At 46.7% G+C, this 65,559-nt stretch overlaps 3 protein-coding genes across 9 annotated transcripts; 2 read left to right on the top strand and 1 right to left on the bottom strand.

Moving 5' to 3' along the window:
* Positions 1-5,102: 5,102 nt before the first annotated feature.
* Positions 5,103-33,365, bottom strand: TXNL4B (thioredoxin like 4B). Its single transcript, XM_073586180.1, has 4 exons — positions 33,227-33,365; positions 16,819-16,979; positions 16,518-16,669; positions 5,103-5,588 (listed from the first exon to the last, which is right to left on the bottom strand). Exons 2-4 carry the CDS (start codon positions 16,948-16,950, stop codon positions 5,423-5,425), a joined length of 450 nt encoding a protein of 149 aa, XP_073442281.1. The 5' UTR covers positions 16,951-16,979; positions 33,227-33,365; the 3' UTR covers positions 5,103-5,422.
* TRMT10C (tRNA methyltransferase 10C, mitochondrial RNase P subunit) lies at positions 33,186-38,231 on the top strand. Of its 4 annotated transcripts, none has more exons than XM_073586178.1 (2): positions 33,186-33,316; positions 36,890-38,231. In XM_073586178.1, the coding sequence occupies exon 2, from the start codon at positions 36,913-36,915 to the stop codon at positions 38,185-38,187; it is 1,275 nt and encodes a 424-aa protein (XP_073442279.1). In that variant the 5' UTR covers positions 33,186-33,316; positions 36,890-36,912; the 3' UTR covers positions 38,188-38,231. The 4 variants fall into 4 exon arrangements, with proteins under 4 accessions (XP_073442279.1, XP_073442278.1, XP_073442277.1 ...); XM_073586177.1 differs by having other exon boundaries at positions 33,233-33,369; XM_073586176.1 differs by having other exon boundaries at positions 33,235-33,373.
* An 11,372-nt stretch (positions 38,232-49,603) lies between these two features.
* PCNP (PEST proteolytic signal containing nuclear protein) lies at positions 49,604-58,459 on the top strand. Of its 4 annotated transcripts, XM_073586173.1 has the most exons (6): positions 49,610-49,818; positions 49,984-50,007; positions 50,083-50,254; positions 52,843-52,917; positions 53,507-53,562; positions 58,071-58,459. In XM_073586173.1, exons 1-6 carry the CDS (start codon positions 49,766-49,768, stop codon positions 58,189-58,191), a joined length of 501 nt encoding a protein of 166 aa, XP_073442274.1. In that variant the 5' UTR covers positions 49,610-49,765; the 3' UTR covers positions 58,192-58,459. The 4 variants fall into 4 exon arrangements, with proteins under 4 accessions (XP_073442275.1, XP_073442274.1, XP_073442276.1 ...); XM_073586174.1 differs by lacking the exons at positions 49,984-50,007; positions 58,071-58,459 and adding an exon at positions 56,238-58,064 and having other exon boundaries at positions 49,604-49,793; positions 50,031-50,254; XM_073586175.1 differs by lacking the exon at positions 49,984-50,007 and having other exon boundaries at positions 49,611-49,818.
* Positions 58,460-65,559: the final 7,100 nt, after the last annotated feature.

The raw sequence follows: 65,559 nt of genomic DNA, 5'->3' as shown, positions 1-65,559 counted from the left end.
AGGTTTTAAAATCATATTAGTAAGCCACCATGACAGGCAAGGCTACCTATCTTTTTTCACTAATTTTGGTGCTGGAGACCCCCTCTTTTTTCCTTTGGATTTATAGCGCCAGTTGAACCGCACTGGACATCTTCTGGCATCAGACCGCTTATGGACTATATGGACACTGATGTACGGTAGGCTGAATATTTTTTCCTCTTTTTCTGCTACATACTGGCATTGATCAGATCGCCTGTACAGTGGGTATTATTATGCATTTATATAGCGCCATTTATTCCATGGCGCTTTACATGTGAAAAGGGGAAATATAGACAAGTATAATAAACGTGTAAGACAAAGGACACACAAGTACAGAAGGAGAGGAGACCGTGCCCGCAAGGGCTCACAGTCTACAAGGATGGGTGAGGATACAGTAGGAGAGGGTAGAGCAGGTCGTGCGGGTATGGAAAGTATTCAGACCCCTTTAAATTTTTCAGTCTTTGTTTCATTGCAGCCATTTGATAAATTCAAAAAAGTTCATTTATTTCTCAATGTACACTCTGCACCCCATCTTGACTGATTAAAAACCCACATTTGACATGCACAAATGTGAACAAGTCGATCAGACAATGCTCACACCACCCACTAACTGAGATACAACAAGAAAACATAGAATGACAGATTTGCAAAAATACTCTGCAATAAAAAATGGCAGTAATCAGCAAGTGCTGGATAACAAATACAGGGTACTTAGTCAATACGTTTTTTTGCGCAAAATAGTGTACACCAAGCTGCTCCACCACGTTTTTTTCCTTGCTTAGCATGGTTTGGGAGACCCCACCCCTCTCTTGTGTGACGTGCACATAAGAGCTGTCTCAGACCACAAGCCCATACTAGGGAGCGGCCTGTCTGAATCCTGTTCATATTAGACACTGTTCACATGTTCAGATTTTTAATACATTAGATAGGGACTGCTTCGATAGGGGTTACCTTGACGTGTTGGAGCAGCTTGCTGTACACTTTTTTTGCGCAAAAAAAACGTATCGACTAAATACCCTGTATTTGTTATCCAGCACTTGCTGATTACTGCCATTTTTTATTGCAGAGTATTTTTGCAAATCTGTCATTCTATGTTTTCTTGTTGTACCCCATCTTGACTGAAAAAAAAACTGAAATGTAGAAATTTTTGCAAATGCATTAAAAAAAGAAACTGATATCACATGGTCTTAAGTATTCAGTCCCTCTCCTCAGACACATATTTAAGTCACATGTTGTCCATTTCCTTGAGATCCTCCTTGAGATGGTTCTACTCCTTCATTGGAGTCCAGCTGTGTTTAATTAAACTGATAGGACTTGATTTGAATAGGCACACACCTGTCTATATAAGACCTCACAGTGTATGTCAGACCAAATGAGAATCATGAGACTCAGAGACAGAAGTGTGGCAAGGCACAGATCTGACCAAGGTTATAAAAGAATTTCTGCAGTACTCAAGGTTCTTAAGAGCACAGTGGCCTCCATAATCCTTAAATGGAATAAGTTTGGGACCACCAAAAGTCTTCCTAGACCTGGACACCCAGCCAAACTGAGCAGTCATGGGAGAAGAGCTTTGGTGAGAGAGGTAAAGAAGAAAGCCAAGATCACTGTGGGTGAGCTCCACAGATGCAGTAGGGAGGTGGTAGAAAGTTCCACAAAGTCATCGATCACTACAGCCCTCGACCTGTCGGGCCTTTTTGGCAGAGTGGCCCGAAGGAAGCCTCTCCTCAAGGCAAGCCATATGAGTTTGCTAAAACACACATGAAGGACTCCCCAGACTATGAGAAATAAGATTCTCTGGTCTGATGAGACGAAAATAGAACTTCTTGGTGTTAATTCTAAGCGGTATGTGTGGAGAAAACCAGGCACTGCTCATCACCTGCCCAATACAATCCCAACAGTGAAACATACTGTTGGCAGCATCATGCTATTGGGGTGTTTTTCAGCTGCAGGGACAGGATAACTGGTTGCAATTGAAGGAAACATGAATGCGGCCAAGTACAGAGATATCCTGGATGAAAACCTCTTCCAGAGTGCTCTGGACCTCAGACTTGGCCGAAGGTTCACCTTCCAACAAGACAATAATCCTAAGCACACAGCTAAAATAACAAAAGGAGTGACTTCGGAACAACTCTGTGACCATTCTAGACTGGCCCAGCCAGAGCCCTGATCTAAACCCAATTGAGCATCTCTGGAGAGACCTGAAAATGGCTGTCCACCAAAGTTCACCATCCAACCTGACGGAACTTGTGAGGATTTGCAAGGAAGAATGGCAGAAGATCCCCAAATCCAGTTGTGAAAAACTTGTTGCATCATTCCCAAGACTCATTGCTGTACTGGCTCAAAAGGGTGCTGCTACTCAATACGGAGCTAAGGGTCTGAATACTTATGACCATGTGATTTGTTTTTCTTTTTTAATAATTTTGCAAAAATTTCTACATTTCTGTTTTTTTTCAGTCAAGATGGGGTGCAGAGTGTACATTAATGAGAAAAAAATGAACGGTTTTGAATTTACCAAATGGCTGCAATGAAACAGAGTGAAAAATTTATAGGGGTCTGAATACTTTCCGTACCCACTGGATGTAGCAGAATTGCTCACTTGCTCTGAGTACCAACCATCGGGTTGCGCTAATAGCATTTCGACAGTAACAACCATAGAGGTCTGCTAGAGACCTCTGGTTGTCATGCCAACCCATCGATCTGCATTCACGTGATAAGGTCAACGATGGGTGGGATTTCCAGAAGTGTGCGTTAAATGTCGCTGTCAGAGATTAACATTGGCATTTAACTAGTTAACAGCCACAGGTGGATTACGATTCCACTCACAGCTGTTAGAGGCACATGTCAGCTGTTCAAAACAGTTGACATGTGCCAGAAAAGATGTGCACCGGAGACCACATCAAAGGGAGGGAGGCTGACACTAGCGTACTATTATGCCCGATGTCGGAAAGGAGTTACAGTAAGAAGCCCTCCAACTTTTCACTCATTACCTGTATAAAAGACACCTGTCCGCACTTAATCAATCACACTCTAACTTCTCAACCATGGCCAAGACCAAAGAGCTGTCTTAGAACACCAGGGACAAAACTGTAGACCTGCACAAGGCTGGGATGGGCTACAGGACAATAGGCAAGCAGCTTGGTGAGAAGACAGCAACTGTTGGCACAATTATTAGAAAATGGAAGAAACACAAGATGACTGTCAATCTTCCTCAGTCTGGGTCTCCATGCAAGATCTCGCCTCGTGCGACAAGAATGATTCAGGAGTCAGGAGATTCCCTCAGAATACACGGGAGGACCTGGTCAATGACCTGAAGAGAACTGAAACCACAGTCTAAGGGTGTGTGCACACGCTGCGGATCCACAGCGGTTTTGGCCCTGCGGATCCGCAGCAGTTTCTGTGGCATTGTACAGTACCCTTTTATCCTATGGAAAAAGAAAACCGCGGTGCAGACGGTGCGGATTTTTCCGCGGTTTCTAATCCGCAGAAAGAATTGACATGTGAATTCTTTCTGCAGATTCCGCTGCGGTTTGCCATCTCCTCCATTGTAGAGGTGACAAATCTGCGGTTTTACCTGCGGATTTTGCTAAATCCGAATGGAACAGTCCGCAGAGCAATCCGCAGCGTGTGCACGTACCCTAAAACATAACCATTAGTAACACACTTAGCTGTTATGGATTAAAAACCTGCAAGGCACGGAAGGTCCCCCTGCTCATGCCAGCACATGTCCAGGCCCATTTGAAGTTCGACAATGAATATCTGAACGACCCAGAGGAAGCATGGGAGAAGGTTATGTGGTCAGATGAGAGAAAAATAGAACTTTTTGGAATCAACTACACTCGCCGTGTTTGGAGGAAGAAGGATGAGTACAACCCAAAGAACACCGTCCAAACTGTGAAGCATCATACTTTGGGGGTGCTTTTCTGCAAAGGGGACAGGATGACTGCACCGTGTTGAAGGGAGAATGGATGGGGTCATGTATCAAGAAATTTTGGCCAACAACCTCCTTCCCTCAGTAAGAGCATTGAAGATGGGTCGTGGCTAGGTTTTCAAACTCGACAATGACTCAAAACACACAGCCAGGGCAACTAAGAAGTGGCTCTGTAAAAAGCATTTCAAGGTCATGAAGTGGTCTAGCCAGTCTCTAGACCTGAACCCAATAGAAAATCTTTGAAGGGAGCTGAAACTCAATGTTGCCCAGGCGAAGATCTGTATGGAGGAGTGGGCCAAAATCTCTGCTGCAATGTGTGCAAACTTGGTCAAGAACTCCAGGAAACGTCTGACCTCTGTAATTGCAAACAAAGGTTTCTGTACCAAATCTTAAGTTCTGTTTTTCTACTGTATCAAGTAATTTGCATTTTATTGCATAAAATATGTAAATATCAAAATATGATGTACTGGATTTTTTTAAGATTCTGTCTCTCACAGTAGTAGTGTACCTACATTACAGACCTCAGCATTCTTTGCCAATTTTTCCAGTTTTCCCACTTACAATGTATCAAATATTTATTTTCCCCACTGTAAATACTTGCCTGATATAACAGGTGTGGGAAGAGAAAATTGCATGATGGGTGGTACAGTTGACCCAGCAATTGTAATTGGTGGGTATTGTGCATGGCATCTATTCAAATTAATCAAACCTGTGAACTAAAGTTTAACAAAAAGATTTGCAAGAGCCTGGTCCAGCTGCCATGTCCGAAGTCTGTGGCCACTAAACAAAGTCCTGCAAATCTCCTAAGCCTCTTTAAATTAGTAGGCCCTGCAACATTATTACATTGCAGCAAGATGCTCAAATGACATCAAGGTGGCCTTCTACCCAGAAAAAAAGGCCGGGCATGTCACATGCAGTAATGCTGTAAGGCTCTGGTCCAGAAGACATGGAGAACTGGCATGACCGCTAGACAAGGAGACTGCAAAACATTTTGCTCAACTCTACAATGCAGTATAATAATCTGACCAGAAACCAAACAAAATGAAAAATTACCAATCCATTACCAGCCTTTCTGTTGTGAGTGATATGTCCAAACCTTAACATGAACATTGCCAGCTCCATCAGCACATTTATAGTATTACACATTGACACAATCTACAATCTGGTAATTTATTACAAGTAATTAATACAATAAATGTACCCTTGTGCAGTATTCACATAAGCAAGCAGTTCAAGTGGAAATTAAATACTATGCAGTGCAAGCAAAAAAAGCAGTTATAAAAAAAAAAAAAAAAAATCGTGTGTATTTGCTTGACTGCATCAAAGTTGTCCACTAAGTAAGATGGCCGCCCCTTCCTCCTAGGATTCCAGTCTGCTGGAGCCAGTGTTCCTAATCATTTGCTTTTGTACATATACAAGCATAAACGCAAGAGCTTTTTCTCTTTTGTAATGGTGACTACAATGTCCTTGGCCACCTTAAACCCCTTGATACAAAAGGTCATATTTTGGAATGTTCTTTGGATCTATTGGACTTTGGACAATGAGCTTTCCTCGCATTGCTCCCCTGTAAATTACTTCAATGAGGTCAATAAAATCTTGCTTCGTCTTGAAACTTCCTACAAACTTGGTATGATCTGGGGACCTAGAAAACAAATTGTGACATTAGGGCCTTTGTCTAAGAATGAAACAGTGTAAAACAGTACAAGTCCAGTGTTGAATACGATCAGTACCATAAAATATCCCATCATCGGTCAGTTTCACGTGGCCACAATAGAGACTATATGAGCCCATACATTGCTCTAATCAACCAATGAGTGTATACACCCTTATGGCTAAAGCCCCTGTTACACACTGCGATATCGCTAGCAATATCGCTGTAAAGTCACCGATTTTGTGACGTTATAGCGATATTGCTAGCGATATCGCTATGTCTGAAACTTACCTCAGACGGGCTCCCCTGCTGCTCATCGTTGGTCACGCGAGAAGGTCCTGGACCATTTCTCGTCGGGCGCTTCCTGTGGCATGGACGCGGGCGGGAGGACGCCAGGATCGCCGCGCCTGACAGGTAAGTAGCGACCCCCGACCCTGCGATGTCGCTGGTGAGATCTGCCTGTTTGGCAGCTCACTAGTGACCACTTAGCGATGCACCAGCAATCGGGGTCGCTGGTGCATCGCTAAGTGTAACGGTACCCTAACTGATTGTTTTAGTTAGCACTAGGGAAATCTGAGAAGCTAACCTACAAACTGCTGTCAGAGCAGATAGCACTAATTCAGTATTATAATCATACTGATGAATCAACTTTATAGGTCCTAGAGATTGAATCTGCTAGTTAAACAGACAAACTAGTGTCATTTTAAACGTATTTGCCAATTATTCAGCTTAGTAATAATAGTCATGTTTTAATGCATCTTTTCATTAGAGCCTATTTACCCTTTGGGTAATTTGCTAATATGTATTCATACATTGCTCTATGCACACTCTCCTGCTGGAACACAGAGCTTCTTCCAGCTGAGCTTCAGAATTTTGCAAAGATGGGCTTGCAAAAATCCATGCTTTGGTTACAGTCACAAATCCTTGTGACATGTCCAGTTTTTTTTTGTCGGACAGCATAAAAATAGACGCCGTTTTGAGAACAGATTTGTATCTCCGCTTTGTGCGACTCAGAGCTTGTCCTTATCTGTTTTGCTGATTAGATTCTGCCATTAAAGGAAACCTGATGGGCAGACATTATTTGGCCAAATTTTATGCAAACGTTTCATGTATTTTTCTTCATATTCAAAAACAATTTTGCTATTCACATTTCATATATTTCACACTGACAAGCTTTAACACAATTGAGTGCAACCATCTTCATACATTGTACATGTAAGTAGCTCTTTTTTGGTATGCACCTGGTTCAGACTAGTTCTTGATGTGCCAGTCCGTTTTCTGTTATTAAAGGAAACCTGTCATGTAAAAAATACCTGTCAATCTGCAGGTTAATAGCATTTTAAAGCTGTGCACCCACTGCACTGAAAGTCTGGCTACGGGGAGGAAATTAACTTTCTTCCTCCAGGCAGCCTGCGCCCTTCAGTCATAGAGGTGGGCCGGCTAGGTTTCAGTCTCCGCTTATTACAAAGTCATAAATACAGACCAACCAAGGCACAAAATTAAGGAGGACACCCACTCAATCCACAACCATATTTGGTCATGAGGGGCTCCACAGAGGACACTCCAAACTAACACTTGAAAACCATTGAATCACAAGGAGTATAAAGTCCAATATCATACAATAAATTTATTAACATATATGCCAAAAACAGACAGTACATACAATGTTACAGCAGGATCAGGTAATGATAGCTAGGTCACTGATTACATCTAATATATAAAGCTCAAGTGTATGTATGTATGTATGTATGTATGTATGTATGTATGTATATATATATGTGTGTATGTCCGGGATTGGCATCCGCACCGTCGCAGCTACAGCCACAAAATTTGGCAGTCACACGTCTGGACCCCGAGAGTGTCCTAGGCTATGTTGTGAGGCGAAATTTTAACCCCGCGGGTTCCAATTCACCAAACAATTTTGCCCCTATCTACATAATTGGGAAAAAGTGTGTGTCTATCAAGCCCCGCCCCTCATTATGATGCCATAATGGTTGCCATGGCGACGCTGATGTCATCATAGGTTTTAAGCCCCACCGCTCACTATGATGTCATAATGGTTGACTATGGGATGGAGGATGTGTGATGGGTATATGGGCACTGGACTATGGGATGGAGGATATGTATGACGGGTATATGGGCACGGGACTATGGGATGGAGGATGTGTAAAGGGTATATGGGCACTGGACTATGGGATGGAGGATGTGTAAAGGGTATATGGGCACTGGACTATGGGATGGAGGATATGTATGACGGATATATGGGCACGGGACTATGGGATGGAGGATGTGTGATGGGTATATGGGCACTGGACTATGGGATGGAGGATATGTATGACGGGTATATGGGCACGGGACTATGGGATGGCGGATATGTATGATGAGTATATGGGCATGGGACTATGGGATGGAGGATATGTATGATGGGTATATGGGCATGGGACTATGGGATGGAGCATAATTATAATTTGCTCTAACTAACCACAGTTAGTTACTATGCCCGGGCAGCGCCGAGCTCTTCAGCTAGTATCTATATAAAGTGCCATACATAATTAACATACCGCCATAGGGATAAAGTATATAACTATAGGCCGGTGAGTCTGACTTCTATACCAGGAAAGATCTTTGAACAAATTATTAAACAACATGTATGTCAATACCTGGATAAGAATGAAGTGACTAAACAGAGTCAGCATGGGTTTGTAACTAATAAGTCATGTCAGACAAACTTAATTTCCTTCTATGACGGTATCACTGATTGGGTGGATCAAGGAAATGCTGTAGATATAGTATATCTTGACTTCAGCAAAGCATTTGACAAAGTCTCTCATACAATCCTTATTGAAAAAATGACTAAGTATGGAATGGACAAGGCAACTGTTAGGTGGATTCATAACTGGCTTAGTGATCGGACCCAAAGAGTGGTCGTAAATGGCTGCACATCCAGTTGGAAGAATGTCTCAAGTGGGGTACCACAGGGCTCTGTCCTGGGCCCTGTATTGTTCAACATCTTTATCAACGATTTAGATGAAGGAATTGAGGGTAAACTGATTAAATTTGCTGATGACACAAAGCTAGGAGGGATAGCTAATACTAGAGAAGAGAGAGAAAGGATTCAAAAAGATTTAAATAAACTGGAGAAGTGGGCAGCAACTAACAGAATGGTTTTTAACAGGGAGAAATGCAAAGTACTACATCTGGGCAATAAAAACGAAAAAAGCATATATAGAATGGGAGGAATAGGGCTAAGTGACAGCACATGTGAAAAAGACTTGGGTATACTAATAGATCACAGACTGAATATGAGTCAACAGTGTGATGCAGCAGCAAAAAAGGCAAATGCAATTCTAGGATGTATTAACAGAAGCATACAGTCTAGATCACGTGAAGTCATTATTTCCCTCTACTCCTCTTTGGTCAGACCTCATCTGGAATATTGTGTCCAGTTTTGGGCACCACATTTTAAAAAAGACATCAACAAACTGGAGCAAGTTCAGAAAAGAGCGACCAGAATGGTGACCGGTCTGCAAACCCTGTCTTATGAGGAAAGGTTGCAGGAATTGGGAATGTTTAGTTTGCAAAAGAGAAGACTGAGAGGAGACTTAATAGCTGTCTACAAATATCTAAAGGGCTGTCACATTGTAGAAGGATCAACTTTATTCTCATTTGCACAAGGAAAGACTAGAAGCAATGGGATGAAACTGAATGGGAGGAGACACAGATTAGATATTAGAAAAAACTTTTTGACAGTTAGAGTGATCAATGAGTGGAACAAGCTGCCACGAGAAGTGGTGAGTTCTCCTTCAATGGAAGTCTTCAAACAGAGGCTGGACAGACATCTGACTGGGATGATTTAGCGAATCCTGCTTTGAGCAGGGGGTTGGACCAGATGGCCCAGGAGGTCCCTTCCATCTCTACGGTTCTATGATTCATTCTATGATAAATATATGCCCAAGAAATAACAATTCCCCGAAATTGGAACGGGTCAAGAAAAGGTTAAAAATCCTATATAGTATATGCCAAGTGCTTACCCATTAGCGATATATATGTCAGGACCAAAGCCGCCAGCCCCCGACGCGCGTTTCGTTGCTCTTTTTCAAGGTTGCGGTCCTGGCACTGACAGACAGCCGACTTTACACTGCTGACCTGGCTGTCAGTCAGTGCTGGGGGCATAGATACATCCACTGCTCACTGTGTACTGAGCTACGACTGAAAGCCAGAGAAAAAGTTAATTTCCTCCAGGCAGTTGGGCTCTCAGTGCAGCGGCCACACATCGTTAGAACACTATTAACCCCACATCTGCAGATTGTGTTTTTTTTACATGACAGGTTCCCTTTAAAGTCTATGAGGATAGACCATTATTTTTAAAGATTCCATAATAACAGGGTCTGTACCACAGGATTGGCGTATAGCAAATGTGGTGCCAATATTCAAAAGGGGAACAAAAACTGAACTTGGAAATTATAGGCCAGTAAGTTTAACCTCTACTGTGGGTAAAATCCTGGAGGGTTTTCTAAGAGATACTATACTGGAGTATCTGGAGAAGAATAACCTCATGACCCAATATCAACATGGGTTTACAAGGGACCGTTCCTGTCAGTCTAATCTGATAAGCTTTTATGAAGAGGTAAGTTCCGGACTGGAACAAGGGAATGCAGTGGACGTGGTGTACAGTCATGGCCAAAAGTTTTGAGAATGACACAAATATTAATTTTTTACCAAGTCTACTGCTTCATTTTTTCTAATGGCAATTTGCATATACTCCAGAATGTTATAAAGAGTGATCAGCTTAACAACAATTACTTGCAAAGTCAATATTTGCCTAGAAAATTAACTTTATCCCCCAAAACACATTTCAACATCATTGCAGCCCTGCCTTAAAAGGACCAGCTAACCATTTCAGTGATTGCTCCATTAACACAGGTGTGGGTGTTGATGAGGACAGGGCTGGAGATCAATCTGTCATGATTAAGTAAGAATGACACCACTGGACACTTTAAAAGGAGGCTGGTGCTTGGCATCATTGTTTCTCTTCTGTTAACCATGGTTATCTCTAAAGAAACACGTGCAGTCATCATTGCACTGCACAAAAATGGCCTAACAGGGAAGAGTATCGCAGCTAGAAAGATTGCACCTCAGTCAACAATATCGCATCATCAAGAACTTCAAGGAGAGAGGTTCCCTTGTTGCCAAAAAGGCTCCAGGGCGCCCAAGAAAGACCAGCAAGCGCCAGGACCGTCTCTTAAAAGTGTTTCAGCTGCGGGATCGGGCTACCAGCAGTGCAGAGCTTGCTCAGGAATGGCAGCAGGCAGTTGTGAGTGCATCTGCACGCACTGTGAGGCGGAGACTCTTGGAGCAAGGCCTGGTCTCAAGAAGGGCAGCAAAGAAGCCACTTCTCTCCAGAAAAAGCATCATGGACAGACTGATATTCTGCAAGAGGTACAGGGAGTGGACTGCTGAGGACTGGGGTAAAGTCATTTTCTCTGATGAATCCCCTTTTCGATTGTTTGGGACATCTGGAAAACGGCTTATTCAGAGAAGACCAGGTGAGCGCTACCACCAGTCTTGTCTCATGCCAACTGTCAAGCATCCTGAAACCATTCATGTGTGGGGTTGCTTCTCAGCCAAGGGAATGGGCTCTCTCTCAGTCTTGCCTAAAAACACAGCCATGAATAAAAATGGTACCAGAATATCCTCCAAGAGCAACTTCTCCCAACCGTCCAAGAGCAGTTTGGCGATCAACAATGCCTTTTTCAACATGATGGAGCACCTTGCCATAAAGCAAAGGTGATAACTAAATGGCTCAGGGAACAAAACATAGAGATTTTAGGACCATGGCCTGGAAACTCCCCAGATCTTAATCCCATTGAGAACTTGTGGTCAATCATCAAGAGACGGGTGGACAAACAAAAACCTTCAAATTCAGACAAAATAAAAGCATTGATTTTGCAAGAATGGACTGCTATCAGTCAGGATTTGATCCAGAAGTTGAGTGAGAGCATGCAAGGGAGAATTGCTGAGGTCCTGAAGAAAGGTCAACACTGCAAATATTGACTTGCTGCATTAACTCATTCTAACTGTCAATATAACCTTTTGTTACTCATAATATGATTGCAATTATATTTCTGTATGTGATAAAAACATCTGACAAACACATATAAAAACCAGAGGGCAGCAGATCATGTGAAAATATAATATTTGTGTCATTCTCAAAACTTTTGGCCATGACTGTACATGGACGTTTCAAAAGCTTTTGATACGGTGCCACACAAAAGGTTGATACATAAAATGAGAACAATGGGGATAGGGGAAAATATGTGTAGGTGGGTTAAGAGCTGGCTCAGGGATAGGAAACAAAGGGTGGTTATTAATGGAGCACACTCGGACTGGGTCACGGTTAGCAGTGCGGTACCACAGGGGTCAGTTTTGGGCCCGCTTCTTTTTAACATATTTATTAATAACCTTGTAGGGGGCATAGAGAGTAGAATTTCAATATTTGCAGATGACACTAAACTCTGCAGGGTAATCAATACAGAGGAGGACAATTTTATATTACAGGAGGATTTATGTAAACTAGAAGCTTGGGCTGATAAATGGCAAATGAGCTTTAATGGGGATAAATGTAAGGTCATGCACTTGGGTAGAACGAACAAGATGTATAATTATGTGCTTAATTGTAAAGCACTGGGCAAAACAGTCACTGAAAAAGACCTGGGTGTATGGGTGGACGACAAACTCACATTTAGTGGCCAGTGTCAGGCAGCTGCTGCAAAGGCAAATAAAATAATGGGATGCATTAAAAGAGGCATAGATGCTCATGAGGAGAACATAATTTTACCTCTATATAAGTCACTAGTGCGACCACACTTAGAATACGGTGTACAGTTCTGGTCTCCGGTGTATAAGAAAGACATAGCTGAACTGGAGCGGGCGCAGAGAAGAGCGACCAAGGTTATTAGGGAACTAGGGGGTCTGCAATACCAAGACAGGTTATTATACTTGGGGTTATTTAGTTTGGAGAATCGAAGGCTTAGGGGTGATCTTATTACAATGTATAAATATATGCGGGGACACTACAAAGACCTTTCTAATGATCTTTTTACTCTTAGACCTGTGACGGGGACAAGGGGGCATCCTCTACGTCTGGAGGAAAGAAGGTTTAAGCATACTCACAGACGCGGATTCTTTACTGTAAGAGCAGTGAGACTATGGAACTCTCTGCCATATGATGTTGTAATGAGTGATTCCCTACTAAAATTTAAGAAGGGACTGGATGCCTTTCTTGAAAAGTATAATATTACAGGGTATATACACTAGTTTCCTTAATATTGCGTTGATCCAGGGAGCTAGTCTGATTGCCGTATGTGGAGTCGGGAAGGAATTTTTTTCCCCAATGTGAAGCTTACTGTTTGCCACATGGGTTTTTTTTGCCTTCCTCTGGATCAACATGTTAGGGCAAGTTAGGATAGGATATGGGTTGAACTAGATGGACTTAAAGTCTCCCTTCAACCTTAATAACTATGTTACTATGTTACAAGTAAAATAGATGAGAAACAGAAGATATGTTTTGTTCTTTAGAATGCAGCCTAAGGCTGGAGTCAGACACAACGTATAAAAATACGGTCCGTATTTTACGATCGTAATATGCAGAAATGTTCCCTGAACAGTGATCCGTATGTCATCCTTTGGCAAGGCTAGGATGCGATTTTTGCGCATGTAAGAATCCGTATGACGAGATTTTCTCGCCGGCTTGCAAAACGGACATATAATGGAGCCAATGACAGGTTAAAACCCAAACGAAAGAATGGATATAGACACATAGAATACATATATATAAATATATACATGTCTTTGAGTCACACATATATGATTTATACTTCATAGAGTTCTACGTAGCATAATAGCTGCTAAATCAATTGCCAGCTTCTGTAAAATCATTACAAAACCCGACAGGAAACGACACATGGTTTACATACAGTAAACCATTTCATTTCATTTAGTTTTTAGTAGTCAAAGACATATAAATTAGATTAGGGTAGGTGTGTAAAATTTTGGACATGTACGCGTGTTAAATTAATGGGTAAATTCGATGAAAAAAATTTTGTGGTCTCCCGCAGTAATTTCTCCACCAGAGAGGGAAAGCCAGTGAGTGAGGGTAGATATTAATGGCCTAGAGAGGGACCATTGTTTTTGCCCCCCCCGGCTAAACAATCTGCCCCCAGCCACCCCAGAAGAGGTGCATCTATAGGATGCGCCTTTTCTGGCACCTAGCCTCTCTATTCCCATTGCCTCTAGCGGTGGCTCATGGGTCAATGTCACCTTGCTATTGAAAGGTGACATTAAGTCGGGTTAGTAATGGAGAGGTATCAATAAGACACCTATCCATTATTAACCCTAGAATAGTAAAGAGTTAAAAGACACACATTAATTAAAAATTCTTTTAATGAAATAATCACAAAGTTTTTGATCAAATTTATTATACTGCTAATCCAACAGAATCCCTTGTTGTCCTGTTTAAAAAAAAAAAAATAAAAAATCAACAATATCCATATCTCTTCACCGTTCAGTCAGGTCCCCAGCTGCAATCCATCACAAGGGGTTAACTAGTCTACAATAGGGACTGGTGCTAATGCTACCGGCCCCGCTGTAAACCACTGCAAAATGAATGAAATCATGTCTGCACAGGCGCCCAGGCTGACTGGAGATGAACTAATAAGCATGGGAAAGTTTCTGAATTTTTTCCCACGCTGTCAATTCACCTCCGATCAGTTAGGGACTCCGAGCAGCCTCCGTAACGTCAGCGGTAGTCAGTGAGGCTGCGCGGAGTCCCTGGCTGACCTGAGGTGAACTCAGGAGCGTGGGAAAAAGTTCAGAAACTTTCCCACGCTTATTAGTTCATCTCCGGTCAGCAGGGGTGCCTGCGCAGAAATGATTTCATTCATTCTGCAGTGGTTTACAGTGGGGCCGGTAGAATTAGCACCGGTCCCTGTTGTAAACTAGTTAACCCCTTGTGATGGATTGCAGCGGGGGACCTGACTGAACGGCAGAGAGGTATGGATATTATTTTTTTTTTTATTTATTGCTTTTTTTACAGAACAAGGGCTTTTGTTGGATTGGCAGGATAATAAATTTTGTCAAAAACTTTGTGTATTTATTTCATTAAAAGAATTGTGTGTGTGTGTGTGTGTGTGTGTGTCTTTTTTAACCCTTTACTATTCTAGGGTTAATAATGGAGAGGTGTCTTATTGACACCTCTCCATTATTAACTCTGCTTAATGTCACCTTTAAATTGCAAGGTGACATTAACCCATTATTAACCCATGATGCACCGCTAAAGGCAATGGGAATAGAGAGGCTAAGTGCCAGAAAAGGCGCATCTTATAGATGCACCTTTTCTGGGGTGGCTGGGGGCAGATTTTTTTTAGCCGGGGGGGGCAAAAACATTGGTCCCTCTCTAGGCTATTAATATCTGCCCTCACTCACTGGCTTTCCCTCTCTGGCGGAGAAATTACCACGGGAGCCGACACAATTTTTTTCAACGAATTTACCCATTAATTTAACACCTATATGTCCAAAATTTTACACACATACCCTAATCTAATTATTAGTCAAAGACATATATAAAACTAAATAAAATGAAATGGCTTACTGTATGTAAACCATGTGTCATTTCATGTCGGGTTTTGTAATGATTTTACAGAAGCTGGCAATTGATTTAGCGGCTATTATGCTATGTAGAACTCTATGAACTATAAATATGTGTCTCAATGACATGTATGTATGTGTGTGTATATATATATATATATATATGTGTATGTATTCTATGTGTCTATATCTATTATTTCTATTCTTTATTAAACATGTTAGTGTGATCTTACTGTATCGCAAAATGAATTGCCGGCTTTTGTTAAAGGACACCGGTGCGTATTTCTCGCAAGTCACAAGTCTGGTCCGTGTGCAATCCGTAGTTTTCTCGCCCCCATAGACTTGAATTGGCGTATTACGGGCATAATACGCTGACAATCGCAGCATGCTGCGATTTTCTCAGCCCGTATAATACGACCGAGAAAAAAAATAATAAAAAATCGGCTGATGGGAGCTGCCCCATAGATTAACATTGGTCCGAGTGCAATGTGCATAGCACTGGTCCGTATTTCTCGCTAGTGTGTCTCCGGCCTAATACTAATATTTTTAAACAGAAAAATATCTGTGTGAAATTACAGCTCCAAGCCTAGCAGGCTGCTGGCCCACTTCACACTTAGGACTATCAAATGGTTGAAATAGGCAACACTGTGTCGTTTAATCTAAAACAGTTGGGACTATGATGGAGCAGCTACCCGGTGTTGAGGACTCCAAGTCTGATTAATGTAATTAGTAAGGCTAGTTTCACATTTGCGCTTTTGAGCGCAGCGACGGCCTGTGCACGGCTGCCGCTAAGCCCCGCCCCTGCCACGCCTCCGCCGGTAGCTCCGCCTACCGGTGCATGATGCTGCATGCGTCCTGCGTCCCTTATCTTTATCACTGGGGCGCAGGCCGTGCGCAGTATTCGTTTGGCGGTGCATGCGTCCTTTTCACGGTGCGCCGAGTGCAACCAAACTGCAGCAGGTTGCGTTTGGCGCTGGTCGGCGCACCGTGAAAAGGACGCATGCGCCGCCAAACGCATACTGCGCACGGCCTGCACCCCCAGTGATAAAGATAGGGGACGCAGGACGCATGCAGCGTCATGCGCCGGTAGGCGGAGCTACCGGCGGAGGCGCGGCAGGGGCGGGGCTTAGCGGCGGCCGTGCGCAGGCCATCGCTGTGCTCAAAAGTGCAAATGTGAAACTAGCCTAAGTTGTATATCCCATTCTATATTGGAAGGAAATGAATGATATTAGAAGATGCAACAGAAGAACAAATAGCATGTTAATATCACCTTACCCGTAATCCACTTTCATATGTTGCCCATTAAAGAAAAAGACAGTAGATGGGATATAGCTGATATCAAAGTATTGGCGGTAGACCGGCACTTTGTCCACATCCACAAGATAAATGGCAGCCATTTTACTTAAGTCATGGGATGTCTTTGCAAGCTGAAAAGACAGGAACAAAGTGAAAATGGAAATAAGATCCGATGATATGGATTGGGTAGGTGTCCAAGGTACATAAAAAAAAAAAAAAAAAAAAAAAAAAAAAAACTTTCCAAACACAATGCAGTAGGTTTCAGAAATCACACACTCACAATATTATCGAGCTGCAAACAAACAGGATCGTCATCTCTTCCAAACCGGAGAACCAAGACCACCTCAGCTGTCGTCTTTACCACATGATCTACATCAGGCTTACTACTTATCTTCGGGAGAAGAAAACTCATGATTTTCAAGGTTTGGACTCAGATGGTTTCTAAAAAAGAGAAGTGGAAACATTTAATAAAAAGCTCATTATAGGTCTGTTTTTACATGCAGGCTTTCTCTTAGCATGGTTTGAGGAGTCGCATGTTTAAAGGGATTGTCCCTTTTTAAAATGATATTGTACAATAGGGTTGCAGAGGTCTAAAATAATATCATTGGAAGCACATAGAAACACTGAAGCTGGATTTGGCCCGCTTCAGAGTACTGCTAGCATACGGGTGGACTGAAGTATAGTGCCAGGTTATGAAACTTGGGGTTAATTAGTTTGGAAAAAGCAGGCTTTGGGGCGATCTTTTTACAATGTACAAGTATATGAGGGGACAGTACAGAGATCTTTCTAAGGATCTTTATACACCTACGCCTGCGATGAGGACAAGAGACCATACTCTACGTCTAGAGCAAAGAAGGTTTCATCATCATCACAAACAGTGATTCTTTACTGTCAGAGCAGTGAGACTATGGAACTCTCTGCCACATGATGTGGTAATGCTTGATTCACTACAGAAGTACAAGGAGGGCTTGGATACCTTTCCTGAAAAATATCATTTTACTATTACCTTATAATATTACAGGTTATAAGTACTTGATTTTGTGATGGGATCAATATATTAGATTATAGGTCCGACTCAATGAACTTGGGTCTTCTTTCAACCTTAAAACTGAAAGAGCTTATAAGTTCCTTGCCGTGGAGACCAGCCACTTTCAGACTGCAGAGGTGGCCAGTAATCTAGGCAACGAGCAGCAAACTATACTATTAAAAATCACTACATGTCATTCTTGACCGCAGGGAATATTTTCAATAAACGGTAAAACGCAAAGTTGCTTGTTTTTACAGGACATGAGAAAACCCCTTTAAAAACTACACTGACAGGTTGTTTGTTTTATTTAAAAAAAACAGCATGCTTTTACCCCCTTACAGTTTATTTACCCACCTACATAGTGGCCGTATTTTCTCGTCTATGTTACTGCTGTAAAATGAGCCAAATGGACAGCTTAACAGGCATATAGGTAATTCAGGTTGTCAGATCCATGTATGCCAGGACCTGCAGTTGTTACCGGCGAGAAGTTATAGCCACCGCAATTTAGATTGTCCACTTAGTTTCTTCCCAAATAATTTGCCATAATCGTGTATGGCCCAACACTTCTGATTTTGAAAGTGTTGTATAGGTTGATAGGGAACCTGGGCTCTGTACCACAGAGGCCTCCGACGTCGCCACTTGGCAGATTAATTATTGAGCCTCACATTTGCTAATGCTAAAATAAACATCTATGAGCCAGGAATGAGAGCCAATGTAGAGGCCTGTAACTGACGTCATAGGTAGACCACAACTATGGGAGTCAAAATGAGAAAACAAATCCAGAAAATCACCTTGTCTGATTTGGCAACATTTATTTTGCAAATTATGGTGGAAAATAAGTATTTGGTCATTAACCCCTTACTGACATCGGGCGTAATATTACCGTACATCGATGTCAGTATCCCTGCCTTTGTTTTGAACAGCTGACATGTGCCCGCAATAGCCGTGGGTGGAATTGTGATCCACCCGTGGCTATTAACTAGTTAAATGCCACTGTCAAACGCTGACAGCGGCATTTAAATGGCATTTTCGGCATTCGTGCCCGAAAGGCGCACACCGGTGACCTGCATCACGTGATCGCGGGTCACCGTTGTGTAGGCATGACAACCAGAGGACTCCTTGAGACCTCTATGGTTGTTGATGCCGGATCGCTGTGAGCGCCACCCTGTGGTCAACGCTCATAGCAAGTCTGCAATTCTACTACATAGAGGCAATCTGAGCATTGCCTCTATGTAACAGAGCCGACAGAGCTATGGAGGCTATTGAAGCATGACAAAAGTAAAAAAAAAATAAATTAAAAATATGAAAAAAATAAAAAATATATAAATTCAAATCACCCACCTTTTGCCGCATACAAAATAAAACAATAAAGAAAATAAAACACACACATATTTGGTATTGCCGCATTTAGAATAATCTGATCTATCAATAAAAAAAAAGATCGCTAAATGGCATAGCGATAAAAAGTCAAAATTCCAAAAATTTTTTTTTACAAAGTTTGGAATTTTTTTCACCAGTTAGATAAAAAAAAGAACCTACACATGTTTGGTGTCTATGAACTCATAATGACCTGGAGAGTCATAATGGCAGGTCAGTGTTAGCATTTAGCGAACCTAGCAAAAAAGCCAAACAAAAAACAAGTGTGGGATTGCACGTTTTTCGCAATTTTATCGCACTTGAAATTTTTTTCCCGTTTTCTAGTACACAATATGGTAAAACCAATGGTGACGTTCAAAAGTACAACTTGACCCACAAAAACAAGCCCTCACATGGCCATACTGATGGAAAAATAAAAAAGTTGTGGCTCTCTGAAGAAGGGGAGCAAAAAACGAAAATGCAAAACCGAAAAAAGCTCAGGTCATAAAGGGGTTAACAAAAGTTCATCTCAATATTTTGTTACATATCCTTTGTTGGCAATGACAGAGGTCAAACGTTTTCTATAAGTCTTCACAAGGTTGGCACACACTGTTGGTGGTATGTTGGCCCAATCCTCCATGCAGATCTCTAGAGCAGTGATGTTTTGGGCCTGTCGCTGCGCAACATGTATTTTCAAATCCCTCCAAAGGTTTTCTATGAGGTTGAGATCTGGAGACTGGCTAGGCCACTCCAGGACCTTCATATGCTTCTTATGAAGCCGCTCCTTGGTCGCCCTGGTGGTGTGCCTGGGATCATTATCATGCTGGAAGACCCATCCACATTTCATCTTCAATGCCCTTGCTGATGGAAGGAGGTTTGCAATCAAAATCTCACGATACATGGCACCATTCATTCTTTCATGTACATGGATCAGTCGTCCTGGTCCCTTTGCAGAGAAACAGCCCTAAAGCATGATGTTGCCACTCCCATGTTTCACAGTAGGTATGGTGTTCTTTGGATGCAACTCAGTATTCTGTCTACTCCAAACACAATGAGTTTTGTTTCTACCAAACATTTCTACTTTGGCTTCATCAGATCATTTGACATTCTCCCAATACTCCTCTGGATAGATTGGGGAATCCCTGGCGGCGTAGTGTGTTACTGATGGTAGCCTTTGTTACACATGAAGTGCTCTAAAATTTCCTGGCAGACAGCTGCGCTGACTTTGGTCTTGATAAAACACAGTGGACCTACACCAGCAGAAGACATGGCTCCCCAAACCATCGTTGATTGTGGATACTTGACACTAGACCTTGGAAATCAGTGTCCCAGAGTCTGGAGGAAGAGTGGAGACAGACAATCCAAGCTGCTTGAGGTCTTGTGTGAAGTTTCCACAGTCAGTGATGGTTTGGGGAGCCATGTCATCTGCTGGTATAGATACAGTGTGTTTTATCAAGAGCAAAATCAGCGCAGCCGTCTATCAGGGAATTTCAGAGCACTTCATGCTTCCTTCTGCCGACAAGCTTTTTGGAGATGGAAATTTCATTCTCCAGCAGGACTTGGCACCTGTCCACACTGAAAAAAGTACCAATACCTGGTTTAAAAACAACAGTATCAACTGTGCTTGATTGGCCAGCAAACTCACCTGACCTTAACCCCATAGTGAATCTATGGGGTATTATCAAGTGGAAGATGAAAGACACCAAACCCAACAATGCAGACGAGCTGAGGGCTGCTATCAAAGCAACCTGAGCTTCCATAACACCTCAGCAGTGCCACAGGCTGATCACCTCCATGCCACACAGCATTGATGCAGTAATGGATGCAAAAGGAGCCCCGACCAATTATTGAGTGCATTTACTGAACATACATTTCAGTAGGCCAACATTTCAGATTTTAAAATTATTTTTTCAAGCTGGTGTTATAAAGTATTCTAATTTTTACTGAGATAATGACTTTTGGGTTTTCATTGGCTGTAAGCTATAATCATCAACATTAACAGAAATAAACACTTAATATAGATCACTCGGTTTGTAATGTCTCTATATATATAAGGCTAGTTTCACGCTAGTGTTCTCGGGCGCAGCGCAGGGCCGCCGCTAAGCTCCACCCCCGGCCGCACCCCCTCCAGTCAGTTCCTCCTCTGATCACATGACATTGCATGCGATCACCGCACCCTATATTTAGCGTTGGGTACGCTGACCGTGCGCTGGTATGATTTTGCTGGCGCTGCGCCCTGAGCACAAAAATGCAACACAGCGCGCTTTTGTGTGCTGGGTGCAGCGCCAGCAAAATCATACCAGCGCACGGTCAGCGTATTCAATGCTTAATATACGGTACGGTGATCGCATGCAGAGGAGGAACTGACCGGAGGGGGCGCGGCCGAGGAGCGGAGCTAAGGCTACTTTCACACTAGTGTTTTTTTGCGCTGCGTGCGCAGTGCAAACGCATACAAAAACGCATACGCATTTTGTATGCATTTGCTTATTTTTTGCGCATGCCTTAGCCAATTTTACTCTAAAAACGCATGCGTTTTTAAATGCTGATGTACGCATGTCCATGCACACGTCAGCGTTTCCAATGTCAGGGCTGTGGAGTCGGAGTCGGAGTCGTGGAGTCGGTGCTCATTTTGGTGGAGTCGGAGTTGGAGTCGGTATAAAATGGACCGACTCCGACTCCTAAAATATATAATAAATTGGGTACAGTAATTCAATGCAGGATGTGCTGAATATTTTTTCATAGGAATTTGGGAAAGTTATGAAATGTCCTATAAATGGCTGTTCTATTCCTGATCTAAGGCTACATTCACACACAGCGTTTTTCCTGTGTTTTTTGAGGATACGTTTTTCAGCTGCAAAAGCTGATCATCTTTTTAAAAAACCGCATCACCTGAAAGGTTTTTGAGCTCATAGATAATGTTTTCAATAGCAAAAGCAGATTAGAAATCTGCTCTATCTATCCATTTATCCATATCTGTCTATCCATATCGTATCTGTACCAAAAAGAATGAAAACCGGGTAGTACACCAATATATATTCTGTTCTATCTAAATATCTTGATTATGGGATCATAAAAATGATTAAATGTCTGAGGTTCACATTGTACTACAATAAATTTTTCACTTAAATATAAGCAATATGTGTGGGAGTCGGAGTCGTGGAGTCGGAGTCGGAGTTGGAGTCGGTGTAAGGGAAATTGAGGAGTCGGAGTCGCAGGTTTGGCTTACCGACTCCACAGCCCTGGTTTCCATAGACTGTAATGTGTTTTTTTTGCGCATTTCGTGCGCATTTGTGCGCATGTGTTTTTTTTTAAACAGGTTGGGCGCACAGAAAATGCAATAGGGTGCGTCCGGCGCGCATAGGCGCACATGGCAAAAAAAACGCATGCGCACAAAAACGCATATAAACGCTAGACAATGCACACCCCTGTTAAACATTGAGGTGCATTGCGCATGTATGCGCACGCAGCGCAGAGCAAAAAAACGCTAGTGTGAAACCAGCCTTAGTGGCGGTCCTGCTCTGCGCCCCAGAACGCTAGTGTGAAACCAGCCTTAGCGGCAGCCCTGCGCTGCGCCCGAGAACGCTAGTGTGAAACCAGCCTTAGCGGCGGCCCTGCGCTGTGCCCGAGAACGCTAGTGTGAAACCAGCCTTAGCGGCGGCCCTGCACTGCGCCCGAGAACGCTAGTGTGAAACCAGCCTTAGCGGCGGCCCTGCACCCGAGAACGCTAGTGTGAAACCAGCCTTAGCGGCGGCCCTGTGCTGCGCCCGAGAACGCTAGTGTGAAACCAGCCTTAGCGGCGGCCCTGTGCTGTGCCCGAGAACGCTAGTGTGAAACCAGCCTTAGCGGCGGCCCTGCGCTGCGCCCGAGAACGCTAGTGTGAAACCAGCCTTAGCGGCGGCCCTGCGCCCGAGAACGCTAGGGTGAAACCAGCCTTAGCAGCGGCCCTGCGCTGCGCCCGAGAACGCTAGTGTGAAACCAGCCTTAGCGGCGGCCCTGTGCCCGAGAACGCTAGTGTGAAACCAGCCTTAGCGGCAGCCCTGCGCTGCGCCCGAGAACGCTAGGGTGAAACCAGCCTTAGCGGCGGCCCTGCGCTGTGCCCGAGAACGCTAGGGTGAAAACAGCCTTAGCGGCGGCCCTGTGCTGCGCCCGAGAACGTGTGTGAAACCAGCCTTAGTGGCAGCCCTGCGCTGCGCCCGAGAACGCTAGTGTGAAACCAGCCTTAGCGGCGGCCCTGTGCCCGAAAACGCTAGTGTGAAACCAGCCTTAGCGGCGGCCCTGCGCTGCGCCCGAGAACGCTAGGGTGAAACCAGCCTTAGCGGCGGCCCTGCGCTGCGCCCGAGAACGCTAGGGTGAAACCAGCCTTAGCGGCGGCCCTGTGCTGCGCCCGAGAACGTGTGTGAAACCAGCCTTAGCGGCAGCCCTGCGATGCGCCCGAGAACGCTAGTGTGAAACCAGCCTTAGCGGCGGCCCTGCGCTGCGCCCGAGAACACTAGTGTGAAACCAGCCTTAGCGGCGGCCCTGCGCTGCGCCCGAGAACGCTAGTGTGAAACCAGCCTTAGCGGCGGCCCTGCGCTGCGCCCGAGAACGCTAGTGTGAAACCAGCCTTAGCGGCAGCCCTGCGCTACGCCCGAGAACGCTAGTGTGAAACCAGCCTTAGCGGCGGCCCTGTGCCCGAAAACGCTAGTGTGAAACCAGCCTTAGCGGCGGCCCTGCGCTGCGCCCGAGAACGCTAGGGTGAAACCAGCCTAAGCGGCGGCCCTGCGCCCGAGAACGCTAGGGTGAAACCAGCCTTAGCGGCGGCCCTGCGCTGCGCCCGAGAACGCTAGGGTGAAACCAGCCTTAGCGGCGGCCCTGCGCTGCGCCCGAGAACGCTAGGGTGAAACCAGCCTTAGCGGCGGCCCTGTGCTGCGCCCGAGAACGTGTGTGAAACCAGCCTTAGCGGCAGCCCTGCGATGCGCCCGAGAACGCTAGTGTGAAACCAGCCTTAGCGGCGGCCCTGCGCTGTGCCCGAGAACGCTAGTGTGAAACCAGCCTTAGCGGCGGCCCTGCGCTGCGCCCGAGAACGCTAGTGTAAAACCAGCCTTAGCGGCGGCCCTGCACCCGAGAACGCTAGTGTGAAACCAGCCTTAGCGGCAGCCCTGCGCTGCGCCCGAGAACGCTAGTGTGAAACCAGCCTTAGCGGCGGCCCTGTGCCCGAGAACGCTAGTGTGAAACCAGCCTTAGCGGCGGCCCTGCGCTGCGCCCGAGAATGCTAGTGTGAAACCAGCCTTAGCGGCAGCCCTGCGCTGCGCCCGAGAACGCTAGTGTGAAACCAGCCTTAGCGGCGGCCCTGTGCCCGAAAACGCTAGTGTGAAACCAGCCTTAGCGGCGGCCCTGCGCCCGAGAACGCTAGGGTGAAACTAGCCTTAGCGGCGGCCCTGCGCTGCGCCCGAGAACGCTAGGGTGAAACCAGCCTTAGCGGCGGCCCTGTGCTGCGCCCGAGAACGTGTGTGAAACCAGCCTTAGCGGCAGCCCTGCGATGCGCCCGAGAACGCTAGTGTGAAACCAGCCTTAGCGGCGGCCCTGCGCTGTGCCCGAGAGCGCTAGTGTGAAACCAGCCTTAGCGGCGGCCCTGCGCCCGAGAACGCTAGTGTGAAACCAGCCTTAGCGGCGGCCCTGTGCTGCGCCCGAGAACGCTAGTGTGAAACCAGCCTTAGCGGCGGCCCTGTGCTGTGCCCGAGAACGCTAGTGTGAAACCAGCCTTAGCGGCGGCCCTGCGCTGCGCCCGAGAACGCTAGGGTGAAACCAGCCTTAGCGGCGGCCCTGCGCCCGAGAACGCTAGGGTGAAACCAGCCTTAGCGGCGGCCCTGCGCTGCGCCCGAGAACGCTGGTGTGAAACCAGCCTTAGCGGCGGCCCTGTGCTGCGCCCGAGAACGCTAGTGTGAAACCAGCCTTAGCGGCGGCCCTGCGCCCGAGAACGCTAGTGTGAAACCAGCCTTAGCGGCGGCCCTGTGCTGCGCCCGAGAACGCTAGTGTGAAACCAGCCTTAGCGGCGGCCCTGCGCTGCGCCCGAGAACGCTAGTGTGAAACCAGCCTTAGCGGCGGCCCTGCGCCCGAGAACGCTAGTGTGAAACCAGCCTTAGCGGCGGCCCTGCGCTGCGCCCGAGAACGCTAGTGTGAAACCAGCCTTAGCGGCAGCCCTGCGCTACGCCCGAGAACGCTAGTGTGAAACCAGCCTTAGCGGCGGCCCTGTGCCCGAAAACGCTAGTGTGAAACCAGCCTTAGCGGCGGCCCTGTGCTGCGCCCGAGAACGCTAGTGTGAAACCAGCCTTAGCGGCGGCCCTGCGCTGCGCCCGAGAACGCTAGTGTGAAACCAGCCTTAGCGGCGGCCCTGCGCCCGAGAACGCTAGTGTGAAACCAGCCTTAGCGGCGGCCCTGCGCTGCGCCCGAGAACGCTAGTGTGAAACCAGCCTTAGCGGCAGCCCTGCGCTACGCCCGAGAACGCTAGTGTGAAACCAGCCTTAGCGGCGGCCCTGTGCCCGAAAACGCTAGTGTGAAACCAGCCTTAGCGGCGGCCCTGCGCTGCGCCCGAGAACGCTAGGGTGAAACCAGCCTAAGCGGCGGCCCTGCGCCCGAGAACGCTAGGGTGAAACCAGCCTTAGCGGCGGCCCTGCGCTGCGCCCGAGAACGCTAGGGTGAAACCAGCCTTAGCGGCGGCCCTGCGCTGCGCCCGAGAACGCTAGGGTGAAACCAGCCTTAGCGGCGGCCCTGTGCTGCGCCCGAGAACGTGTGTGAAACCAGCCTTAGCGGCAGCCCTGCGATGCGCCCGAGAACGCTAGTGTGAAACCAGCCTTAGCGGCGGCCCTGCGCTGTGCCCGAGAACGCTAGTGTGAAACCAGCCTTAGCGGCGGCCCTGCGCTGCGCCCGAGAACGCTAGTGTAAAACCAGCCTTAGCGGCGGCCCTGCACCCGAGAACGCTAGTGTGAAACCAGCCTTAGCGGCAGCCCTGCGCTGCGCCCGAGAACGCTAGTGTGAAACCAGCCTTAGCGGCGGCCCTGTGCCCGAGAACGCTAGTGTGAAACCAGCCTTAGCGGCGGCCCTGCGCTGCGCCCGAGAATGCTAGTGTGAAACCAGCCTTAGCGGCAGCCCTGCGCTGCGCCCGAGAACGCTAGTGTGAAACCAGCCTTAGCGGCGGCCCTGTGCCCGAAAACGCTAGTGTGAAACCAGCCTTAGCGGCGGCCCTGCGCCCGAGAACGCTAGGGTGAAACTAGCCTTAGCGGCGGCCCTGCGCTGCGCCCGAGAACGCTAGGGTGAAACCAGCCTTAGCGGCGGCCCTGTGCTGCGCCCGAGAACGTGTGTGAAACCAGCCTTAGCGGCAGCCCTGCGATGCGCCCGAGAACGCTAGTGTGAAACCAGCCTTAGCGGCGGCCCTGCGCTGTGCCCGAGAGCGCTAGTGTGAAACCAGCCTTAGCGGCGGCCCTGCGCCCGAGAACGCTAGTGTGAAACCAGCCTTAGCGGCGGCCCTGTGCTGCGCCCGAGAACGCTAGTGTGAAACCAGCCTTAGCGGCGGCCCTGTGCTGTGCCCGAGAACGCTAGTGTGAAACCAGCCTTAGCGGCGGCCCTGCGCTGCGCCCGAGAACGCTAGGGTGAAACCAGCCTTAGCGGCGGCCCTGCGCCCGAGAACGCTAGGGTGAAACCAGCCTTAGCGGCGGCCCTGCGCTGCGCCCGAGAACGCTGGTGTGAAACCAGCCTTAGCGGCGGCCCTGTGCTGCGCCCGAGAACGCTAGTGTGAAACCAGCCTTAGCGGCGGCCCTGCGCCCGAGAACGCTAGTGTGAAACCAGCCTTAGCGGCGGCCCTGTGCTGCGCCCGAGAACGCTAGTGTGAAACCAGCCTTAGCGGCGGCCCTGCGCTGCGCCCGAGAACGCTAGTGTGAAACCAGCCTTAGCGGCGGCCCTGCGCCCGAGAACGCTAGTGTGAAACCAGCCTTAGCGGCGGCCCTGCGCTGCGCCCGAGAACGCTAGTGTGAAACCAGCCTTAGCGGCGGCCCTGCGCTGCGCCCGAGAACGCTAGTGTGAAACCAGCCTTAGCAGCGGCATTGTGCTGCGCCCGAGAACGTGTGTGAAACCAGCCTTAGCGGCGGCCCTGCGCCCGAGAACGCTAGGGTGAAACCAGCCTTAGCGGCGGCCCTGCGCTGCGCCCGAGAACGCTAGTGTGAAATTAGCCTTAGCTGCGGCCCTGCGCTGCGCCCGAGAACGCTAGTGTGAAACCAGCCTTAGCGGCGGCCCTGTGCTGCGCGCGAGAACGTGTGTGAAACCAGCCTTAGCAGCGGCCCTGTGCTGCGCCCGAGAACGTGTGTGAAACCAGCCTTAGCAGCGGCCCTGCGCCCGAGAACGCTAGGGTGAAACCAGCCTTAGCGGCGGCCCTGCGCCCGAGAACGCTAGGGTGAAACCAGCCTTAGCGGCGGCCCTGCGCTGCACCCGAGAACGCTAGTGTGAAATTAGCCTTAGCTGCGGCCCTGCGCTGCGCCCGAGAACGCTAGTGTGAAACCAGCCTTAGCGGCGGCCCTGTGCTGCGCCCGAGAACGTGTGTGAAACCAGCCTTAGCAGCGGCCCTGTGCTGCGCCCGAGAACGTGTGTGAAACCAGCCTTAGCAGCGGCCCTGCGCCCGAGAACGCTAGGGTGAAACCAGCCTTAGCGGCGGCCCTGCGCTGCGCCCGAGAACGTGTGTGAAACCAGCCTTAGCGGCGGCCCTGCGCCAGAGAACGCTAGGGTGAAACCAGCCTTAGCGGCGGCCCTGCGCTGCGCCCGAGAACGCTAGTGTGAAATCAGCTTTAGCGGCGGCCCTGTGCCCGAGAACGCTAGTGTGAAACCAGCCTTAGCGGCGGCCCTGCGCTGCGCCCGAGAGCGCTAGTGTGAAACCAGCCTTAGCGGCGGCCCTGTGCCCGAGAACGCTAGTGTGAAACCAGCCTTAGCGGCGGCCCTGCGCTGTGCCCGAGAACGCTAGGGTGAAACCAGCCTTAGCGGCAGCCCTGCGATGCGCCCGAGAACGCTAGTGTGAAACCAGCCTTAGCGGCGGCCCTGCGCTGCGCCCGAGAACGCTAGTGTGAAACCAGCCTTAGCGGCGGCCCTGCGCTGCGCCCGAGAACGCTAGTGTGAAACCAGCCTTAGCGGCGGCCCTGCGCTGCGCCCGAGAACGCTAGTGTGAAACCAGCCTTAGCGGCGGCCCTGCGCTACGCCCGAGAACGCTAGTGTGAAACCAGCCTTAGCGGCGGCCCTGTGCCCGAAAACGCTAGTGTGAAACCAGCCTTAGCGGCGGCCCTGCGCCCGAGAACGCTAGGGTGAAACCAGCCTTAGCGGCGGCCCTGCGCTGCGCCCGAGAACGCTAGGGTGAAACCAGCCTTAGCGGCGGCCCTGCGCTGCGCCCGAGAACGCTAGGGTGAAACCAGCCTTAGCGGCGGCCCTGCGCTGCGCCCGAGAACGCTAGGGTGAAACCAGCCTTAGCGGCGGCCCTGTGCTGCGCCCGAGAACGTATGTGAAACCAGCCTTAGCGGCAGCCCTGCGATGCGCCCGAGAACGCTAGTGTGAAACCAGCCTTAGCGGCGGCCCTGCGCTGTGCCCGAGAACGCTAGTGTGAAACCAGCCTTAGCGGCGGCCCTGCGCTGCGCCCGAGAACGCTAGTGTGAAACCAGCCTTAGCGGCGGCCCTGCACCCGAGAACGCTAGTGTGAAACCAGCCTTAGCGGCAGCCCTGCGCTGCGCCCGAGAACGCTAGTGTGAAACCAGCCTTAGCGGCGGCCCTGTGCCCGAGAACGCTAGTGTGAAACCAGCCTTAGCGGCGGCCCTGTGCTGCGCCCGAGAACGTGTGTGAAACCAGCCTTAGCGGCAGCCCTGCGATGCGCCCGAGAACGCTAGTGTGAAACCAGCCTTAGCGGCGGCCCTGCGCTGCGCCCGAGAACGCTAGTGTGAAACCAGCCTTAGCGGCGGCCCTGCGCTGCGCCCGAGAACGCTAGTGTGAAACCAGCCTTAGCGGCGGCCCTGCGCTGCGCCCGAGAACGCTAGTGTGAAACCAGCCTTAGCGGCGGCCCTGCGCTACGCCCGAGAACGCTAGTGTGAAACCAGCCTTAGCGGCGGCCCTGTGCCCGAAAACGCTAGTGTGAAACCAGCCTTAGCGGCGGCCCTGCGCCCGAGAACGCTAGGGTGAAACCAGCCTTAGCGGCGGCCCTGCGCTGCGCCCGAGAACGCTAGGGTGAAACCAGCCTTAGCGGCGGCCCTGCGCTGCGCCCGAGAACGCTAGGGTGAAACCAGCCTTAGCGGCGGCCCTGCGCTGCGCCCGAGAACGCTAGGGTGAAACCAGCCTTAGCGGCGGCCCTGTGCTGCGGCCGAGAACGTGTGTGAAACCAGCCTTAGCGGCAGCCCTGCGATGCGCCCGAGAACGCTAGTGTGAAACCAGCCTTAGCGGCGGCCCTGCGCTGTGCCCGAGAACGCTAGTGTGAAACCAGCCTTAGCGGCGGCCCTGCGCTGCGCCCGAGAACGCTAGTGTGAAACCAGCCTTAGCGGCGGCCCTGCACCCGAGAACGCTAGTGTGAAACCAGCCTTAGCGGCAGCCCTGCGCTGCGCCCGAGAACGCTAGTGTGAAACCAGCCTTAGCGGCGGCCCTGTGCCCGAGAACGCTAGTGTGAAACCAGCCTTAGCGGCGGCCCTGTGCTGCGCCCGAGAACGTGTGTGAAACCAGCCTTAGCGGCAGCCCTGCAATGCGCCCGAGAACGCTAGTGTGAAACCAGCCTTAGCGGCGGCCCTGCGCTGTGCCCGAGAACGCTAGTGTGAAACCAGCCTTAGCGGCGGCCCTGCGCTGCGCCCGAGAACGCTAGTGTGAAACCAGCCTTAGCGGCGGCCCTGCACCCGAGAACGCTAGTGTGAAACCAGCCTTAGCGGCAGCCCTGCGCTGCGCCCGAGAACGCTAGTGTGAAACCAGCCTTAGCGGCGGCCCTGTGCCCGAGAACGCTAGTGTGAAACCAGCCTTAGCGGCGGCCCTGCGCCCGAGAACGCTAGTGTGAAACCAGCCTTAGCGGCAGCCCTGCGCTGCGCCCGAGAACGCTAGTGTGAAACCAGCCTTAGCGGCGGCCCTGTGCCCGAAAACGCTAGTGTGAAACCAGCCTTAGCGGCGGCCCTGCGCCCGAGAACGCTAGGGTGAAACTAGCCTTAGCGGCGGCCCTGCGCTGCGCCCGAGAACGCTAGGGTGAAACCAGCCTTAGCAGCGGCCCTGTGCTGCGCCCGAGAACGTGTGTGAAACCAGCCTTAGCGGCAGCCCTGCGATGCGCCCGAGAACGCTAGTGTGAAACCAGCCTTAGCGGCGGCCCTGCGCTGTGCCCGAGAGCGCTAGTGTGAAACCAGCCTTAGCGGCGGCCCTGCGCCCGAGAACGCTAGTGTGAAACCAGCCTTAGCGGCGGCCCTGTGCTGCGCCCGAGAACGCTAGTGTGAAACCAGCCTTAGCGGCGGCCCTGTGCTGTGCCCGAGAACGCTAGTGTGAAACCAGCCTTAGCGGCGGCCCTGCGCTGCGCCCGAGAACGCTAGTGTGAAACCAGCCTTAGCGGCGGCCCTGCGCCCGAGAACGCTAGGGTGAAACCAGCCTTAGCGGCGGCCCTGCGCTGCGCCCGAGAACGCTGGTGTGAAACCAGCCTTAGCGGCGGCCCTGTGCTGCGCCCGAGAACGCTAGTGTGAAACCAGCCTTAGCGGCGGCCCTGCGCCCGAGAACGCTAGTGTGAAACCAGCCTTAGCGGCGGCCCTGTGCTGCGCCCGAGAACGCTAGTGTGAAACCAGCCTTAGCGGCGGCCCTGCGCTGCGCCCGAGAACGCTAGTGTGAAACCAGCCTTAGCGGCGGCCCTGCGCCCGAGAACGCTAGTGTGAAACCAGCCTTAGCTGCGGCCCTGCGCTGCGCCCGAGAACGCTAGTGTGAAACCAGCCTTAGCGGCGGCCCTGCGCTGCGCCCGAGAACGCTAGTGTGAAACCAGCCTTAGCGGCGGCCCTGTGCTGCGCCCGAGAACGTGTGTGAAATCAGCCTTAGCAGCGGCCCTGTGCTGCGCCCGAGAACGTGTGTGAAACCAGCCTTAGCGGCGGCCCTGCGCCCGAGAACGCTAGGGTGAAACCAGCCTTAGCGGCGGCCCTGCGCTGCGCCCGAGAACGCTAGTGTGAAATTAGCCTTAGCTGCGGCCCTGCGCTGCGCCCGAGAACGCTAGTGTGAAACCAGCCTTAGCGGCGGCCCTGTGCTGCGCCCGAGAACGTGTGTGAAACCAGCCTTAGCAGCGGCCCTGTGCTGCGCCCGAGAACGTTTGTGAAACCAGCCTTAGCAGCGGCCCTGCGCCCGAGAACGCTAGGGTGAAACCAGCCTTAGCGGCGGCCCTGCGCCCGAGAACGCTAGGGTGAAACCAGCCTTAGCGGCGGCCCTGCGCTGCGCCCGAGAACGCTAGTGTGAAATTAGCCTTAGCTGCGGCGCTGCGCCCGAGAACGCTAGTGTGAAACCAGCCTTAGCGGCGGCCCTGTGCTGCGCCCGAGAACGTGTGTGAAACCAGCCTTAGCAGCGGCCCTGCGCCCGAGAACGCTAGGGTGAAACCAGCCTTAGCGGCGGCCCTGCGCTGCGCCCGAGAACGTGTGTGAAACCAGCCTTAGCGGCGGCCCTGCGCCAGAGAACGCTAGGGTGAAACCAGCCTTAGCGGCGGCCCTGCGCTGCGCCCGAGAACGCTAGTGTGAAATCAGCTTTAGCGGCGGCCCTGTGCCCGAGAACGCTAGTGTGAAACCAGCCTTAGCGGCGGCCCTGCGCTGCGCCCGAGAACGCTAGTGTGAAACCAGCCTTAGCGGCGGCCCTGTGCCCGAGAACGCTAGTGTGAAACCAGCCTTAGCGGCGGCCCTGCGCTGTGCCCGAGAACGCTAGGGTGAAACCAGCCTTAGCGGCGGCCCTGCGCTGCGCCCGAGAACGCTAGTGTGAAACCAGCCTTAGCGGCAGCCCTGTGCCCGAGAACGCTAGTGTGAAACCAGCCTTAGCGGCGGCCCTGTGCTGCGCCCGAGAACGTGTGTGAAACCAGCCTTAGCCGCGGCCCTGTGCCCGAGAACGCTAGTGTGAAACCAGCCTTAGCGGCGGCCCTGTGCTGTGCCCGAGAATGCTAGTGTGAAATCAGCCTTAGCGGCGGCCCTGTGCTGCGCCCGAGAACGCTAGTGTGAAACCAGCCTTAGCGGCGGCCCTGCGCTGCGCCTGAGAACGCTAGTGTGAAACCAGCCTTAGCAGCGGCCCTGTGCCCGAGAACGCTAGTGTGAAACCAGCCTTAGCGGCGGCCCTGTGCTGTGCCCGAGAACGCTAGTGTGAAACCAGCCTGCGGCGGCCCTGTGCTGCGCCCGAGAACGCTAGGGTGAAACCAGCCTTAGCGGCGGCCCTGCGCCCGAGAACGCTAGTGTGAAACCAGCCTTAGCGGCGGCCCTGTGCCCGAGAATGCGTGTGAAACCAGCCTTAGCGGCGGCCCTGCGCTGCGCCCGAGAACGCTAGTGTGAAACCAGCCTTAGCGGCGGCCCTGTGCCCGAGAACGCTAGTGTGAAACCAGCCGTAGCGGCGGCCCTGCGCTGCGCCCGAGAACGCTAGTGTGAAACCAGCCTTAGCGGCGGCCCTGTGCCCGAGAACGCTAGTGTGAAACCAGCCTTAGCGGCGGCCCTGCGCTGCGCCCGAGAACGTTAGTGTGAAACCAGCCTTAGCGGCGGCCCTGTGCCCTAGAACGCTAGTGTGAAACCAGCCTTAGCGGCGGCCCTGTGCCCTAGAACGCTAGTGTGAAACCAGCCTTAGCGGCGGCCCTGTGCCCGAGAACGCTAGTGTGAAACCAGCCTTAGCGGCGGCCCTGCGCTGCGCCCGAGAACGCTAGGGTGAAACCAGCCTTAGCGGCGGCCCTGTGCCCGAGAACGCTAGTGTGAAACCAGCCTTAGCGGCGGCCCTGTGCCCGAGAACGCTAGTGTGAAACCAGCCTTAGCGGCGGCCCTGCGCTGCGCCCGAGAACGCTAGGGTGAAACCAGCCTAATATATGAATTTCACTTTTTGTACTGAAGAACTGAAATACGGTAAATTAACTTTTTGATGATAATCTACTTTTGTGAGATGCATATGTGTGAGGTTCTGTGGTGGTATATATGTATATATGAAGTGTGTGTGTCCCCACTACAGAATGTGTCCTTCCCTGCTGTATGCTGAGCACTGATATAGGGTGTATATATACAGACACTGGGGGTATACAGGGTACAGAGCCTACTCTACACGTGGGCGGTCGGCGCAGTGCCGTCGCCGATGATGACATTACCTAGTCTCCGCACATAGTGTCTCTGCAGCTGTCTCTGAGCTGTGGTAGCTGTCACCGGGGAAGGAATAGAGCGCTGCACCGGAAGAGGAAGTGAGTGTGTCCCGGCGTGCTGCGCGGCGGGCATGTGTGGGGCTGCAGCAGTGGTAGGTACGTGTGTGTAGCCGTGGAGAGCGGTAGTAGCACTCAGTGCCCAGGCCCGTGGTCACGTCTGTCAGTGCTGGCCTGACCCCTGCTGTGGCCGCTGGTGCCATAAGGCGTCTCCTGGGCCTCTTTAGGAAGAAGTGTCAGTGTGTCCCCTTTCCTCTTAGTGATGTTCACGTTCTGGTTTCCTCCCATTCTTCTAGAGGCGTACGTCCTGTTCTTTTTTGTGTGACTGCAGCCATATCAGGGCTTGTGTTTTGGTGGTGGAGTTGTTCTGAATTTTTGTTGTGTTTTTCCAGCATTCATTGTGCAGGAGAAATGACCTGGAAACGTGACTGTCCAGGTCCGTGTGACTGCAGCGAGGACGGCTCAGCCTCTGACCAGTGATGAGACATTCCCAACCGATCCAGCAGCAAAAGCCGACTGTTCTGTGATGGCTGGGAGCTGGCGCCCCACATGCACTCACTGGGGGTGAAATGTTGGTGTTCCCTGCTCATGTTACCTATACACCACCCACCCAGAGTGAAAAGGGCTTTTTGACCATATTGGACTGGATTTTAGCTTAGAGGTTGTGCACTAATTTATCACTTATGATCAGTCATTGATGTCTGGTCTGACACCCACTGCCGATCAGCTGTACTCGGTGGCAGCAGCAGGAAATTCGCCTTTTACATCAGTAGGAGGGTGACGTGCCGCAATAGAGTATTGGTGGGGGTGCCGGGTGTCTGACTCCAACTAATCAGACATTGATTATCTATCCTAGGTCATCAGTGATAAAGTAATGGCAACCTCTTTAAAGGAAATCTGTCATTTCATTTTTAGCATCAAAACTGTCGACAGTTAGTGATGCAGTGTGCATCACTAACACGTTTTTTTTCATTAACACATTGATGTAATCTTGTGCAAAAAGGACAATTATATAGTTAGATCGTACCTGCTTATTTAGTCATAGGTGTGTGCTTCATTTAATTCGGTCACGCTTGTCGCCGCCCGTGCAATTTGAATGATGTTCTCGGGGGTTGCGCCGACGCCACTTGAATCCGCTTTGAAATCCTGCACTTGTGTAGTGTGTATCATGGAGCTGTGCATACGCAGTGTCGAGCAGGAAGCCGCGCATGTGCCGTGACTAGCGACTCCCCACGTTTGCGCCGTGATGAGCGTCTCCCCGTGCATGCACACTGAAGCTGGGTACTACACACCGCTTCAATGCACAATCTCGGGAAGCTGCACATCACAATGCATGCGCAGCTCCACGATACACACTGTACAAGTGCAGGATTTCAAAGAGGATTGGAGTGAGGTCAGCGCAACCCCGGGAATATCATTCAAATTGTGTGCAGCAACAACCGAGACTGAACAAAATGAAGCACACTCCGATGACTAAATGAGCAGATACGATCTAACTATATAAAGTTCTTTTTGCACATTATGTGATTATAGTGGTGTTTTTAATGAAAAAAACATCCTGGTGATGCACATTGCATCACTAACCACACACTGAGGACAGTTTAGATGCTAAAAATGGCATGACAGGTTTCCTTTAAACATGTGTTCATCTGTGGATGAACACATTTAACGAGATCCATTTGGGATCCAAAAGAGCTAGCTCTTTATAGTGAGCAGAGCTGAAACATTCCGGGATGTCCTTCACTACCCCTCTTGGGTGTTTCCGCATTTCCAGCCCAGTGGTCGGAGTCTGACATCACTTGCGGTTCTCTCCTTACAGTTTGCACTGACGGTGCACTCCCCATCAGAGTTGGTGAGAGAGTGCACTGAGAAGTGCAGTGCATAGTGACAAGATCCTGCTAAGTATCCATCAGAAACGACAACTGGCGCATGCTCAGTAGAGTAGGAACTAGCCCAGCCTTGGAAACAGATGTCCCGGATGACGCTTCGTCTGTAGGGGCAGCAGCAGTGACCACAACCACTGCCCCCTGATGACAATACATTTGAGTACACTTGGATTCTGAAATGAAGCTTCATCACACAGGAAGTAATAAAAATATAAATAAAGCAGTTAGAGATAGCGAGGAAGCAATAGAGACCTTTTAGTTAAAGTATATTAGAAAAAAAAAAAGATTTTGAGGTTAAATAGATATTTAGGATTAAAATAACTTTGTTTTAGACCACCCCTTTAATGAAATAGGGCCATAGTGTCTAGAAATATATTAATAATGGATTTGCAGGAATAAGACTACATTAACAGTTACACACCATTAGATGAATTGGGCGCATCTTATCACTGACATGCTACTCGCCAGAACTGTTACTCCAATCAGGGATGCCACAATTTGCAATTAATTTTCCACACCCCATGGTTCCCCAGCTCCGCATATTTTGTCTGAGCTGGCCAAAACTGACATGAAAACGCCACAGGTTGCAAAATTTTTGCAAAAGCAGATAAACAAATTGATCGATCGGGGCCAATATTGCTGACCTTAGAATTATGTCGACAGGAAATAAAAATATCTAAATCTTGAAAAAATGCAGTGATGAAAAATATTGTTTTTTATGGTGTTTCCTGTTTTTTTATGGTGTTTCCTCAATTATATTTTGAAGCTTTTGCAGAATCTCTCCCCAAAAAAGTGCATCTTATATTTCACTATAGATTTTCTTATAACATCTGGCTGCCACATTTTTAGCCTCAAAAAATGGAAACAAGATCACTAGGATAATCGCAGCTTTTCTTTTTGCAGAACTGTGTCATTAGAGTACGTTGAGTTCAGGATGCGTGATTTTAGCTATATGGGACTTGTGCGACAACAGAATCGTGCAATGAAGTCTGTATTTTTGCAGTATTCCAAAAAAGGAAATTGTACACGATAAAAATCCATTATTCTGGCACCTAGTAGCCTGAAAATACCACAAGAATATAGCAAAAAATGTGCAATGGCACATAATGGATCTCTGGCTGAGGTCATTTGGATTGGCCATATGTATACAGGCCGCCATACTGTCACTGATGAAGGCACATGCTGGGCCCTATTCTATTACTGTAGTAGTATAAGGCTATGTTCAAACGTTGCGGGTTTTTTCTGCAGCAAAACCTGCTTTCTTGGCAGTAAGAAACATTCTGCAAAAAAAGTAGGTTCTTGTTTTTTTGCTGCGTTTTTATCATCCTACATTTGTTTCTTTTGCATGCTGATAAAGTTTAGTGCCAAAACAAAAAATCTGATACTTCTTTATCAGGTTTTGGCACAAAAACCGCAGCAAATCCTGATACCTGCGTTTTTTCAGTGTTTTTTTCATCAGCCATTACCTTCAATGGGTAAAAAATGCTGAAAGAAGCTACATGCCCTTATTCTGCAAACCTAAGGTTTTGCACAAAATACTGAGGACAAAAAAAAAGCCAAGCTGTGTGCACGAGATTTCTAAAATCTCATAGACATAGCTGGTACTATAAAATGCAGCTAAAATTAGCACAAAAATAAAAGCACCAAAAACACATACTTGTGAACACACCCTAAACATGAGTTTTACTTTACGTTGTATTTTAAAATATTCTTTCTGTTTATCTTTCAGTCTAATTTTCACAACGCCTGGAAATGGGTTTTATGAACACATTCCTACGAACCTTTAGGTGCTCTACGGTCCACCTTATAATTAAGGAAGGTATAAATAGACAGTGCTCCTTAGGAATTTCTCACCAGCTCATGCAATGCCGAATGTTAATGATGACCCACTGTATAAGGTTCCAAGAGAAGCCCAGTGCTGCTGAAAAGCTAGATCTGGACACGTGGAAAAATATTTTAAAAAGTGCTGCACCAAAGACTGAAAATGAAGAAAGCGATCAAGAAACTGAAGAAGAGTCCAACATTGAAAGTATGCAGAAGCTTGTTGACATGTGGAGACTGGCAGGAAAAGCTGTACCTGACTCCATTAGTACAGATGAGCTACAGGTTCTTCTGGAGCTTACCACAAAGTCATCCAGAAAAAAATACCTGAAACGTCTCCACTTTAAAGAGCTAAACAAGAAAAGTAAGCAAAAAAAGAAAATGGAAAAAGAGCAGTCAAAGAGCGATGTTGAGATTAACACTGAGAAGCAAAGTACCTACTTGTTAAAGTTCAGGAGTAGGTCAGAGGATTGCTTTGAGGCATGGCGTTGTGCTCAAGCTATGATATTTGGGCAGCCACTGGTATTTGATATGGCTTATGAACGTTATATGTCTCCGAGAGAAATGGAGAACACGGTGAGTCAACTTCAGATGTGTGACGGCTTCAACAAAAGCTCCATGGAACCCTTTCATCTTCATTTCTGTAACTTACAACCCAATGGTCAGTACTATAAAGAGTTGGTGAAACGTTATGATGGTGCCTTTGATAACCTTATGATAACTACAACGGAAAAATCTCACGTCGACATCTTCCCCAACGATCAACTGGTTTACCTCACAGCTGACTCTCCAAATGTGCTCAAGACATTTGAGCATGATAAAATTTATATCATTGGGGCTTTTGTTGATAAAAGTCAAAAGACTGGAGTGTCTTTAGGAAATGCTAAGCGGCTACAGTTAGCCACAGCACGGTTACCATTAGATAGGTTCCTGAAGTGGAACTGTGGAGGCAAAAATCTCACCCTTAACAATATGATTGAAATCTTGATGACTGTTAAGGACACTGGAGACTGGAAGAAGGCACTGTCCTCTGTTCCAACCAGAAAACACGATGGATTTAGAGAAAGTCGTAAACCTGAGCAACTCTTGTCAAAAAATGCTAAAACATATGAGTTATTGAAACGGAAAGCTACAAATGCTCAAAAAGAGACCCAAACTCATTCTGTCGAAAAGGGGTCTAAAAATTGGTGGCAAGAGACTGATTAATGCAATATATATTCAAAAACAGTAAATCATACATTTTTCACTTTTGTTCATTTACTTTGTTGTGTAAGTGCACACTTTGTGACATAAAAAACATAGGGGTAGGCTTGGTAGCAGCATAATAACCTTAAAATAGTCACTATAATCTTATATCTAACTGGAGTAAGATTTTCAACAAAAGGTACGCCACCGCTTCTCCCCGTTCTGCTCCAGCTCCACCTATTTTGGCAAAGCTGGTTGAAATTATAGTGAAAATGCCAAGTCACTAAATGTTTGCACATGGCACAGAAATTTTGCAACATTTCAAAACAACTTATGCCAGAATTCTGGCCTAATTGTTTTTATAATCAGCGCCTCAGTGTCTGATTTTAGAATTCTTACTGAGGAATTGATGGGTCCATATGACAGAGACTTTTAATCCTGCATATTGCTGAGAATCCACATGTGGATTTTGTGGTGGGGTTCACTGCAGCGTTCACCCATTTGACATTAAAGCAGTATTCCCATCTCGTACATGTGTGGCATATCCACAGGATATAGCCTAGATATTTAATATATGTGGGTCCCACCAAAGGAACACACATCTTATCTCGAGAATACGGTTGCATACTGATTTCAATGAAGGTATACAAATTAATTGGAATTCCTCATGCTCTTCTAAAGCCAAAGCTGTTAATAAGGGAAGATGAGGGCAGAGATGGATGGGGAAAAAAACACTCCAGTGTTGTTGCTTCTGTGATCAATTCTGGTCCTGCAGTTTTGATGTCTCAGTTGAATCATAGCTTGGCTGACAGCTTATGTGTAAGCTCTAAATTTGCTCTATATAAGAATTATAATATCTGCTTAACTTACCTCTTACTGCTCCAGCTCTGACATTGATTGCTGCAGCCATTGGTCCCATGCCATTTACATCGGCACGACTGTTGCGCATCTTGACATCACTCCAGTAGCCATATCAACAAAGACTCAGGGCAGTCAGAGAGACATCAATTAAATGAATCTGAAGAATACTGTATTCTATTCTTTGAGAAGGGTTGGGCTTATTGAAATCTTTCTTTTACTCATCACCTGCCGTCAGAAGATCATTAAGTCATGGATTGGGACAATGTAAATCTACTCTATACAGCCATCTTGATGGGATTTGTATCTTTGGAAAAAAATATCCTTTAAAAGACCTTCGTAGGCAATATTTTTAAGCATGTATTTTGAGCTTAAAATCATTATTTTTTTATTAGGTTTGATTACAAATTTGCACTGTTTGGCTTTTAAAGGCTGTTTGCTTGCGTGCATATTCAACAGGAGGATCAATCATCATAAGCCGTTTATATGGGTATGTAGGTCATAGGAAGCTGGATAAAACAATACCTTGATATCTGCGATCTCATGTCCTATGCCATAAAAACACATATTTTCCTTAGTATGTAAATGAGCTGTTAACATCTATGGGCTGGACAGAGATCTCTTGGATAATCTGCCTCCAGTGCTTATTTTAAATGAAAGGGAGTGTGGATCAGGGGAGCAGACTGTTGGTCATTTCGTGTCTCTGACTGTAAAAACACCCTTTCATTTAAAATAATTTCTGGAGGCAGAGTCTCTGATGGCTTTATGTGCGGTCCATAGATCTTAATTTATTTACATTTTAAGAAAGATATGGACAAATGAGATGTCACCTATTGAATAACATTGGTCCAAGAGCAATCCAATTTTTTTTATCGGATTGCACTCGTCTGTATTTCTCGCCAGTTAATATGAGCCCTAAGACTTAGAAAAGGGCTATTAGGTACCGGAATGAGATCCTCAGACCTATTGTGAGACCATATGCAGGTGCAGTGAGCCCTGGGTTTCTTCTGATGCATGACAGTGCTAGGCCTCTTGGCTGATTAGTGTCAGCAGTTCCTGCATGATGAAGGCATTGATGCTATGGACTGGCCTATTTGTTCCCCAGACCTGAATCCAATCGAGCACATCTGGGACATCATGTATCGTTCCATCCACCAATCACATTGCACCACAGACTGTCCACTAGTTGACTGATGCTCTAATCCAGGTCTGGGAGGAGATTCCTTAGGGCAACACAATCCATTTTATTTATTTATTTATATTTTTTTTTAAAGCGACTGAAATCGTAAATAAACTATACATGTTTGGTATCACTATAATTGCACTGTCCTGGAGAATCATGTTGCCAAGTAATTTTTACTGCACCCTGAACACTGTTAAAACAAAACCCAAAAAATGTTATTACATTTGTGTTTTTTCCATCACTAGAATTTTTTTCTCCCCATTTCTAAGTACATTATATCATGTCAATTAAAACAACATGGCTATGTTAGTGGGAAAATAAAAAAGTTATGGCTCTTAGAAGATGGGGAGAAAATAACATGCATGCACCCCTCATGGGTTAAAAACACATTCCGAGTTGAATATTTCAATCAATATCTTGTTACAGTATTTTTAGGCCAAAGTCACATCTGAGTAAAAATTACAGGAGTACAAAACTTTCCATTCCGTTATTTCTCTGCAGGTTTCATTTCAAATGCTGATGCAAAGCATTGAACAAAATATGAAAGTTTATAAAAAAAAAAAAGTGACCGAGGCTAGTCTCAAGTTCGCTCCTTTCATTTATAAACGTGTGGAAAAACTAGGTGAAAATGTTATTGGCTGCTACAAGCAACTACAACAGTAATTAGATGACTTACATTTTACTTACGTTAACCCAATTACTATGTCATAAGTAAGGCGTGCTGCTATTTAAAGGGAGTCTGTCCCCACCGAAGTGCAAATTAAACTGCAGTTACATTTATATAGGGGAGGTAGCCAAGACAGATATCATACCTGACATATGCATTTATATAGGGGAGGAAGCCAAGACAGAAATCATACCTGACATATGCATTTATATAGGGGAGGTAGCCCCTACAGAAATCATACCTGACATATGCATTTATATAGGGGAGGTAGCCAAGACAGAAATCATACCTGACACATGCATTTATATAGGGGAGGTAGCCAAGACAGAAATCATACCTGACATATGCATTTATATAGGGGAGGTAGCCAAGACAGAAATCATACCTGACATATGCATTTATATAGGGGAGGTAGCCAAGACAGAAATCATACCTGACATATGCATTTATATAGGGGAGGTAGCCAAGACAGAAATCATACCTGACACATGCATTTATATAGGGGAGGTAGCCAAGACAGAAATCATACCTGACATATGCATTTATATAGGGGAGGTAGCCAAGACAGAAATCATACCTGACATATGCATTTATATAGGGGAGGTAGCCAAGACAGAAATCATACCTGACATATGCATTTATATAGGGGAGGTAGCCAAGACAGAAATCATACCAGACATATGCATTTCTTTAGGGGAGGTAGCCAAGACAGAAATCATACCTGACATATGCATTTATATAGGGGAGGTAGCCCCTACAGAAGTCATACCAGACATATGCATTTATATAGGGGAGGTAGCCAAGACAGAAATCATACCAGACATATGCATTTATATAGGGGAGGTAGCCAAGACAGAAATCATACCTGACATGCATTTATATAGGGGAGGTAGCCAAGACAGAAATCATACCTGACATATGCATTTATATAGGGGAGGTAGCCAAGACAGAAATCATACCTGACATGCATTTATATAGGGGAGGTAGCCAAGACAGAAATCATCATACCTGACATATGCATTTATATAGGGGAGGTAGCCCCTACAGAAATCATACCAGACATATGCATTTATATAGGGGAGGTAGTCAAGACAGAAATCATACCTGACATATGCATTTATATAGGGGAGGTAGCCAAGACAGAAATCATACCTGACATATGCATTTATATAGGGGAGGTAGCCAAGACAGAAATCATGTCTGACATATGCATTTATATAGGGGAGGTAGCCAAGACAGAAATCATACCTGACACATGCATTTATATAGGGGAGGTAGCCAAGACAAATCATACCTGACATATGCTTTTTTTTATAGGGGAGGTAGCCAAGACAAAAATCATACCAGACATGCTTTTTTATAGGGGAGGTAGCCAAGAAAAAAAATCATGCCTGACCTGCATTTATATAGGGGAGGTAGCCAAGACAGAAATCATACCTGACATATGCATTTTATCATGTATTCAGAAAAATCTACTTATATTTAATATGCAAATGAAGGCTCTTGGATGCATCGGTAGGCTGAGTCACACAAAACGTATAAAAAGACAGTTTTTCATGGACCAGAATCGCACAAATGTTTCAGGAACAGTGATCCGTATGTCATCCGATTGTAATGCCAGGATGCGATTTTCTCGCCTCTAAGCATCTGTGACATCCGTATGGTGAGATTTTCTCGCCGGCTTGCAAAATGGACATATAATGGATCCCAATGACAGATTAAAACACAAACAAAACAATAGATATAGACACATAGAATACGCACACATATATATACTGTGTATATATATATATACACGTCATTGAGACATATACATATTTATATTTTGTAGAGTTCTAGATAGTATACTAGCCGCTAAATCAACAGGTGGGGACTCCACGCAGCCTCAGTGACGTCAGCGGTAGTCAGTGAGGCTGCGCGGAGTCCCCAGCTGACCTGAGGTGAACTGACAGCGTGGGAAAAAGTTCAGAAACTTTCCCACGCTTATGAGTTCATCCTCAGTCAGACGGGGCGCCTGCGCAGACATGATTTAATTCATTCTGCAGTGGTTTACAGCTGGGCTGGTAGCATTAGCACCGGTCCCTGTTTTAAACTAGTTAACCCCTTGTGATGGATTGCAGCAGGAGACCTGACTGAACTGCATAGAGGTATGGATATTGTTTGGATTTTTTTGTTACAGGAGAACAAGGGATTCTGTTGGATTGACAACATAACAAATTTGGTCATTTCATTAACCCCTTCACTACCAAGGGTGGTTTGCACGTTAACTCCCGTGCCAATTTTTACAATTCTGACCACTGTCCATTTATGAGGTAATAACTCAGAAATGCTTCCATGGATCCCGGTGATTCTGACATTGTTTTCTTGTGACATATTGTACTTCATGTTAGTGATAAAATTTCATTCAAATAACTTGCGTTTATTTGTGAAAAAAACGGAAAGTTGGGGAAAAATTTTAAAATTTCGCAATTTTCCAACTTTGAATTTTTCTGCCCTTAAATCACAGAGATACGGCACAGAAAAAACTTAAGTAACATTTCCCACATGTTTACTTTACATCAGCATAATTTTGGAACCAAATTTTTTTTTTGTTAGGAAGTTATAAGGGTTAAGAGTTGACCAGCGATTTCTCATTTTTGCAACACCATTTTATTTTTACTGACCACATCACATTTGAAGTCACTTTGACGGGTCTATATGATAGAAAATACCCAAAAGTGACACCATTCTAAAAACTGCACCCCTTAAGGTGCTCAAAACCACATTCAAGAAGTTTATTAACCCTTCAGGTGCGTCACAGGAATTTTTTTGAATATTTAAAAAAAATGAACATTTAACTTTTTCACAAAAAAAATATTTCAGGTTCAATTTTTATTTTACCAAGGGTAACAGGAGAAATTGGACTGCAAAAGTTATTGTGCAGTTTGTCCTGAGTACGCTGTTACCTGATATGTGGGGGGGAACCACTGTTTCGGCGCATGGCAGAGCTCGGAAGGGAAGGAGCGCCGTTTTACTTTTTCAATGCAAAATTGGCTGGAATTCAGATCGGATGCCATGTCACGTTTGGAGAGCCCCTGATGTACCTAAACAGTGGAAACCCCCCCACAAGTGATCCCATTTGGGAAACTAGACCCCCCAAGGAACTTATCTAGATGTGTGGTGAGAACTTTGAACCTACAAGAGCTTCACAGAAGTTTATAACGTACAGCGGTACAATTAAAAAATAATTTTTCCACAAAAATGATCTTTTCACCCCCAACTTTTATTTTCCCAAGGGTATCAGGGCCCTAAAAGTTATTGTGCAATTTGTCCTGATTACGCTGATACCCCACATGTGGGGGTAAACCACTATTTGGGCACATGGCAGAGCTCGGAAGGGAAGCAGCCGCCATTTGACATTTTTGGCTGGAATTGAGATCCGACACCATGTCGCGTTTGGAAAGCCCCTGATGTACCAAGACAGTGAAAACCCCCCACAAATGACACCATTTTGGAAACTAGACCCCCCCAACAAACTTATCTAGATGTGTGGTGAGCACTTTGAACCCCCCCAGTGCTTCACAGAAGTTTATAACGCCCGGGCGTGAAAATAAAAAAATTGTATTTTTTCAACAAACATGATCTTTTAGTCCCCTTTTTATTTTCCCAAGGGTAACAGGAGAAATTGGACCCCAAAAGTTGTCCAATATGTCCTGAGTACGCTGATACCCCATATGTGGGAGAAAACTACTGTATGGGCACACGTCGGGGCTCGGAAGGGAAGTAGTGACGTTTTGGAATGCAGACTTTGATGGAATGGTCTGCGGATGTCATGTTGCCTTCGGAGAGCCCCTAATGTACCTAAACAGTGGAAACTCCCCACAAGTGACCCCATTTTGGAAACTAGACCCCCTAAGGAACTTATCTAGATGTGTGGTGAGCACTTTGAACCCCCAAGTGCTTCTCAGAAGTTTATAACGCCCGGGCGTGAAAATCATTTTTTTCCACAAAAATATTTTTGCCGACAATTTTTTTTCCTAAGGGTAACAGGAGAAATTGGACCCCAAAAGTTGTTTTGCAATTTGTCCTGAGTAGGCTGATACCCCATATGTGGGGGTAAACCACTGTTTGGGTGCATGGCAGAGCTTGGAAGGGAAGGAGCACCATTTGACTTTTTCAACACAGAATTGGCTGGAATTGAGATCAGACGCCATGTTGCATTTGGAGAGTACCTGATGTGCCCGAACAGTGGAAACCCCCCAATTATAACTTCAACCGTAACCCCAACACACCCCTAACCTTAATCTCAGCCCTAACCCTAGCCCTAATGGGAAAATGGAAATAAATACATTTTCTTTCAACTTTATTATTTTTCCCTAACTAAGGGGGTGATAACAGGGGTTTCATTTACTATTTATGGCGGTTTTTATATTTGGCAGCTGTCACACGCTAAAAGATGCTTTTTATTGTAAAAATAGCTTTTGCATCACCACATTTTGAGTGCTATAATTTTTTCATATTTTGACCCACCGAGTCATGTGAGGTCTTATTTTTTGCGGGACGAGTTGTCGTGTTTATTGATACAATTTTTGGGCACATGACATCTTTTAGAATCGTAGAGTTGGAAGGGACCTCCTGGGCCATCTGGTACAACCCCCTGCTCAAAGCAGGATTCGCTAAATCATCCCAGTCAGATGTCTGTCCAGCCTCTATTTGAAGACTTCCATTGAAGGAGAACTCACCACTTCTCATGGCAGCCTGTTCCACTCATTGATCACTCTAACTGTCAAAAAGTTTTTTCTAATATCTAATCTGTGTCTCCTCCCATTCAGTTTCATCCCATTGCTTCTGGTCTTTCCATGTGCAAATGAGAATAAAGATGATCCTTCTACAATGTGACAGCCCTTTAGATATTTGTAGACAGCTATTAAGTCTCCTCTCAGTCTTCTCTTTTGCAAACTAAACATTCCCAAATCCTGCAACCTTTCCTCATAAGACAGGGTTTGCAGACCGGTCACCATTCTGGTCGCTCTTTTCTGAACTTGCTCCAGTTTGTTGATGTCTTTTTTTAAAATGTGCCCAAAACTGGACACAATATTCCAGATGAGGTCTGACCAAAGAGGAGTAGAGGGCAATAATGACTTCACGTGATCTAGACTGTATGCTTCTGTTAATATATCCTAGAATTGCATTTGCCTTTTTTGCTGCTGCATCACACTGTTGACTCATATTCAGTCTGTGATCTATTGGTATACCCAAGTCTTTTTCACATGTGCTGTTGCTTAGCCCTATTCCTCCCATTCTGTATATGCTTTTTTCATTTTTATTGCCCAGATGTAGTACTTTGCATTTTTCCCTGTTAAAAACCATTCTGTTAGTTGCGCTTTTTATTCCGATTTTTGGGACACAGAATGAACAAAAACCAGCGTTTCATGAATTTCTTTTGGGGGGTGCGTTTACACTGTTCTGCGTGCGGTAAAATTGATAAAGCGGTTTTATTCTTTTGGTCGGTACGGTTACAGCGATACCTCATGTGTTTTTTTATGTTTTGGCGCTTTTATGCAATGAAAACAATTTTATATAAAAAAATAATTATTTTTGCATCGCTTTTTTCTGTGAGCTATAACTTTTTTACTTTTTTCCTGATGATGCTGTATGGCGGCTCGTTTTTTGCGGGACAAGATGACGTTTTCAGCGGTACCATGGATATTTATATGCGTCTTTTTGATCGCGCGTTATTGCACTTTTTGTTCGGTGGTATGATAATAAATCATTATTTTTTGCTTTGTTTTTTTGTTTTATTTTTTAAGGGGTTAACTAATGGGACAGTTTTATATGGCGGGTCGTTACGGACGCGGTGATACCAAATATGTGTACTTTTATTTTTTTTTTTTTATTTCCAAAAAATTAATTTATTTGGGAATATATTTTTTTTAAATTAGCAATTTTTTAAAAATTATTTTTACACTTTTTTTTCATCTTTATCACATTGTCCCAGGGGGGACATTACTGTCATGTGACAGATCGCTGATTTGTCACATCACAGATCACTGTGACAGATCAGCGATCTGTCACAGGCATAGACGCAGACTTCCTCATGCCTGCGCTTTAGAGGCACTTGGGAAGCCAGCTCCCTGCAGGCCCCCGAAGGTCCCCGTCGCCATATTGGATCCGGGGACCTGCAGGGAAAGAGACCCCTGCAGCAGCGCTGCACATTGCGCTGCTGTGGGGGGCTCAGGGAAGCACGGAGGGAGCCCCCTCCCTGCCGATGCTTCCCTTTAACCCCCGGCACACCGCGATCGTGTTTGATTGCGGTGTGCAAGGGGTTAACGTGTTGGGGGCGGTCCGTGACCGCCGCTGACACATTGTGCCGGGTGTAAGCTGTGATAATCAGCTGACACCCGGCCGCGATCAGCACGTGGGCGCCGCTGAACGCGCTAGTCGTAATATTCCGTCCATGGGACTTAGGGCCCAGGTCACATGGACGGAATATTACGTCCAATGTAGGAAAGGGGTTAAAATAATTTTTAATTAATGTCTGACCCTTTACTACTATAGGATTAATATAATGAATAGGTGTCTTATTGACACCTCTCCATAATTAACCCAGCTTAATGTCACTTTTCTATAGCAAGGTGACACTAAAGGCATTTGGAATAGAGAGGCTAGGTGCGCATTTTCTAGGGTGGCTGGGGCAGATTTTTTTTTAGCCGGTGGGGGGGGGGGGTCAATAACCATGGTCCCTTCCTAGGCTATTAATATCTGTCCTCAGTCACTGGCCTTCCCTCTCTGGCGGAGAAAATTGCGCGGGAGCCCATGCAGTTTTTTTACGGGATTATGGCCTTAAATTTAACCCCTAAAGTTCCACATTTTTCCTAACACAAACTAATAAATTTAGTAAACACTGACATATATAAATCATTTTGATATGACATGGTTTACTGTATGTAAACAATGTGTCATTTCATGTCAGGTTCTGTTATGATTTTACAGAGGCTGGCAATTGATTTAGTGGCTATTCTGCTATGTAGAACTCTACGAACTATAAATATATATATATATATATATATAGTCTCAATGACATGTATATATGTTTGCATTCTATGTGTCTATATCTATTCTATTTTTTATTAAACATGTCAGTGTGATTTTACTGTACAGCGCACTGAATTGACGGCTTTTTTAAAGGACACCGATGCATATTTCTCGCAAGTCACACGTATGCTCCGTGTGCAATCGAATTTTTTCTCGCCCCCGTAGACTTGTATTGGCGTGTCTTGGGTGTAAGGCCGGTTTCACACTAGCGCATTTTCAGCGCGCGCACGGCCGGGGGTAGCTCCGCCCCCGATCCGGCTCTCTGCCCGGCGTGCCCGCCCCTTCCTTGTAGCGCCGCCTCCTAGCGGACAGCGGCGCCTGCGATCGGCGCACCCTATCTTTAGCATAGGGTGCGCCGATCGTGCGCAGGCCGTGCGCTAGTTGCGCTTTGACCTGCGCTGCGCACTTTTGACGGTGCGCCGTGCGCGCCAAAATCCGAAAAGTTTGATTTTGGCGCGCACGGCGCACCGTCAAAAGTGCGCAGCGCAGGTCAAAGCGCAACTAGCGCACGGCCTGCGCACGATCTGCGCACCCTATGCTAAAGATAGGGTGCGCCGATCGCAGGCGCCGCTGTCCGCTAGGAGGCGGCGCTACAAGGAAGGGGCGGGCACGCCGGGCAGAGAGCCGGATCGGGGGCGGAGCTACCCCCGGCCGTGCGCGCGCTGAAAATGCGCTAGTGTGAAACCGGCCTAATACGGTACAAATCACAGCATGCTGCGATTTCCTCTGCACGTATAATACGGGTGAGAAAAAAATCGGCTGATGGGAGCTGTCCCATAGATTAATATTGGGACGAGTGCTATGCGGTTTTTTCTCACTTAGCACTTGTCTGTAGTTCTCGCTAGTGTGATTCCGGCCTTAGCGTGGCCCATGGCGTGGGGCACCAGAATGACCTCCTATTTGCATAGGAAGCCCAGTCTCGTATCTTGATTGACAATGCTCGCTTCGTAAGAGCTGATGCTGCCTAAAACCACTGTTTCTGCTATTGTGCACCAACACCTGCTCTGCCCAGCAGCACGCTCGGTGGCAGTGCACACACAAGGTGACTGCAGGCATGCTTTCATGTCCGGCTTCTGCTTGTCTGCCGCTCTATACGCCTGGACGTGCAGTGAGGAAGCCGCAGCGCAGAGATGGCATCGAAGGCTTGTGACCTGCGGCAGAGTGTGCCCACAGCCACATTGTGTGTCTGCACTGAGCGCACCGCTGGGCTCCTGCGGTGTCAGCGCGCAGATGCAGAAAAGGGATTTGATTTATTATGTCTGCTCTTACCAAACAGGTGCTGTCAGTAAGAAGGGACTGGGCGTACTATGCAAATTAGGGGGAGCGTAACAGTGCACCAAGGCACTGGCCCCACCAAAGTGCACCGAAGCGCCCTCATTAGCATAGCAAATGTTATAGGGGTCATGTCCCGTTTATAAATGAGTAATTTAATTTGTGATTTGGAAATGACACACTCCATTGGGAAACCCCGACTCCCTTTGCCTGCTGTGTCCTCTGGGCTTTATAATAAAGCTAAATCCGTAGGAAGTCGCCTGCCTTCTACTATTTGTGCTCCTGTGGGTTTGCAATAAAGCTTTTTCTAGTAAACAAAAAAAAAAATCAATAGGCAGTCGCTGCTTCCTGCTGTGTGCGCCTGCGTGTTTGCAATAAAGCTTTATTGAAGGTTCAACACAACGATAGAGACTAGTGTAATCTTGAGCGGGCGAATGAGACTGTCTAGGCTGCGCTGCCTCCGCTCTATGGTCACGCAGCTGGACGGAGGCTCGGCTTGTAGGAGGCGTGACGTCATGACTGTCTAGTTAGCGGCGCCGAGAAAGATGGCGGATAAGAAGGAGCTACAAGGAGGTGATATGGAGAGCGTGTGGTGGCGGTGCGTGCTGTGTGCGGATGGGTAGCCGTGTTGGTGGGGATGAGTGCGGCGTGCGCTGTGATGGCTGCAGGGCAGTGCGGGGCACTGTGTGCCGTGTGGGGCCTGCCTACACTATTAATATGGTGAATTTTGGTATTTTTTGTGGTTGCTGTTCCCATCATTCAGCTCAGTAACAAAATGCTCATCTTGGTAAGTTGTTTCAACTTCACCAGGACCAGAAGAAGACGCAGAAAGCACAGTGACCACTAAGCCTGTTTCTTCCAGTAATGGAGGGGAGAGTTCTGGCCGCGGCGCAGAGAAGAGGTCCGCAGTCGCCTCGGCGGAGGAGGAGGCCGGCTCCCAGCCCTGCCCTTCCAAAGTGGCCAAGTTCGGCTTTGCGTTTGGAGGTCAGACTGCGAAGAAGCCGCCGTCCATATCGATAAAGCTCGGCTCGGCGGTACGTATCCGTGGGCTGAGGTGTGGCATAAAGGCTACCTGTATAGTGTGGCCCTGAACACGGACCCCTCCCCTTTATGGCGGATGTACTGGTCCATTTATCTTCTATTTCTAAAGCATCGGTTCTGCGGAGTTAGGCCGGGGTCACACTAACCGACGCAAAATACGGTCCGTAGTTTACATGCGTAATACGGATATATGACCCCTAAACAGTGCTCCGTATGTCATCCGTAAGCAAGGTGTGGTCGCGTATTTTGCGCAGGTCAGCATCCGTATGTAATCCGTATGGCATCCGTATGGTGAGATTTTCTCGCAGGCTTGCAAAATGGACATATAATGGAGCCCTATGACAGTTTTAATAAAGAAATGAAAGAATAGATATACACACATAGAATGCATATATATATATATATATATATATATATATATATATATATATATATATATTTCACAGAGTTCTTCATAGCAGAATAGCCGCTAATTAAATTGCCGTTTTATATCAAATCATTCCCCAACCCGACATGAAATGACACATGGTTTACATTCAGTAAAGCATTTCATTTCATGTTTTTTTATATGTCCCTGACTAATAATTAGATGAGCGTCTGTGTGCAAAATTTGGGAGTTGTAGTTGTTATTTTAAGGGGTTAATTCGTTGTAAAAAATGTGTGGGCTTCCCATTGCCCTGTAGTGGTGGTGAATGGGTTAATGTCACCTTACAATCGAATAGTGACATTAACCCTTTGTTAGATTAACCCACTCGCCACCACTATAAGGCAATGGGAAGCCCACCTATTTTTTTTTACAATGAATTAACCCCTTAAAATAACAACTACAACTCCCAAATTTTGCACACAAACGCTCATCTAATTATTAGTCAAGGACATATAAGAAAACATGAAATGAAATGCTTTACTGAATGTAAACCATGTGTCATTTCATGTCGGGTTGGGGAATGATTTGATAGAAGCCGGCAATTTAATTAGCGGCTATTCTGCTATGAAGAACTCTGTGAAATATAAATATATATAATGTTTGTCACAATGACATGTATATGTGTGTGTGTGTATATATCTATCCTTTCGTTTCTTTATTAAACCTGTCAGTGTGAGTTTACTGTATAGCACACTGAATTGCCGGCTTTTCTAAAGGACACCGGGTGCGTATTTCTCGCAAGTCACACGTGTGGTCCGTATGTAATGCGTATTTTTAGCGCACCCATAGACTTTCATTGGCGTAGTACGCTGACAATCGCAGCATGCTGCGATTGGCACGGACCGTACAATACGGACGAGAAATATACGGCTGTTGGGAGCTGCCCCACAGAGAATCATTTGTCCGTGTGTAATGCGTGCTTTTAACCCTCTCACTCATCCGTATTACTCTCTAGTGTGACCCCGGCCTTACTGGAACCCTCCGGCTTATCCAGTAACCATAGGACGCCCCTCTGGGAACAATGATAAAACGTACGGATTGTCACCAAGGACTAGTTGTCTCTTGATAGTGGTAACCCAGAAGAAAGGAAAAAATCAGTATGGGTTAAAAAAAATACTTTTAATTGGCTGTCTGAAAACTACCAGTATAAGGAGGCAATATGGATGAGTTACATTCTAATTAATGATTGTATGGGTCGTCCCTATTCATCTCTTGACAATGGCAAAAAGGGAAGGTACAATTACCAGAAAAACGACCAATGAGTCCGTATGTATATAAAAAGTATATCGGCTTTATTCAACATATAGGACAAAACAGGTGTAGAGAAAATGTGCCAAACAGTACAATCCAAATGCACGGATGCATGACTGCAAAAAGGGGTGCACGGAGACTAGAAAATAATAGAACACTGATGGTAGATAGTACAATTAATGCTCATCATACCATCAAGATGTAAATCTCAACAGATCTGCAGTATAAATTCTATAAACCAATTGTAAGTGCCATAGGTATATAGCACGTCAGCCAAGTGCATGCATAACAACCCTATGGGCAGATTATAGATGTCATGGTAATCAAATGGTTACCTGTAAAGCAGAGCAGGCTAGTGGTCCCTGAAGTCATGCGCCTGCCGCAACACGCGTTTCGGATGCTCGTCCTTCATCAGGAGCAAATATTGATGAGTCACATTCTAATTATTGATTGTATGGGTCGTCCCTATTCATCTCTTGACAGTGGTGGGAAGAAGGATCGGGCTTGTTGAATTTCAGCATGCCCAATCCTTTCTTCCTGCTGTACGTAACATAAGCTTCTGCCAGAGGAAACCAGCGCCATTGTAAACAGATGCATGTTGGGCCAAATGTCGGGGTAGGTTCCCACTGCGTTTGTGGCTATTGTTGGGCGTATACACTCAGGAGCTGGCCATAGTCAGGATGGTTCCTGGCACCGTACGACATAGGTAAAGAATGGAATACATTGGATGTACGCTGTAAATACACAGATGCAGTGTGGACCTAGGATCGATGTCTGGAGGAAATGCTGTCTACAAGTTGCACCTTTTCACCCACCAATCCGCATCTTCTCAAAGGCTTGCAATTTGCTGTCTTGTCAGGTTCTAGCTATTCTCGCATTATAAGTAATATTTTTCTTTTTTAGAAACCGAAGGAAACGCCTCCTGCCGCAGTCCCCAAAAAAACCTCTGTAGCAGCGGCGTTTAATGATGAGGATGATGTAAGTATGCACATCCATTTGTACGCCCCCGTGTCTGCCTTCATATACAGGTTGCAGAATTGCTGAAATCTGGGCTCAGTGATGTTTGGACATGCCATAAAGCCAAAGGAGAAGGCCGCTCAGCAGAGAGACGGCAGAGGATTTAACCCATAATTTATATTTTACCTCCCATGCTCCTCTTGGACAAATTTGTCAAATAAGTGAAAACCGCATTTAAATTTATATGGGATGGTGTGTTGCAACTCGCCATTCCTATACAGGTCTATGGCCCATTTTCGTTTTCACGCTACATCTCCAGGTATTGAGCCCGGGCTGTTTTGTTGCCTGTTCTCATGGCTGAAATGACTGGTCCTTTTATGTCTAGACTATGGAAACCTCTATGAGATGCACAGAACTAGCTCCAAGCAGTACAGTAGCAGCTCTCCAGACAAAAGTCAACGCTTTGGGTCTTATGTTACAGTAACGGATATCTACATCCTTTGCAGCTCAGTGACTAAAAGGCCGACACCTGATTCTTCCAGTACATCTGCTGCTTTGTGGTTTTAGAAATGCAAGTTGTATTTCATGTAGATATACTTTTCATTTGCAGAGTGAACCTGAAGAAATGCCCCCAGAAGCAAAGATGAGGATGAAAAATATTGGAAGGTACTGTTCCTTTCTGTAATAGTTTCGACTTACACTGCCCCCTACAGGAGCTTCTTTGTGATTGTACTGACTCTGAAAATGTTTTACTTCTGTAGCTTTCCTGCTTTTGTAGAAAAGTTTCACTACTAAAATAAAGCTCAGTATAGTGTTAGGCTAACAGCTTAGTAATTGTACCAACAGTGGAAATGATGTCATTTTCTAGTATGTACACTAGTAATACATGGTGCCACATATTCACCCCAATCCCACTGCCACCCTCTGTTACCCTCCCTTCCTTTGAGGTGCACTCTGTGCGCATCTACTCCCCCTCCAACCTCCAACTGGCTGTCATCTACCGCCCCCCAGGGCCAGCCACCACCTTCTTTGACCACTTCACCACCTGGTTACTTCATTTCCTTTCCGCGGACATCCCTACTATCATCATGGGCGACTTCAACATCCCCATTGACACTTCCCTCTCAGCTGCCACTAAACTTCTATCTCTCACTTCCTCCTTCGGCCTCACTCAATGGTCTTCTACAGCCACCCACAAAGATGGCCACACACTGGACCTCATCTTCACCCGCCTCTGCTCCCTATCTAACCTCTCTAACTCACCTCTTCCTCTCTCTGACCACAACCTGCTCACATTCTCCTCCCTCTTCACTCCATGTCTACAATCCCCACCCCACAAACTTTCACACCCTCGCAGGAATCTTAAACACCTTGACCTACACTCATTCTCCGAATCCCTCCTCCCTCTTACAGATATAAGTTCCTTACACAATGCGGATGACGCTGCCGCTCTATATAACACCACAATAGCTGTAGCTTTGGAATCCGCTGCCCCACTTACACATACCAAAACTCGCAAAATCAACAGACAGCCCTGGCACACCAGCCTGACCAAAGAGCTGAGGCGAGCTTCCAGGGCTGCTGAGCGCAGATGGAAAAGATCCCACTCCAACGAGCATTTCATCGCATTCAAACAGTCCCTCACTACTTTCAAGACCACACTCGCCACAGCTAAACAAACCTACTTCTCATCTCTCATATCCTCCCTGTCTCACAACCCTAAACAGTTATTCAACACCTTCAATTCTCTCCTCCGCCCCCCAGCACCTCCTCCCTCCCCACTCATCTCAGCTGAAGACTTTGCCTCATTTTTCAAGCAGAAAATTGATAACATCAGGGACAGTTTTGGTCAACAACCCCCAGAGCCCTTCCTCCCGACTTCCCAGCCCTCCACCTTCAAAACCAACTTCTCCACCATTACAGAAGATCGACTCTCCACTCTACTCTCAAGATCACATCTCACCACCTGTGCACTCGACCCGATCCCATCCCACTTCATCCCAAACCTCACCACAGTCTTCATCCCAACCCTAACCCATCTCTTCAACCTATCACTAACAACTGGTGTTTTCCCCTCAAGCTTTAAACATGCCTCCATCACACCTATCCTCAAAAAGCCCTCTCTTGACCCATCCTCTGTATCTAGCTATCGCCCTATATCACTTCTCCCATACGCCTCCAAGCTACTGGAACAACACGTCTACCTTGAACTGTCCTCCCATCTCTCTTCTTGCTCCCTCTTCGACCGCTTACAATCTGGCTTCCGGTCACACCACTCCACTGAAACTGCCCTTACTAAGGTCACCAATGACCTCTTAACTGCCAAGAGCAAGCGACACTACTCTGTCCTCCTCCTCCTGGACCTGTCGGCTGCCTTTGACACAGTGGACCATTCCCTATTATTACAGACCCTCTCATCCCTCGGCATCACAGACTTGGCCCTCTCCTGGATCTCATCATACCTAACAGACCGGACATTCAGCGTCTCCCACTCACACACCACCTCCTCACCTCGCCCCCTATCTGTCGGAGTCCCACAAGGTTCAGTCCTAGGGCCCCTGCTGTTCTCTATTTACACCTTTGGCCTGGGACAGCTCATAGAATCTCATGGCTTTCAGTATCATCTTTATGCTGATGACACACAGATCTACATCTCTGGACCAGATATCACCTCCCTACTAACCAGAATCCCTCAATGTCTGTCCACTATTTCATCCTTCTTCTCCACTAGATATCTGAAACTCAACATGGACAAAACAGAATTCATCATCTTTCCCCCATCTCACGTGACCCCCCCTACGAACCTATCAATTACAGTAAATGACTGCCCACTCTCCCCAGTCCCACAAGCTCGCTGCCTCGGAGTAATCCTTGATGCTGATCTCTCCTTCAAACCACATATTCAAACCCTTTCCACTTCCTGCCGACTTCAACTCAAAAATATTTCACGCATCCGTTCATTCCTCACCCAAGAATCTGCAAAAACCCTAGTCCATGCCCTCATCATCTCTCGCCTTGACTACTGCAACCTCATGCTCTGCGGCCTCCCCTCAAACACTCTCGCACCCCTCCAATCTATTCTAAACTCTGCTGCCCGACTAATCCACCTGTCCCCCCGCTATTCCCCAGCTTCTCCCTCTGTCAATCCCTTCACTGGCTCCCAATTGCCCAGAGACTCCATTACAAAACCCTAACCATGACATACAAAGCCATCCACAACTTGTCTCCTCCATACATCTGTGACCTCGTCTCCCGGTACTTTCCTGCACGCAACCTCCGATCCTCACAAGATCTCCTTCTCTACTCCCCTCTTATCTCCTCTTCCCACAATCGCATACAAGATTTCTCTCGCGCATCACCCCTACTCTGGAACTCTCTACCACAACATATCAGACTCTCACCTACCATCGAAACCTTCAAAAAGAGCCTGAAGACCCACCTCTTCCGACAAGCCTATAACCTGCAGTAACCACCGATCGACCAAACCGCTGCACGACCAGCTCTACCCTCGCCTACTGTATTATCACCCATCCCTTGAAGATTGTGAGCCCTCGCGGGCAGGGTCCTCTCTCCTCCTGTACCAGTTATGACTTGTATTGTTTAAGATTATTGTACTTGTTTTTATGTATACCCCCCTCACATGTAAAGCGCCATGGAATAAATGGCGCTATAACAATAAATAATAATAATAATAATATTAGGCCATGCAGCAGTACATCAGTGGCTTTGTTGTGGGGGCATTTGTGCACCAGGAGACCTTGTCCTGTACTGTATCCTGGATACCTTACTGCACCCACTGACCGGCTCTTTTACGTTCCTGATACAAAAGCCCCTACTGACTGAAGTTTTTAGGGCACCTCGTAAAAGATTAGTTGTGATACTCCTTTCCTTATAGAAGTCTTCTGGAGCCTTATGATCAATAGTGGGGCTTGTATATCAGTAGTGTCACTGTTTGACCCTCATACTAGATACATGCCACATAACTCATGGAATGGAGAAAAAAAAATCCCCACCAGTTTGATAACTTGGTTTGTATTTCACTTTGTTTTCTTTTGAATTCTGTAATTTGCAATAATCAGATCTTAGTTCCTGGGTAGATTATGCCTGGTTGTTATTCCCATCTTCATAGATGTGTATTTTAGGATAGAAAAGAAAACACTTTTGTAATTTACTGCTTATTAAAATTTGCTACCGTTCTTGATACAGTAACACTTTTCTATGGTATACAGCTTGATGCCTATGAGGCCGACCACCACTGATATCTAGATGGTAAGCACTGCACTGAAGCTGGCCAAGCTTAGGTAACCGTGCACACCAGCATTTGTGGCCAACTTCAAAACAGTGATTACAAGCTCAATAGAAAAGATCTTGGAAGCATTGCACGTTTGGCTGGTTAGCAGCGGTGGCCAGTCTCCAAGGCAATGAGCTATAAACAAGTGTTAATTTCTCAACAATGACTATAAGTTTTAATAAGCAAAATTGCTTGGAATAACAAGTACTGCTTGCTAATACCCATTGGGAATAACCCTTTTTAAGGGTGGTAATTAAAGGGTTTGTGTTAAGATCAGAAGGAACACCATATCATTTGATAGGGGATAACGTCACTCTTGCTCGGAACCCCATCGACCATCAAGAAGTGGGTTCTGAAGAGCATGCACATCTCCACTCCATTCATTTTAATGGGACAGCCAGAGATTGCTAAGCACTGCACTTGGCTATCTTTGGAACTGAGAATGAATGGAGCAGTGGTGATCATGCCTGACTTCTGCTCCATTTAAATGAGGCTCTTATGAAGCTGGTTCTTGGGATTGTTATACATCCTAGAGGTCAAACCAACAGCGAGCAGGAGATAAGATAAGGGGTTAGCATCTAATCTTGGAGCAAACATTTTAAGATCACGCATGTACTGCTTAATGGGCTTTTCCTAACAAAGAGGATGGGGCCATTCTGCAGTTCTCTGCGGTGGGTGTTCAGGAGTGTGACTTTGCAGGGAAAATTGGGCTACTTTGCCTTAAATCTCAAGGTGGTCCAAGGAGAACCTTCAGTATCACGCCATCATTGCATGACCAAAGTATTATATAACATATTAAAACAATAACGTCTCATTTGAGAATCGCCTTACACTGCACTGGAATTTCACAAAGTGCTGTTTCCCTATTTGTTTGACCACCTAGGGACACGCCGACCTCATCAGGACCAAACTCATTCAACAAAGGCAAGCATGGATTCTCAGACAGCCAGAAGCTCTGGGAGAGGAATATTAAATCACACTTGGAAAGGGTTCCAGATGACTGAATTATGGCCAGGGCTTATGGGATGATCTGACGTTCAAATCTGTACCTTTTTTTTTTTTTTTTTTTTTGTTCCCCTCCCCCCCCCCCCCCCCCCCCCGCCCCTTCAGAAGGATACCCTTGCGATTGGAATGAGGTATTATGTTTTGAAGGAACTTGTATGGCACGGAATCAAATGAGAATTGTAATTGTTTTGTACTGAGTTGTTCTGCTGTTTGTCTATAGCTCTCATTTACTGTCATTGGGAATAAACACTTGTTTTGTCCATTGGAGTGTGTCTGCTCATTGCCTCTAACACTGACTGTGAATGACACTGCTATCTTCAGCAATATAGGCTGGTTGGTTAGTTATGACAGTGATGTGGTGTTACACCAGGTTTGATGACACAATGATTCTAAATAGGTGAAAGCTCATGTTCTTCTTGCACCATGCTTTCTATCTTGGGTGCCATTGCAATACAGTTGCCAAGTGTTACCGTATATACTCGAGTATAAGGCGAGGCAGCTAATTTTGCCACGGAAAGCTGGGTAAGCTTATTGACTGGAGTATAAGCCGGGTATGCATTGTCCCATCATCCCTATCCTGGTATGTGTGGCTCCCTGATCCTTGTCCTGTTATGCATGGCACCTTATCCCCTATCAGTTACAATAGCAAAAACCTGTTCCTTTTTGAGTTCATAATCTTGCAGGCAAGCTTAGATCAAGGATGAATGCTCATCATCACACAATAAGAGAAAAAAGAATGGATCTACCTGTGGCAAAACATTTTTGTACGCCTGATCACAGCAACATGGATATGAAATTACTGGTATTGAAAGGTAACTTCACATCTCAGAGAGAGAAGAGTTTGTGAGTATAAATTTGACGACCTTTGACACACTCAATGCTAGAATGAATGTTACATCAATTAAAGAATTTGCTCGTTAAGGTACTGTCACACTTAGCGATGTACCAGCGATCCCGACTAGCGATATGACGCGGTCAGGATCGCTGGTACATCGCTAAGTGGTCACTAGTGAGCTGCCACACAGGCAGATCTCACCAGCGACATCGCAGGAGACGGGGGTCGCTACTTACCTGTCACACTAGGCGATCCTGCGTCCTCCCGCCCGGCTCCACGCTCGTCGCTCCACAGGAAGCTGACGACGAGAAACGGTCCAGCCTGTTCTCGCGCGATCAGCAGCGGGTCGTAGGTAAGTATCAACAAACAGTGATATCGCTAAAGGCCCTTTTACATTTAGCGATGCACCAGCGATCCTGACCGGGCCGGATCGCTGGTGCATCGCTAAATGTAAAAGGGCCTTTAGCGATATCACTGTGTTGATACTTACCTACGACCCGCTGCTGATCGCGCGAGAACAGGCTGGACCGTTTCTCGTCGTCAGCTTCCTGTGGAGCGACGAGCGTGGAGCCGGGCGGGAGGACGCAGGATCGCCTAGTGTGACAGGTAAGTAGCGACCCCCGTCCCCAGCGATGTCGCTGGTGAGATCGGCCTGTGTGGCAGCTCACTAGCGACCACTTAGCGATGTACCAGCGATCCTGACCGCGTCATATTGCTGGTGCATCGCTAAGTGTGACAGTACCTTAAGTGTGATGCACAGGGCAAGTTACTGTGTCAAACTTCTGTAACTGGTACAAAATCTTTGAAATGGCCACTACAAAGATAAAAGTTGATGCAGTGCGTCAATCTTTCCAAGAGAAATGGACAAGTGACTTTTTCTTTTTGTTGAAGGAGAAGCCATCCCATGAGCTTAGTTATTAAATGTGTGACCAAATCAAGTAGGCTAATTTTTAAAGCGCCATGGCGGGACATCCATCGGCTATGGCCACAAGATGAGGAATCTACTGTTGACTACGTAGGGACATGTGGCCTCTGGGTCAGAGCATCAGGAAGGCAGGTATGTTACTGTGGTCTCTTCTTAGGAATGAATTTAAGCAATTCCAGAGGCTGACAATGACCATACAGCTGAAGGAAAGAAAAATGACTCATTTTTACATTGATCATTTTGAATGGCCCACGAATTATGTTATAAGTGTTCAAATGGCGTTTGGAAGAAAAAAGGTTCCCCGCCATAGTCTGACAGTCTGGAAAAAAAAATCATGCACAGAGACTCCATTTCTAATGCTTTATTGGTAGCTTATAATAATCTATATAATCATTAGCAGGGAAGATGTTCAGAAAACAAAAGTCTAGCACTCACAATCAGAAAAAGCTTTTATCCAATTTCAACAAACAGGGTAAAAGGCCTTTGACACCTGGTGAACAGATGGGCACAGGATGCAGTCAGCAGTGGTAATACCAGGTGAACAGTACCTCGGATCTGCTCTCACATATATATCTGGCCAGTTTACACAGTTGTAGATGTGGCTGCTGTTGTATATACTAGTGTGTGAGCAAACAAAACTAGCTTGACCAATCACAAAGAACCTGCATGGCCAAACTATGTGGATACTTATTGAGTTGCGAGTTCAGGCAGTTTGGAGCACGTTGCGAAGACTGACCGAGCCAAGTGTGCCAGGTTTCACACATCTGTGCCTCACTGACAGTGCTCGGATCAGAACACCTGGCCCAACTCGCCTGCTGGGTCTTCCTACCTGTGCTAACTGCTTCATTCATGGTCCGGCCTAAGGGTATATGCACGCGGTGTACAGTACCATAATATCCTATGGGAAATGGAAACTGCAGTGCGGATTTGCTGCGGTTTACCATCTCCTCCATTGTAGAGGTGATAAACTGCAGGCTAATCCGCAGGTCTTTTAACCTGCAGATTTTGCTCAATCCGCAGCGTGTGCACAGCCTAAAGGCCCTTTTACATTTAGCGATGCACCAGCGATCCAACCAGCGATCCGACCCGGTCAGGATCGCTGGTGCATCGCTAAATGATCGCTAGTGAGCTTTCATACAGAAAGATCTCACAGCGATGCAGCAGCGACGCAGCGCACGATACTTACCATTCACACACAGCGATCCTGGCGTCCTCCCGCCCGCCTCCACGCGTCGCTGGACGTCACAGCAGGAAGTCTCAGCAGGAAGCGCCCGACGAGAAATGGAGCCGGACATTCTCGCGCGATCAGCGATGGAGCCGGTCGCTGGTAAGTATCACACATAGCGATATCGCTAGCAATATCGCTATAACGTCACAAAACCAGTGACATTTTAGCGATATTGCTAGCGATATTGCTTAGTGTAAAACCCCCTTAATTCTCCACCACCAATTTTGGCATATATGCCTTGTACCGGATTTGTGTCTCACTAGGCAGTACTGAAAATGCCTCAAATATTGGCACAACCAAGAACTGGTGAAAGGCAGTATCTTCATGTCCACTGTACTGCACCATCCAGCACATCTACCTGCTAGAACTGAACACTCCTATTTACCAAAATAGACAATTCTGAAACTTTTCTTTGACCTCCTAATTTTTGTCATTATACTTTGGAGGAATATATGAGTAAATTGACATCTAGGTAGTATTAGTCCGTGTTATGACAGAATTGGTGCCAATGCTAACGCCACACTTATTGAAATGGCAACACCCAGTTGTTGGTTTATTCATACATTTCTAAGAGACAGCATCATACAGAGGTATATTCTACAGCATATTTTTATTGTATAGGAAATGCAAGTATTTACAACAGCAAACATGTCAGAAATGGTGACCAGTGCCGTTTAGAATTAGCTCCCCGACAAGCAAATATGGAGAAGACACCTGGTGGTCTACATACAGTGCCTACAAGTAGTATTCAACCCCCTGCAGATTTAGCAGGTTTACACATTCGGAATTAACTTGGCATTGTGACATTTGGACTGTAGATCAGCCTGGAAGTGTGAAATGCACTGCAGCAAAAAAGAATGTTATTTCTTTAATTTTTTTTTAAATTGTGAAAAGTTTATTCAGAGGGTCATTTATTATTCAACCCCTCAAACCACCAGAATTCTGTTTGGTTCCCCTAAAGTATTAAGAAGTATTTCAGGCACAAAGAACAATGAGCTTCACATGTTTGCATTAATTATCTCTTTTTCCAGCCTTTTCTGACTATTTAAGACACTCCCCAAACTTGTGAACAGCACTCATACATGGTCAACATGGGAAAGACAAAGGAGCATTCCAAGGTCATCAGAGACAAGATCGTAGAGGGTCACAAGGCTGGCAAGGGGTACAAAACCCTTTCCAAGGAGTTGGGCCTACCTGTCTCCACTGTTGGGAGCATCACCTGGAAGTGGAAGGCTTATGGAACTACTGTTAGCCTTCCACGGCCTGGACAGCCTTTGAAAGTTTCCTCCCGTGCCGAGGCCAGGCTTGTCCGAAGAGTCAAGGCTAACCCAAGGACAACAAGGAAGGAGCTCCGGGAAGATCTCATGGCAGTGGGGACATTGGTTTCAGTCAATACCATAAGTAACGTACTCCACCGCAATGGTCTCCGTTCCAGACGAGCCCGTAAGGTACCTTTACTTTCAAAGCGTCATGTCAAGGCTCGTCTACAGTTTGCTCATGATCACTTGGAGGACTCTGAGACAGACTGGTTCAAGGTTCTCTGGTCTGATGAGACCAAGATCGAGATCTTTGGTGCCAACCACACACGTGATGTTTGGAGACTGGATGGCACTGCATACGACCCCAAGAATACCATCCCTACAGTCAAGCATGGTGGTGGCAGCATCATGCTGTGGGGCTGTTTCTCAGCCAAGGGGCCTGGCCATCTGGTTTGCATCCATGGGAAGATGGATAGCACGGCCTACCTGGAGATTTTGGCCAAGAACCTCCGCTCCTCCATCAAGGATCTTAAGATGGGTCGTCATTTCATCTTCCAACAAGACAACGACCCAAAGCACACAGCCAAGAAAACCAAGGCCTGGTTCAAGAGGCAAAAAATCAAGGTGTTGGAGTGGCCTAGTCAGTCTCCTGACCTTAACCCAATTGAAAACTTGTGGAAGGAGCTCAAGATTAAAGTCCACATGAGACACCCAAAAGGCCCTTTTACATTTAGCGATGCACCAGCGATCCGACCAGCGATCCGACCCGGTCAGGATCGCTGGTGCATCGCTAAATGATCGCTAGTGAGCTTTCATACAGAAAGATCTCACAGCGATGCAGCGCACGATACTCACCTTTCACACACAGCGATCCAGACGTCCTCCCGCCCGCGTCCACGCGTCGCTCGTCGTCACAGCAGGAAGTCTCAGCAGGAAGCGCCCGACGAGAAATGGAGCCGGACATTCTCGCGCGATCAGAGATGGACAGCGGGGGAGCCGGTCGTTGGTAAGTATCACACATAGCGATATCGCTAGCAATATCGCTATAACGTCACAAAACCAGTGACGTTTTAGCGATATTGCTAGCGATATCGCTTAGTGTAAAACCCCCTAAAGAACCTAGATAACTTGGAGAAGATCTGCATGGAAGAGTGGGCCAAGATAACTCCAGAGACCTGTGCCGGCCTGATCAGGTCTTATAAAAGACGATTATTAGCTGTAATTGCAAACAAGGGTTATTCCACAAAATATTAAACCTAGGAGTTGAATAATAATTGACCCACACTTTTATGTTTAAAATGTATTAAAATTTAACTGAGCAACATAACTTTTTGGTTTGTAAGATTTATGCATCTGTTAATAAATCCTGCTCTTGTGTGAAGTTTGAAGGCTCTAACTTATTTGCATCTTATCAAACCTGCTAAATCTGCAGGGGGTTGAATACTACTTGTAGGCACTGTACATCATCAAAAGTATGAAAGAAACACAAAGGTGGATTTTATTAATTGTAGTACACCAATTTTATGCCAGAAAAAAAACACACTTTTTGCTCCATAATGTGCAACTATTTGTCCTTGTAAAACCTAGTAAGATTTAACGTAAATGAGTGCAAAGTAGACCAGCTGGCAGTAGGCGAAGATGTGACTGCTGCACAGTATGATGGAGAGCCTAATGTACTCCGCAGCACTGGCACATGAAACGCTCATCAGTACATTTTCCCCAAAATCTCACCATATTAGTAAAAATACTTTCAACACAAAATTAGACCGTTCCCTGAATGGTGCATATGTAAACTAAAATTGGAATGTAAATTTGGTAAAAATATAGTATTTTGATTCTATATGTAATCTATAGTTAAGACACATTATTAGGGAATAGTTTGTATTTCAGTTTCTTTCTACATCATGATTGTTCTGATGACTGCAGCTCCTCTGCTTCATGAATGGTTGGTCCTCAGGGCGGAGCTGCTTCCCGGGAGTGACACCCCCCACTTAAATTATCCCCAACCCTTCATAATCCCGCAGGGAGGCACAATCAGTCCCATTGTATAGAACAGGGTTCCCCAACGCCCACCAACAGGTCATGTTTTCAGGATTTCCTTTGTATTGCACAGATGATGCAATTATCACCTGAGTAATACTAAGGAAATCCTGAAAACATGATCTGTTGGTGGGGCTTGAGGACTGGAGCTGGGGAACCCTGGTGTAGAATACACTTACAAATGCAACCAAAGAACTGGTGTGAACAAGCCCTTTGGATTTACATAATCAACATGTGCTTCATATTTTAGCATTATGTACACCGATGTTCAAGCTATTAGAATGTGTTTGTCATCATTTAAAACAGAGTACCACATCAATGATGGCCTACCCTTGTTAACCTTCATTATTAATACTACACAAATAGGAGAGGGACATTTTAGGTTATAAAAAAAAAAGCTCTTTATTCCCATCTTAACTTTTTGTTGTTTACTATTCCTCCAATCTCAAGCAAGTCCCTAACTGATTAAATGCTTATTCTCAAGTTCTTTAATGGTTAAAATTGCAAAGCAACTTATTTCTCATTAAAAATCCTCTCCCATTTCAGAATGAAAGGATTTTTTTTATTGTATTGTTTACAGCTTGTTGCCTTGGTTACTGTCCAGCGCTGCAGTCCATCGCTGGTATCCTAAGTAAGACATACAGTGCTGACAAGGTTAGGTTATCACATATGTTCTCATTCTCTTTATGGTTTTTATCACTTCCAGCAGTTATTTTTTGGTTTTTTTTTTTTAATTATTATTGCAGTGCAGGAGTGGTGTTTCTAACGCAAGATCCCTGCACCCAGTCTTAGGCCGGGATCACACATGCGAGGAACATGGCCGAGTCTCGCATGTTAATCGCTGGCACTCTGGAGCGGAGCCTGCGTCCGCATAGCAATCCAGAAAAAAGTAAAAAATCTCAGCTTCTAAAAGATCCATTTATTGAGTAAGAAGTGAGACATCCATGTGAACTCTGTCTTACTTTTTACTCAATAAATGAGATTTTTTTTTTCTTTTTTCTGGATTGATTACACGCTGGACTAAATCATCCCGTGCGCTCACACACCACAGGCTGTTACAGGTGAGCTGGTTGGATTTCT

This window comes from Dendrobates tinctorius, unplaced genomic scaffold (assembly GCF_039654945.1).
Source record: "Dendrobates tinctorius isolate UK_male_01 unplaced genomic scaffold, ASM3965494v1 ptg000091l, whole genome shotgun sequence".
NCBI lineage: Eukaryota > Metazoa > Chordata > Amphibia > Anura > Dendrobatidae > Dendrobates > Dendrobates tinctorius.
The sequence above is the reverse complement of the archived record's forward strand: the minus strand, read 5'-3'. Positions and strand labels throughout refer to the sequence as shown.

What these genes read in the sequence shown, in the direction of transcription:
- TXNL4B (XM_073586180.1), bottom strand. Translation starts at nt 16,950, where the DNA reads ATGAGTTTTCTTCTCCCGAAGATAAGTAGTAAGCCTGATGTAGATCAT. An exon ending in GTTTGCAGCTCGATAATATT is followed by an intron (nt 16,670 to 16,818) that starts GTGAGTGTGTGA and finishes CTGTCTTTTCAG; the next exon opens with CTTGCAAAGACATCCCATGA. An exon ending in CATATGAAAGTGGATTACGG is followed by an intron (nt 5,589 to 16,517) that starts GTAAGGTGATAT and finishes TTTGTTTTCTAG; the next exon opens with GTCCCCAGATCATACCAAGT.
- TRMT10C (XM_073586178.1), top strand. Translation starts at nt 36,913, where the DNA reads ATGGGTTTTATGAACACATTCCTACGAACCTTTAGGTGCTCTACGGTC.
- PCNP (XM_073586172.1), top strand. Translation starts at nt 49,766, where the DNA reads ATGGCGGATAAGAAGGAGCTACAAGGAG. An exon ending in TAAGAAGGAGCTACAAGGAG is followed by an intron (nt 49,794 to 50,030) that starts GTGATATGGAGA and finishes CAACTTCACCAG; the next exon opens with GACCAGAAGAAGACGCAGAA. An exon ending in CGTTTAATGATGAGGATGAT is followed by an intron (nt 52,918 to 53,506) that starts GTAAGTATGCAC and finishes TTTCATTTGCAG; the next exon opens with AGTGAACCTGAAGAAATGCC.